At 35.1% G+C, this 67232-nt stretch overlaps 2 protein-coding genes across 6 annotated transcripts; one reads left to right on the top strand and one right to left on the bottom strand.

Annotated features, from left to right (window-relative positions):
* The first annotated feature begins 6605 nt into the window (after positions 1-6605).
* Positions 6606-16400, top strand: LOC106051852 (baculoviral IAP repeat-containing protein 7-A-like). Its single transcript, XM_056025258.1, has 7 exons — positions 6606-6774; positions 7561-8557; positions 8875-9050; positions 10087-10147; positions 10684-10791; positions 12195-12314; positions 13474-16400. The coding sequence occupies exons 2-7, from the start codon at positions 7687-7689 to the stop codon at positions 13671-13673; spliced, it is 1536 nt and encodes a 511-aa protein (XP_055881233.1). The 5' UTR covers positions 6606-6774; positions 7561-7686; the 3' UTR covers positions 13674-16400.
* Positions 16401-18791: 2391 nt separating this feature from the next.
* LOC106051846 (uncharacterized) lies at positions 18792-49705 on the bottom strand. 5 transcript variants are annotated; one of them, XM_056025253.1, is made up of 23 exons: positions 49615-49705; positions 47396-47823; positions 35905-36115; positions 35164-35377; positions 34667-34787; positions 33605-33773; positions 33226-33372; positions 32704-32938; positions 32503-32599; positions 31731-31890; positions 31278-31417; positions 31014-31128; positions 30677-30889; positions 30112-30202; positions 29867-30013; positions 28963-29121; positions 28496-28663; positions 28062-28073; positions 26446-26569; positions 26024-26321; positions 24664-25046; positions 24385-24470; positions 18792-23539 (listed from the first exon to the last, which is right to left on the bottom strand). In XM_056025253.1, the coding sequence occupies exons 2-23, from the start codon at positions 47473-47475 to the stop codon at positions 21759-21761; spliced, it is 5151 nt and encodes a 1716-aa protein (XP_055881228.1). In that variant the 5' UTR covers positions 47476-47823; positions 49615-49705; the 3' UTR covers positions 18792-21758. The 5 variants fall into 5 exon arrangements, with proteins under 5 accessions (XP_055881228.1, XP_055881227.1, XP_055881230.1 ...); XM_056025252.1 differs by lacking the exon at positions 49615-49705 and adding an exon at positions 47986-48188; XM_056025255.1 differs by lacking the exons at positions 28062-28073; positions 49615-49705 and adding an exon at positions 47986-48188 and having other exon boundaries at positions 28526-28663.
* Positions 49706-67232: the final 17527 nt, after the last annotated feature.

Raw genomic sequence — 67232 nt, 5'->3', positions numbered from 1 at the left:
AATATTAAGACATTAATTTACCAGTCGAGATACATGAATTATTAATAGAAGTCTACATTAAATTTTATTTCTCATTGGCAACTAGACAACATGTCTTATGTGATATAACAACTATTGACATATCTATTTCAGTGTTAATAACAAATCGCACACTATCCTTCAAATAATCAATTGTAAGTATTGCAAAGCTGTCCTTGCCTCAGATCCGGACTTAGATAGTTAGAGGCTATAGGCGAAGTCAGTTGTGTGGCCCCAAATGATATTTAACAGCGAGAAAATAAAACTACACAAATTTATTTAAAACCTAGTGTACCACTACAACAACAACAAAAAGTTTCACTTTAAAAAAAAATTGTTGAAGAGTCTTGTGTGGGACGTCCACAAATCGGATGACCCGGGAGGCTGCCTAGTTTCCCTATGCTTAAGGCCAGCCCTAGCTTGCCTACATTTTGACACGACTTTTCCAATTATTCAAAGTACTATAAATATTCTTCTGTTCTGGGTAGTATATAGTGCGCTGTTCAAATCCAATACTATTTCATCAACTAATCCAAACTAGCCAAAGAACTTTACAATGAACACGATAGACTTAGTCAAAACTTGTGGCTACTTTAAATGATCCATGTCTCGTCTCCTTATCCATCGTGACTTATCCGTCTCTAACCCTAATCAACTGTCGCCATATTGTTCTCCCAGTACGCCTATTCTGCTACGTCATTCGTATGTCTGACTACGTCACTATTTTTACCGTCGCTAAAACAATGCACAATATATACATACTCTCTAAACTAGGTCACTACACGTCCTTAGAAACTGATTTCGAGATCACAACTGACTCTCTACTGTGTAGGATAACCAACAATCTTAACAAATGTGTTTCAAATACCTTTCTCTCCTATGAAGTTGTAAAACATTCAGTCGGGACAATCGCCATGTGGAAATTCATCAGATTCCAATACTTGTGTCGACCAATAGACATTCAGAATATCTTAAGATTCAGCAAGTGGCTCAGAAGCAAGTGACATGAATAGCCAATGATATTGACCTTTCAACATAAAACAACGCTATGGCACCACTGTAATAATGCAGTGGGTACCGAGTCACATAGGTGTGACTGGCAACACTATTGCAGACTCCTTGGCCCACCAGGGAGGGCAAATTTCACCAACTGAACAGGCTGTAAGTTTTCATCAAGCTCTGGCTATAATTAAAAAAAAAAACAGAAATGGAAAAGTGGTTTGAGTGCTGGGACAAGTCCCAAAATGCCCGTGGAGTCTGGGAGCACATGAGGCGCCCTGACCGCACTCCCAGGTGGTGGGGGCCGTCCAGGCCTGAGCAAGCTATTATAGCACAGTGCAGGACTGGCCATTGTCCTGTTGGCTCATATTTCTCACGGCTATGGCCAAATCTCGATTCGGAAACCGTGCCTCATATTCTGTTTGACTGCCCCAGACTTGCTGATCTCCGTCTCGACAGGTCTGGGAAACCCAAAATTCTCGACCTGTATGGCGACATTTATACACTACGCAAGACAGCAGGGTTTCTGTCCAGGGCTTTTGCAAGAGAGGATTTGAGCCTCTCAAGCCCTCACTCAAATGGAGCTTGATGATGATGATTAACCTTTCAAGTGACCCTAACTTTGAGGACCTCGTTCTCGTTTACCCCCATTAGAATCTTGTGTACTTTATATAATGAATGTCATATTTGTTGTTTTCTTGGAAATGTAATCTCACAATTAGATACAGCATGTCGCAATTTGGGCTCAGTGGCGATCAACTTGCCGGATGGAACCTAACGTCGAATTTCTCAACCCCGGCCCGCGGGCACCTTGCTACGCCACTGGCACTTATCCCAACCAATACAAATCAATTTTTTTTAGCTGAAAGATGTCGTAATAGGTGTCCCTTACTCCCCCTCCCCCCTCTCCAGTTCAGGTTGCTTTAATATGGTTAGGGAAAATAGAATCTAAACCGACCATCTGCAGACAACGGTTAAATATGCGCTGAATGGGACAAAAGATAAGATTAAAGATAAGACGTTGCCACCTGAAATACTGCACTCCTGTGTCTTGACATAGATTTCAATGAATTGAATGTCCAACAAGAGTAAGAGCACTAGACTTATGTTTCAAATTAACCTCCTTTTCTTTGATTGGCTTCAATAAATAGTTGCCAGGTACTGGGGAAAAAAAATAATTAAAAAATCTGCCAAATGACATAACGCTCCTTGACAACGTAATTACATTTTTTGTTTTAATTATTGTTTTTTACATTTAGTATTCGTAAAACAGGGATGTATGAAAATAATTACGGGAAAAAAAATAGGAACAAAACCTTTCCGCTACCTCTATCGGAAAAAAAAGCCAACCGATGGGGTAATGTAGTTTCCATTGCTTTTTTTTTCTTTTCTAATTTTATTAACTATAAATAGAATATTAGCAAGGGACATAATGGTGCAATATGGAATTCCCTCTCCATTAATCTTAAACTATAAATACTTTCTAATCACTAAAAATAAATAATGAAAATAATTGGCCTTTGGGTAATATAATAAGAAGGAATCACGCTCTATTATAGGTCAACAACAGATTATCATACCATAGCATAGATGTGGTAAGTTAATAGCGTTATTGTTCTACATGTAAAAACTTATGGAAAACGTAGGCCATGTGTTTTTATCAGTTATTGAACAGATTCGGAAAATTTGAATATGAAACATAATAACGAAAAAGGCGGAGCATCAGAAGACTTATTTTTAAAAAATTAATTTACTTTCATTTAGCATGCATTGTGAGTTGCAATGAAATTCAAAGAGGGATAGGCCTTTATATTTTTCAATGGTCAAAATAAAGGTCAACACAACAAAGAGGTCAAAAATTTTGTTGCATTAAAGGTATAAGTTAAAATTGGCATCTTCTATTTGAGTTTTAAAAAAAATATCTAGAAAAACAAGGTTACAAAGACACTTAGAGTGGAAACACAAACTCAAAATCGGCCCCAAAGTGGTCCACTCAGGCAGGTAAAAAGACAGGTTTCAATATTTCAGAAAGAATATCAGAATGAAATATTCTATCAAAGGCAAATGACAAAGAAGAATGGAGTAAGCAGGTTGACAGATCATTTGTGGTGCCCCACCGGTCAAGCAGACCAAGGGATAGGTGAAAGTGAAGGTGAAGTTGGGTGTGAATTCGGCCTTGGTGTCATATAATGATTATCTAATTCAGTGATGCTCAAAATACGGCCCGCGGGCCACATCCGGCCCGCGACGTTATTCCATACGGCCCGCTGAAACGTCAGTACAAAGTATAGAAAATCCCCCCTCCAGAAAGTAACTGAAAAGGAGTCGGTAGTAATACCAGCTACAATGTTGCTTACATTTTAAGCAGTGATACGAGGCTATTTTCTGACGCGCTGAAAATGTAAACCACAACTATCCCAATAATTAATGTAAGTACTAGATCCACAGGTTTCTTATAAAATAGTATGAGGTCTATATAATTTCGTTTTTGTACCTTTTTGGTCATATGGCCTTCAGCACGAGTGTTAAAAATTAAAGTGGCCCGGAGACTGAATTAGGTTGGGCTTAACTGATCTAATTGATCCCATTGTTTTGTAAAGGGTCAGAATCTTACTGAAAGCCTTAAGAAGAAAAAAAACAAACTTTTCCATAAAAAAAATATTCGCATAGCTGTGTGGTTGTAGGAGATGCATCGCAGTTTAAGCGATAATATTAAAAACTACTTATTAATTGTTGTTTTTAATTATTTAAGCATACTGAACTTTTTTTTGTGTGTAAATGTAGTAGTTCGTGTGTGGGAACTTAAGTAACTTAGCAATACAAATGTAAACATCAAAAAATTTGTTTTTACAAAAACTCTAAAAACCTTTTGGATAAATGTGTTCCAAAATATGGTAAATATAAAATAATTATCTCCCTTACTGGATAGCCTATGCCCTATTGTATTTGTTACTATTAATGGTGAATATTTGTAAAAATGGTGTATTTTATGAAAAAATTGCTTGCATAGTTGATTTTAAAAATTAGATTTTTTCGCTTTTAGAAAAGAAAAAAGTAGCCGTTGCATCAGAACTGTGAATGGTCTAAAATATCATTATGTCGGATTTTCAATATCTTTTCTAGCTTACGAGATCTAAACGTGACGAACGGAAGGACAGACCACACAAAAGTAATAGTGTCTCTTCCCCTTTAGAAAAGAAAAAAAGTAGCCGTTGCATCAGAACTGCGAATGGTCTAAAATATCATTATGTCGGATTTTCAATATCTTTTCTAGCTTACGAGATCTAAACGTGACGAACGGAAGGACAGACCACACAAAAGTAATAGTGTCTCTCCCCCTTTCGGGGACGCTAAAAAATGAAATTTAAAACAATATAGAATATTAACTGAAAGTCCAAAGATTACGAAAGATTACAGTAATATTAATTTATTGAGTAATATTTATAACCAGAGTTAATAATAATTATTTATAAATAACAAAGCTGGGTTTTTTTTTCTGCAATTTTGAAGTCATGAAACAAGGAAAATAAAAAACAAATACTTACAAAACAACAAGGCTTATATTAAGTGTAGTTTTATGAATTATTTTGTGTAAGTCGTGTAATTTAATTTTAATAGATCTGGAATAACAATAATAAATCAATGCGATTAGAAATATTTTTACCAATTTTTTAAATCTATTATTTTTTTGTTTAGCCCAAATTTCATGTTTTTTTTTTTAGCTTTCTCGATACGCTCTGTTACAATCACTGGACAAGTTGGAAAGTGGTTGGGGAGAAAGTACGGAGTGTCTGGGTGATCGCTTTTTAATATATTTATTTAAAAAAAAAAAGCCAACACGGTAACCACTCTGTTAGTGAAGAGCGTGTGAACTTAGAAGATTGTATAGTTATCTATTGTGTCTACAGTCTCGTCCTTTTTCATGTTTCTGTTCACTAAGCCTCGGACGACGACCTATATAAAGGGGACTAATAAAAAATACCACGGTTACCATCACTTCATTCAAGTACATTTCTTTCCCTTGTTCAAGATAGCAAACAAAATTATTAATTACCAATAGTTTATAATTAGCTATTTGGTTATTTTTGTTTTATGATTCACGTGTTGCCATGTAAAAGAAATAATTATGCAAAATTTCATCTTGATCCCAGATTGGTGTTTTGGAGAAATAACATGTACAAACATTTTACCAGAGTGAGTTGATATGATCTATGCAAAAAAGAAACAACAATATAAAACTAAATTGCTGTTTAACCTAAGTTAGACTAAAATTGGAATATGCGGCCTCTGTTTCGGGCCTTGAACGTTTTTTTATATAACACGCAAATTACCGCTCTGAAATTTAACTCTTTCTCTCCTAACTGACGATACCAGCTTTGATTCCACCAGAATGTGGTAAATAATTACGGAGAGAAAGAGTTAAAGCAAATCAATTAACTAGAGTAGTTCTAATATCATTAGTAAAATAATTATATCAAAAGAGACTTTTGAAAAGAAATCTTTAAAAGTATAATAAAATACTGAACCATTACTTACACACACAAAAAGATTACACAAAAAAAAAAAAAGATTACACATTCAAAAAGATTACACGCACAAAAATATTACACACACACAAAAGATTACACACACAAAAAGATTACACACAAAAAAGATTACACACAAACAAAAGATTACACACACACACAAAACCCTGATAAAATAGGCCTGCTCAAATACACAAAGATTTGGAAACATAGGCCTATTTCTAGTTCCAATATGTTAGGACGAAATCGTGTATGCCTATTCGTTCAAATACGCTTGTTATATTATCTTAGGCCTATCTTTGGCCTATATCCATTACAAACGTTAACTTCCTGCAAAAGAAAATATCTATGGCCTTCATCAGTCGCGAGGCGACTTTGGATCATCTCATGGAAATGAGATATGAATGCCTGGGCATTAGCTGTGGTCGGAACGATGTCGCCCACGACAGAATAGAATTAAGATAGGCCTATTATATAGGCTATTACATCCTACGCACGTGAGTTAAATGTAATCGTGCAAAACAGAATAGAATTAAGCGGTGTTTTTTTTTTTTTTTTGTTTGTTTGTTTTGTTAAAAAAAAAAAAGGTGCCAGTAGGCCACTCTAACTATAATTGTGCATGATAATTAAAGAAGACGAAGCTCTGCTAAGTCATTGGTTTTCCAGACTAATTTAGGCAACTCGTTCGATGCTCTAATATCATGGTAGTGCCTACTATGTAGGGAAGAAGGAGCTAGCACTATACGAACATGCCCTATAGCTTATAACTGCCTGGCATAAGGAATATGAAATGTGCCTTTATCTTTGTGTCTGAGTGTTTTTATAACGTTGTGTTATTAGGCTATTGGTCTTCCCCGCCACCCCCTTTCCAAAAAAAAAATAGTACGGATGGCACCATGATTATTCATTATAAATTATGGAATGGGTTAACAGCCAGTAAAACACGAATTAACGTCTGTAATTTATATAGGCCTATAGGGAAAAGTTGTCAGGGTAAAGGAAGTCACTCTTTTTTTTAAAGTTAAAATCTCTATTAGACTAAAGAAAGGATACAGAATTTAGATCTCTAGTGACTAGAGCCTATCTATAGACTAGATCAGCTGCTGTTAGCAAGATATCAAGAGAGAGAGGCCGGTCCATTGTTGTTGTTTTTGTTGTTATCCAACCAGCTTTTCTTTGGAAGACGAGGACCCTTTCTTCATGATTCATGCTAACTCCACTGTACATTGGAGTATGACGTTTGATACTGATCATACTGATGTCTAACTAAACTAGATCTAGGTCTAAATACTCTAAATGTGTCTTTTTTTTTTTGAGTCATCACCATGTGCCATGTGTGACTCCCAATGTGACTGTATTAACTGTATAAGTGTATATATGTCTAAGTCCTATATAGACTAATTGAATTAATTGATCCTTTCTTATGTCTCATGAAGTTATGGAAATTTATTTTAATTTGTTGTGATTACACCAAGCCTCATGGACTCTTTTCTCATATGCAGACAACAGAAACATACACATAAATAGAACCTGTAGCCTAAATTAGGCTAAATTGAGGATCTAGATTCTAGATTTATCTAGTAATTATTCTAGTACTAGAGATCTAGATCTACACTAGTCTAGCTCGTCTAAGCCGTCTTTAAGCTAAGCTGTTACTTTTAACTAAATCTAGATTCTAGATCTATATTCTATATATATATTATTATATATATATATATTTTCGATCTGATCTAATCTACTATCTAGATTAGCTCTACTCATCTAGACCTCTCCCTATAGACTATAGATTATAGATCTATATCTCTATATATTCGAATGAATCTTCTATTATTATATTACTATTTTTATCCGGAATAAACCTATATTCCTATATCTATATACATATTAATCTATCGAGATGTAGATCTAATTCTATTTTCCTTTTGATATGTAATGTAGATCTAGATTTTTAGACAGCTTTGATTGCTCTATTGGAACTCTGTTCTGACATATTTGTTGTTTTTTTTTCTTCTTCTAGATTTAGAAAGCACTTGCTTTGAACTTGGTCAATTTGGGGATCATTACAGAAAACAGACTTAGACATAAAGAAACTCTAGTGCCATTAATATTATAAGCATTTTGTTTGTCAACATGATAGTATGATATGCAACCTAGAATATATCAGAGTGAGAAACAAAGATTGAAAACCTTTTGGAACTACCCGTCATCATCTCCCCAATTTGCATTAGTTCTAGCTCAGGCTGGTTTCATTTACACAGGAGGGGGAGGAGCAGGAGATTATACTGTCAAGTGTGTGTTTTGCCAGATAGAGAAAACTTCTTGGAACTCTGAAGATGATGTCGAAGAAGTTCATAGAACATTGTCACCGAATTGTCCATTGGCGACTGGGACATTATCTGGGAATGTTCCTTTGACAAGAGCTTTACAATCAGTAAATTTTCAAGAAATACTAAACAGACTTGGGGCATACCATGAAAGAAGGTCGTGTGTTAGAAATGACTTCAGAGACTTAACCCAAGTTGAACACAGTAGCAGTACTATACCATCTGTGCCCCATACCAGTAGATCCAATACAGTAAATGACAATGAACAAAATAACGAAGTTCCAGCACCCATCACTATTATCTCTGATGCTGTAAATGTTAATGCTCTCTCCAACCCATCTTCCAACTTATCAACAAGTGCTTCTCAGGAGTCAACCTTGGTTGCTGTTAACTCAATACAATCTCACCAAACTTCTGTATTCAGTGGATTGGAGGCTACATCCCAAACACCCATCAACAGAGCTGACCAGCCTGTGAATTCACCACAAGTTAGCACTTCAAATCCAAGCACTGCCAATCAAAGTACAGGGGCAGGTGGCCCTACCTATTCAGAACTTGGAATAGTCACTGACAGACCGAAACGTCCCGAATATGCCTTGAAGTCTGAGCGATTGAAAACGTTCTCAAGCTGGCCCAGAGGACATCGCCTTCAACCGTCTGATCTTGCTGATGCAGGTTTTTACTATGCAGGTATTAAAAGTCAAAAGGGTTTTGTTTTTTAATCATTAAAAATAGAATGTTCACAACATATAAATAAATATAAATATTTATAAACATTTGCATGTACATATGTGTAGATTTATAGTGAAATGTTATCTATTTCTGTAATTTATTTTAGCTTTGAAAAAAATTAAATTTCACTACATTTAATGATGCAAGTACTGTTAACATCTCTTATGAATTTCCGTTTAATATATGAAATCTTAATCGAAAGCGACAACTCTTATAGTGATAGAAATCTTTCAGTACATTTATTTGAGAGACATATTTCACTTTTTCTTGAACAGGCTATGGAGATTGTGCTCGATGTTTCTACTGCGGAGGAGGCCTGCGTAATTGGGAAGATGATGATGATGTCTGGGTAGAACATGGAAGATGGTTTTCTAAATGCTCATTTATCCGACAACGTCTAGGTCAAGTCTTTATTGATGCCATCCAGGATTTGAATAAAACATTGGACAAGGTAACGATTATTTAATGGAAATGCAGTTTACATATAGCATCTCAAACTTGAATATAAATATTTCTGCAGTATACTTATAACTAGGGCTGAATGGTATAAACTGTTGGCTCCAGGGAGCTCGAGCTCAAATCAGAACTCAATATGTATTTGCTATTGGCAGCACAGAAACTTTCTCCCTGATACCCTTTCCACAATATAAAAGTAAAGTTCCCCTTTCAGACCTTGTTAACGATGATGTCATTTGGCAAGCGCAATGACCAGCCACCTTTGCTTTTCCCCAACCATGTCAGGTACCCATTGGACTCAGAGGCGCCCTAAAGATCCTGAAAGAAAAAATCCCACTCTTTTCCAGGATTTGAACCTGGGACCCCCGGAAGCCTAGTGTTTTACCACTCAGCCACCGCGCCTCCTTCCAACAACATGCCTGTCCACAAGTAATATTAGACCTAAGCCCACTGAGCATTTTATAAGCATATAAGATGGGCTCCATGAAAAGCAGTTAAAAATTATTTTACGTTTTCAATATTATTCTTGTTGTTGACTTGAAGCCTTGCAGCAGTTCTATTCTGAAAAATAAAACATACATTGAACTAGTTTTCATAATCAAAACTCAGTGCACATTTTTTTCCATATGTAATAATATTCTAAGTTATTCTAAGTTATTGAGCTCTACCATGATTGTATATTTATGTAATATGCTATGTGCTGTTGAAGACTTGTAGTTGGTGAATGCAAATAAAAAAAATTTGGGTTGATAATGTTTATTTATTTATATTTGATTAGTTCAAGTGCCTATAATTATGTTTAACAGTAAAAGCCAAAAAAAGTTTCAGGGAAGCTGTTATAGTGAACACTATTTTGTTCTTACGATAATGAAAAAATATAATCATGTTTCAATTTATTACACCATGGTTTATGTTTATATTAAATTAAACAAATTATCATATATATATATATATATATATTTATTGTATTGTTAAATTACTTATTTCATCTTGCCATTATTCTAATGACATTCATTTCTGTAATCTCGTAGATACCATACAGCGCAGTGGTCAACAAAATTGGATCGGCTTCCTATTCTTCTTTTCTAACAGGTAATTGTGTTATATATATCTAAATTATTATTATTTTTAAAAATGTTTTTTCAGGTAATAAATAGTGTGTCAGAACATGAAGTATTGTAGGACTGATTCTAGATTTTTCTAATTTCGCTAATAGTAAAGGGGAGATAATTTAAAATTAAAAAAAACTTCATTTGGAGATTTGTCTGACTTGGTTAGAAAAAGCATAAATAAAAGACAAGAAGCAGGGTTGTTCCATAAGTTTAAAGATTGTTAAGTTTTTTATGTACATTTGGTTTCAGAATTGTGCATTATGATTTTGATATTTGTCTGCATTTTAATTCCATGAGTTTGATTTTTAACCATTAGAATAATTCAATCTTTTAATGAGGATTTTAATATCTCCAGCTATGCTTCGATGTTGAGTCTCTAAATCTTATATTTAGAAATATAAAATTATGTTACACTAACACCACATCATACTAAGATTTGATTCAGATATTTTATTTCAATGTCATATTACGAAAAACAACAAAGTTTATTCAGTTTTATTTTTACTTTGTCACCAGATGTACGAGAGGATGCCTTAAAGAAAGACCCGGCAGTGAGATCTGTTGTTGAACTCGGAATACCTCAAAGTATTGCTCTTGAGATGGCAAGGTTGATCAAATCTAATGGTAAATATCTGTTTCTATGGCCGATGGTTAATGAGCAGGGTGCCATGTGGCCAGCACAATGACCAACCACCACATACTAATTAGAGCTGGGTGGACTAAAAATCACAAAATTAAAAAATCCCAGTCTTCACCAAGATTCGAACCCGGGATCTCTCAGTTCAAAAGCCAAGTGCTTCACCACTCAGCCACCACACCCCTAGAAACAGATGACCTTTGCATCATTAGCCCCATATATTGCAACATCTGAAAGGGGGAACTTTACTAAAATTTTTAATGGTAAATATCAGTATGGTGTTACAGATGAAGAATAGAATACCATTGTACCCAAAGTTTTTTGTTATGCTATCTTAATAGTCAATACATCTGTTAGCTACTAGCTTATAATTGTACCCATTTGCAAGACTTGTTACTTTTCTTCCAATTTAACACTGTTGGTTACTCTTGCTCTAACTAAAGAGACATAACTCTTTAAAATGTTTAGCCAGTTGTCCCTCTTATGCTTGGCATTATCTCTGTGATTGATTGCAAGGAAAGACCAGTTGGCTTCTGCCCACATCTTTATGCATGCAAATCTTTCCTGTACATTTTCAAATAAGTCAATCCGTTATTCTATTTCATTAACAACAATTTGAAAAACCCACAATTTTCCTAGAATAAATGTATTGTGTTTACACTTCATTAACCCTACCAACCCTGAGCTTCTTCAACAAACTGTTCCCTGTGTCCTGAACTCCTGAGGGCCACGTCCCTCTTTACTTACTATCAGTGAAGCTCTGGCTCTAATGAAAATCATGATTTTTTTTCTTATCACTCAAACTCTCACAGTATCATTCAATGGAAGTAAAAACATTCCTCTTTATGAAGTTTTTACTTCTAAGAGTCTAAATTAACTAAAATGTCAATCGAGGCTTATTACAAGCCTAGACCTACCTGATACGTATCTGGTTCATGTTTATGAAGTTTTTACTTCTAGGAGTCTAAATTAAATAAAATGTCAATCGCCTTGAGGCTTATTACAAGCCTAGACCTACCTGATACGTACCTGGTTCATGTTTGTTGCAAATTTTCAGAAATTTATCTTTTAAAACCACACCAATTTAATGTAAACACATGGGGGGTCACTTGCAAAGCTAAACATAAAGTTTTATTAGGGTTGGTTGGTTATTTTTTTATTCTGGCTCTTTTTTTAAATGAAATCAGCAAGTACCGAAAATATGGTCCACCCGAATAGCTGCCATTTTGGAAATTACAGAAAAAGCAGTCCACCGGCGTAGCGGCCATTTTGGAAATTACAGAAAAAGCAGTTCATCGGTCTGGTAGTGTTAACAAATGGGACCTAACCCTGTTCCCTGTTTGTCATGTAAAGAATAAATGTAATTATTTTATTTACTCTTCATTAACAGATGGGACTCTGTCATCTGACAGTTTGTTGTCTAAAATAAGAGATGAGAGACCAGATCTGGTCCTGACTTCCAGACTCATGACTAGCCTGAGAGAACCAAACAGTTCAGTTGAAGATTTGGGTGAGTCCTTATTTGTCTAAAAGTTCTTTTTTTTTATTTATTTTTTACTTTTAATTAACCAGAAAACTAAACTAAAAATTATTTTTTTAATCATTAGATAAAATCTGAATAAATATTCATATAATATTTATGGAAAAAAAGTTTATAATAATGATTTTGAATTAATTAATAGCAGTCTATTTGTAATTTTCAATAATAAATAATTTAAAGTGGAAATCCTAAACTGATCTCTTCCTTCATTGCTGCTTATAGACAAAGAATTGAAATCTTTGCTTTTAAACTGAGAGCCTCTGGGTAGGTTTTTATTTCAAAAGTTTAGGTCCTCCACTCTGCTGTTTAGGCTGCTGAAAATGTCTTGGGAAAGAAATAAGTTTATGAAATACTAGCGAAACAGCTTAGAAATAGTCCAGCTATACACAATACCTGTCCTACTTATCAGCATTCTATGTCCTATGTATGGGCAGAATGGCTGTGTGGGCTTTTTGGCAAATGTCGTATGGGCTGGTACCCTATTGGCTGGTGAAGCAGCATCTGATAAGACTGTATTGATTGATAAATTTCATAGATTGTATAACTTTCTCTTCTCAAAGAGTGTTCTGATTGACCCTCACCTTATGTTTATATTATATAGACTTAACAGTATCAGCCTAACACATTTTAAGTATAAATTTTAAAAGCCTATACCCAAATCATATGCTTATATATAGACATAAAAAAGGCATATATATATATATATATATGACCCTCACCTTATGTTTATATTATATAGACTTAACAGTATCAGCCTAACACATTTTAAGTATAAATTTTAAAAGCCTATACCCAAATCATATGCTTATATATAGACATAAAAAAGGCATATATATATATATATATATATATATATATATATATATATATATATATATATATATATATATGGGATGAATAGTATGCTAATGCCAGTGCTGATTTTGTAGCAGTCTAATTTCTAGTCGTATGAATCAGTAGATCATTGTTTCATGGATTAGTAGATTGGTGTTTCAAAAATCAATAGGTCTGTGTACAATGGATTGGGGTAGGTCTAGAAAAGAACTTTACTCTCACTTACATCAATGCACTTAATTGCATTGAATGCTTCAAGTTGTACAATGGCTAAAAAGTATATTTCATTCTACAGAGAACATCAGGAGATTGAAGGAAACGAACAATGTTCTACGTCAGCAAACTGCATGCAAGATATGTATGGACAAAGAGGTGGAGATTGTTTTCCTTCCTTGTGGTCACCTAGTGTCCTGCACTGAATGTGCTGCCGCCATGAAAGACTGCCCAGTGTGCCGTAAACATGTAAAAGGAACTGTCAGAGCGTTTGTTGGTTAAAAATGTTGACTTACATTTCATTGTATGAATAATGTTTAGCAATTTTTTTGTTGAAAGTGCCTTACTTCCTCCAATTACCATTATCATTTTCCTCATCCCAGTCTTACTTAGAGACTGTTTGGATTATCATTATCAAGTTTAACATTTTCAAATTGTGTTCAAAGTTTTTGAAATGGCTTAGAACTCATTTTTATTTGCTAGCCAGATGTTCTAGTGAAACTCCTTGAAAGGAATTACATCACCAATACTTTTTTTTTTTTTTTACATAGATAATAAAACACACAGCCATAAACAATTGTCAACAATGAAAGATTGAAGGTAGATGTAAACAAGATAACAAAACAAACATCAAGTTTGATTATTTAGTGTTACATATAACTCTCAACCCTACTTCATAACTAATTACTTTATATCGCTGTTGGAAGATAAAAATCTCACAATTTAAAATATTAGTTGGAATTCAAACACATGAATGTGACATGACATTAGCAGACATTAACACAATAACTTAAATTACCCAAGTGATTGGGTAACAGACGTATTAATATTATTTTTAATTACAAACTTTTTTTGTCCAATTCTATTCAAGGCATAGAATTGATTTGTTGTCACTAGCAGAGACATCCTATTTTTAATTTATTCTACTCATGTTTTTTTTTTTGTTGTTTTTTTAATGTTTGTTAGGTCGTCACCATGCATTTTCATTTTTTTGTTTTGTTTTTTTTATGATTCCTTTGTTTAAAGAAACATTTTGGGTAGTAAATAGTAACCAACAGTATAAGAGTTTCCCCTTTCAGACCTTGCGGTCTATGGAGCAGATGATGTTCAGGTCATCTGTTTCTTTGGTTAATGGTTAACAAGCAGCGTGTTATGTGGCCAGCACAACGACCAACCGCCTTTACTTTCCCCAACTAAAGTCAGGTACGCATTAAAGTTGGGTGGAAACAGGGGCACTCTAAAAATCTGAAATTCAAATCCCAGTCTTCACTGAGATTTAAACCCAGGACCCCAAGTTCGGAAGCCAAGTGCTTAACCATTCGACCACTGGGCACCCCCAACCAACAGTATATCTCTTACTAATGTTTTAAGCAGAAAATCTTCATATATGCAGAAAAGCTATTATTTTGTTTTTAATTACAAAGTCAAAAATGTTCCCCCAGTTTTGTGTTTGTTATATTTCCAGTTGACCAAACTATTTTTAGTTAACAAAGTCTAATACTTTGTTGCTAGAACAATGTCATCTTTGATTTTGTTGGTCACTGCGCTCTAGTTCTAAAGTAACTGACTAATGTAAATATAATACAGCATTGTCTTTCAATTTGTATGTCATTCTAATTCCCCTTTTGGAATTACATTCTTTAATAATGTAACAAATGTTTACAAATGTATCATTATTTTTTAAAACAAAAAAAAACTGCATCTGTTTAATTAATTGCTTGTTTCTAAATATCTGAACAAAAAAATACCATGTAATATTGATCAGATCATTTTGAAATTCGTGTTTTGTAGAATTTTATTTTTCCATCATTAAGAAAAGCAAACTAGTGATGTTTGATGATGCTTTCTAGATGTAAAAAGTTCCTTTGATAAAATCTTGCTACTGTCAAATGTTTGGCTAACTGCTATACTTAACTGTTTGATTTAGTTCTTCTGTATGAAAATATCTGAAGTGTCTTTTTTTTCTCTCTTGTATCATCTTGAGGATGATTTTTTGTTCAATGGTTGTAAAACAAAGAAAATAACTTACATTCCACTACACATCAGTGAGGAAAGGACTTTCCATACGAAAAGTCTGCAAAGCTGTTCTCTTTTAATTAAAACTTATTTCACAAATCTGGGTAAACATACCTTTAATTATAGCTGTTGTCTTTTACTTTTTTTTTTTAATAGAAACTAAAAACTTGTAGCAACGAAAAGGTGACAGTTTTAAATTTTTAAACTGCATCATTATGTAAACCAAGAGACCAAGGATAAAAAAAAATATGTAATATTCCTTTGGCGTTAAAAAAACAACATATCTTGATCTCATTTAACATAATTTTGTATAACTTTCTGATTGTGTGGTATACGCTCTGGACTGTGGTTTCCATGACCCAGTGTTTGACCCAATGGGAGTTTCGGGTTAGGTTTCAATTTTAATTTTCAGTTTTGAAAGAAGATGTGAAACGTAAAACAAAACAAGCCGAGTCGACAATAACTTCCAAAATACTGGCTAGGCTTACGCTCATTTTAAGAGGACATACTCCCATGTCTTCATTTTGTGAGCCATCATCACTGATATTAAATGTACATAAATGCTTATTTATTGGTTTGCAATCAATAGTCCACATCCTTAGGCAGTATGTCTAATAAAAAATCATTCTGTCATGTGACAGAGAAATGGTAACAATGGCGTTGAAGTCTGTTTTTAGAAGGACATCCACAACTATCTTGAACCACAGAGTTGAAAGTATTTTATATTCAACTAGAACACTGAACTTTCTACCTCCTCTGCTGTATTATTTCATTCTGTTATTACTAGTACTACCTATATATACAAACCTTTGATTTATTTTTGGGCATTCATTAATGAGCTGATGGCATTGCTATGTTGTTTTTTAATTACCTTAAAGGTGAGGAAATGTTTTTATGTCTGATTTTTCTTGATAGAATCTTTTTTTTTTACTTTAATATTTTTTGTGAAATCTGGTCAAATTAAAGTCTTGGAATAAAAGAGAATAAATTTTACTTTACGTCATTTGAGGTGTTCTTTATTTGTGACTAGTCATGTAATCTAAAGAATTCTTGTTCAATTTTTTCAAACTTCAGGATTAAGTCTTTTGCTGCGGCTTTGTTGTATTTAATTAAACTGAGCTCTTTTTACCGTAATTAAAACTATCATTGCAGATTATAATTATTGTTTGGAGTGTCTTTTGTCATCTACAAATAAATAGCAATTAGACACACAACATTTTGATTCTCCTCTGAAAATTTAAGGGGTTGTGTTTCTATGAAATTGTCACTTTTGAGTCCAGCCTTTTCTTGATTAGCCCAGGATGATTCTGTTTTGTTTGAAGTTGTGAAATAAAGAAAATAGTGGTATGGCAAAGACAGCTCACACAAAAAGTCTACATCTAAGACCTAATGCAAACCAAGCTGTCTACTGCTGCCTACTTGCTCCCAAAACAGTAAAGACTTTTTAAAACTTGACATCAATCAATGTGTACTTTATGGTTGTGTGTGGCTCGCACCTTGTTGCAATGGTTCCCATCCTGCCGTCCCAACTTTCAAAGCATGTAAAACAAACAAAACCAGAATATGTAGATATGTACTTATTTCTTATCCCAATGGAGACATTTGTGTTAACCCACCCTCAGCAACTTTTGGCTTTTACTGATTATAAAAAAATCCACAATGAAGCAAAATGATATTCAATTAAATTTCCCTAATTCAGTATTCTAAATTCATTTTTAGCGGCCCCTGAAAAGACGCTATTAGTTTTGTGCGAAATGTCTGACCGTCCGTCCCTTTTAGATCACGTAAACTAGAAAAGATATTGAAAATCCGACATCACAATATTTTAGACCATTCAAAGTTCTGATGCAATGGCTACTTTTATTTTTCTGAAAGCGAAAAATCTAATTTTAAAAATCAGTTATGCAAGCAGTTTTTTAAAGAGAAAAAGCTAATTAGTATGCATTATAAGTTAGACCTAAACTAAAACAAATATAGTAATCTTGTAAACTTCATTTTCGTGAACTTTATCTTTATTGCGAATTTTTTTTTTTTTTTTTTTTTTTTTTTTTTTTTAAAGCATTCGAATAAGAGATTGAGCCTTTTCAAAACAATTACATCAATTATAAGATTTCAGTTAGGCCAGGAGAGGCGCGGTAGCTGAGCGGTAAAGCACTTGTCTTCTGAACCGGGGGCCCCGGGTTCGAATCCTGGTGAAAACTGGGATTTTCAATTTCGGAATCCTTAGGCGCCTCTGAGTCCACCCAGCTCCAATGGGTACCTGATATTAGTTGGGGAAAAGTAAATGCGGTTGGTGGTTGTGCTGGCTACATGACACCCTCGTTAACTGTAGGCCACAAAAACAGATGAACTTTACATCATCTGCCACAAGGTCTGAAAGGGGAACTAGTTAGGCCAGGTTCACATCTAGCTTTGCATTAACTTGCACCTATCTTTTGATCTGCTGTACCGTTGGGGCACTACACAAGATCTGTCAACCTTCTTTCTCCATTCTTATCTCTCATTTGTCTTTGATATAATTTCATTTGGATGTTCTTTCTGAAAATATTGAAGCCTGCCTGGGTGGACCACTTCGGGAGCCAAATTTGAGTTTGTGTTTCCAAACAAACTGTCTTTGTAATATTGTTTGTTTTGTTTTGATTAAACTTATACTCTAGATCTACATTAAAATCATAATTTTGCCACTATTTTTAAAAATAAAAATGTTTATGTAAATTGGTATTTATTATTTATAAGCTCTCACTCATTGACAATCATTATTGACAATCATTATATTATACAAGTACAATACTACATCTTCTGATATCAGTATATTTCTTTTAAAACCTTAAAAGATGTTCTTGAAAAATAAATACCCAGTAGACCTGAGGGTCTCGGCTTGAATCCCATTGAGGACTGGGATTTTTACAACCCAAAATTAACCCAGTTCTAATTAGTTGGGTAAAAGTAAAGGCGATTGGTCATTGGAATGGCCACATGACACCCTTGTTGACCAGAAAAAGATGACCTTTACATCATCTGCCATATAGATAGCAATGTCTGAAAGGGAAACTTTAGTAAAAATTTAATAATATTGAAGTTAACTGTTGATAATCCATGTTGAAGCAAATCAGCACTGGCGCCACATTGGGCAGCCCACACTTGTGTTTTCAAATGTTTTTCTTTAACTCACTGTCCTATTTGAAAGTAAACAATGAAAGATGCTTATTGCTTGAGCTACCCAAAATGAAACCTTAGGAAAACAAACTTCAACTAAAATCTGTTATCTCAGAAGGCCCACACTTCCTCCACACTGATGGACCTTTTTGGTGAACATTCTCACAATAAAAGATCAAACATTTTCCAATATCAGACATTGAACAATAAACTGAAGAGAACACTTAATAAATTTTTGTATTTATTTGCTCAGCATCAAAGGTTAGATAGCTCACAACATTAAGTTAACATTCAATAGTCTTTCAGCACATCTCACCAATTAATAACAATGTCAATAAATAATTATATTCTGAAATGATGAAAACATAATCATACTTAATGAAATAAATAACGTTCTCTAAATTTCACACGTCATGGTAAATGATCTATCACCTTTGGGACTATGTGAAACATCTAGAGCTCCTATCACATGACCAAGACAATATGATGTATTTGGAACATAACCAATTCAATCTGCCATATACTAGGACAAATTCATACAAATGTTCCTTCTTTCCTAGTGCTCTTAGAGCATGGAATTGGTTTCCCGAGTCAGCCAGGAAAACCAATGACTTGGCAAAATTTAAGTCATTGATTAACATGCATGACTAGATTGACCTAGGAACATGCATACGACATAATCATCTTTTCTGAAGTAATGGCTATATTATAAGATAAGATAATCTGTAGATTGTCCCAGAGAGTTAAAATCAAACATTTTATCACATAAAATTAATCAACATCAAATCAAAGATCCACCCATACTCTTTCATGCTCTAATAAAATCTACTGTACACTATTTCAAAGTGAAAGGTTTGGGGGGCGTTGAGACCCAAGCTAAAGTTCTTTATTGCAACTATTCAGCACAACTCTTTAAACCCAATATTAAATACTTTTATCTCATTCACACCGTGCCATGATCTAGTTCACAGCTAACATGAACCAGTTGAGCAAGTCAGTTTGATGATCATATAAACATGCCAGGTTTGTCAATAGCAACAGTATCAAATGTCAACAACAAAAATTGTGAACACACTTAACATTATAACAATCAAGATTTTCAAAAACATTAATATAGCATAACAATAACATAGCAATAAAAAACTCATGGAATGACATCTTAAATACAGGCACACAGTAGAGAACAATGAACAAGGATAAACAGACCTATCAAATAATATTTGCAAACCTCATTATATCAGGGCTGGCCCAAGGCATATGCAAACTAGACAGCCACGCAGTGTCTCTGATTGTCGGGGACCTTGCACAGGACTCATAACAATGTGTGTAAGAAAGGAAATAGCTAAACATGCGCTCAATGTTATTGTTAGAATACACTAGCCTGACTAGGTTTTAAATAAATTGCATACTTTTATTTCTTTGAAGTACATTTTTTTACTTTTCTATTAAGTCAGGGGCCACCAAATTCACTTTGCCTAAGGCCTCCAATTATCTAAGGACAGCCCTGTATATATTACCTATGTTATATTTCACTAAAGAAATATATCAACAGTATTGTGAAATTATTCTTTGGATGATAAAATGCAGGTGACTTAAAATACAGTGAATTCAATCAAGAAATATTTAAGGAAAGATACAATTGTATGTCTATATACACTGTAGTTTTGTTTCAATATTATAATTTGTATCTTGAATGGCACCATGATCACACCATCTGTTAATGAAACAACATTCAGCTCAACTATTTGAATTATAGACAATAATCATTGATCTTACAAACAAAGTTTCAACATGCAAGCATTTGTATATCATAGCCTAATGTCACTAAAATGAAAGAGTTTTAGAAAAGGAAAGTAAAAATTCAAGAGATCAAATTTTCAATACTTTTTCATATCAATCATCTCAAGCACACTTGACCAGTGTAAATATTTCAAGTTATCACCTTGATAACTACAAAGGTATGTTTCACCGGATAATTTGATCACATTATTTATCTTATTGGGTTTTTGTTTTACAAAAAAAATAATTAAAATCCTCCTTTGAAACAAACAACACAATAAATTGGAAATCACAAAATCTCAAAAATATGTAAAAATGGAAGGTAGTTAAAAAAATAATCACAGATTTGCAAAGCTTTAGAAGAATGTCTCCAGCTAATGAAAGCTTGTGGGTTCTGTTAGATGTATAACATGTACATCTTTCCATGAAGGATTCTGGGTAATTAGTTACATAACAAAAAAGCCCATCACTAAAGGATTGTGGGTAATTAGTTACATAACAAATAGGCCAATCTCTGAAGGATTGTGGTTTGATGGTATAACAGTTTATCTTTCCATCAAGGACTGAGTGTAGATACATAAAAAGTAGGTCTTTCCATGGAGGGTTGTTTAAAAATACAATCGGTATACCTATTTGCGTAGCATTGTGATTTTAAGTATGCATAAGGAATTGTGGAAGAAATACAAAAAAATCAGTCATGAAGGATGTGTATAGATGTATAAGAGATATCAAAAAACAGATATGATATAATAATAACACATGCTACATTTTAAAAATAATTTCTCAAACCCAATTATTAACAAAATATTCATGGTCTGCTAGACTGAGAACTGTTACAGATAAAATCTCCTAAAGTATAGTTCCACATACAAGTGTGGTTCAGATGATACTTCACTTTACTATGTACATGTTATTTTTGGGGGGAATAATGTGTTGGAAATTGGAAACAACAAAAAAATGGATTTCCTTTGTTCAACAAACATCTTACTGTAATAAAATATTATCCACAGCAGTTGTAATCATATGTATGCAGACCATCAGTGCTGTGAATGTTACATTTTACAACATGTACAGCAATAGTAAATATTAATCTAAGCAAAACATCAATGTGAATACCTCGGAGAAAGACTGATAATGGAAATATTTAACTACGGCTCATGGTGCCCTCATTGCGGGAAGTAAGAGGAAACAGTATCTCATTCTTTTCGAATGCCCCAACTTACTAAAATTCCATCTCAACAGATCTAGGAAGCCACTAGTTCTTGACCTGTATGGTGGCTTCCAACAGCAGGGTTTCTGTCCAGGGCTTTTGCAAGAAAATAATTGCGCAGACCTATAAAGCATTCCCTCACATGGAGTTTTATGATGTTAAAGGAAATATTTGTTTTAAAAAAGGTTGACGTTATATTTTAGTAATTACTTAAAATTGAACTTCAGTTTTGAAAACGAAGGAGGTCGAGGGGTAGACTTTGGAGTATCATTCACAGGAGGGGTGACAGGGGAGGGAAATGTTAAATTATGGTGATATTCGTTTTCATCCTCTTCTATTGAACCTTGAGAGTAAGCGCTTGAATGATAGGACTGGGTTGTCTCAATGTTGTTATTACTAAAGAGCGAAGATGTGTCTGCTTTGGAGCTGGTACTAAATAAACCATTAGAACTGGCACATGAGTTGGATGAATAGTTATTTCCACTCCCAATATTGATGCCACTATCAGAAAGGCTGTCAGTTTCATCCAAATCATGCACATTATTTTCAAGTGATTGTGAATCATTGTTTATAGCCACACGGTTTGGAGTCAGAGCAGTTTGAGAATCATCTAGGGATTCATCGTCCTCAGAGCTCTGACTGTAGGCCACTAAATCATTCCTGGATGAGCCCCTGTTGCTGGCCCCAACATGGCAAGGCTCCATGGTCTCCAGTGTTTCTTTGAATGACACATTATGTTTCATCTTGTTTGAGTTTGACTTGCTTAAAATGCTAGAGGACAAAGCTCTTGGATTCAGCATGTTTTTGCCACACAGGGAACTTGTGCTGCCTTCACCCAGGCTAGCAGATAATGATCTCACAGACGAAGCTAGCGACTTGCTAGAACTTCTAAGTACAACTGTTTCCTTCACTGCTGAGAAGTCTTCCTCAAGTGGTCTTGTATCATCTTCTTCTGCTAATTCGGAGATATCAGGTGTAGTACACTTATCTGGAAGGGAACAACTGAATTGGGATTTTACTTTATTTTGGTGATTATGTCCGTGAATAATATTATGAACAGATGTTTGCAAGACTGGAGAGTAGGGTTCATCATTTTCAGCCTTAAATTGAGAATCTCTCTCTTCCTTCCCATTATACAAACTAGATTGAGAGCTGGATTCTTCTTTTCCTAGATACGACTTTAGTTTGGAATAGGGCTCTTCTTTTCTTGAGTAGGAATTTGAAGCCCCACCGTAAGATTTTCTAATCATTACAGGACTTTGCCAGGAATCTGCTAATTTTTCATCTTTGGAAAAAAAGTTGTTCTTCTGCTCTTCAATTGATGGCACCAGGCAGGGGAGACTATCACTGGGTACCAATCGCCCTGGAAAACTCAAGTTTGTGAAAGAATTGTTACTAATGGTATTATGAGGTAGGGTGAATGAAAATGGAGTTCCAAAGCGTAGTTTGTTAGCTGCCATGAGTTCTGGGACATCTGGGATAGTGCTGAATTTGTGATTATGCCTTGGCTTTGGGACTGTCAATGAAGCATCTTGTAGGCTAAAGCGTCTGGAGTTTACCATGCCTCTAACAGTCATTGATGGTTTTTCTTGTTTATCTGATAGTATAGAACTGACCTCAGGCATATGAAAGACTTCGTCTTCTGAAGTTGTAAACATGGAATATCTCCTTGCGTTGGGAGACACATTTTTAACCAGTTTCTCTAAAACCTTCGAGTACTTCTGAGGCTTAATCCCTTTCAGCTCAGACAGTTTCATTATGTTAGCCGCCATCACAGCAGGCTCACTCATTCTGCGCCCATGACTGCTATTGTTATTTGACAGTCTCCTAGAATCATCATCTTGGCTCAAAGACTGGCCAGTTGCCTTTTCTTTTCTGTAAGCATCCTTTTGCCTGGGAGGTCTCACTGGAGGAGGATTTTTAATAAATTGGTTATTGTTGCCAGGTTTTTCTTCCAATTGATTTTCTCTCCCTGTTAATGTAGTTTCTGAAAACAAAATTCAAAAGGCTTATAATTATGAACAAATTTACAAAAAAAATAAATAAAAAGCTAAAAAATTATTAAATATTTTTATTTTATAATTAATTTTTAAAAATTAAACATGAAAGAGTTAATTAAATAAGATAATTATAATTTAAAAATAAAAGAACAAAATAAAGATAACCATAAATAAAAATTGGAGTGCTTTGGAAACTATCAGACTATTGTTTTACATTGCAGTACTATAATTACTAACTATATCGATAGAATTATATATGCTATTTTGTTGTCTTAAAAAAGGTTATGTTCAAATAAAAGTCTTAATGTTATTTATCATTGGTTTCAAATTGAACTGTAATTACTTTTAACTAAGATAATTTCAAATTTGACAAAAACTTTTTAAAGAATGCGTTAATTGTAAGAATATTTAATCTAGAGGCATAAATTGAATTACTTTTTCTGGCAAGTCCTAAACTTTTCTGACTTGATTTGACAAAGGTTGTATTGCATTATTGGAAATTCAGTTTCCTAAAGTAAAGTTCCCCTTTCAGATCTTGCAATCTATGGGACAGATGATGTTAAGGTTATCTGTTTCTGTGGCCCACGGTTACTAAGAGTGTCATGTGGCCAGCATAATGGCCAACCACCTCTTACTTTTCCCTAACTTAAGTCAGGTACCCATTAGAGTTGGGAGGATCCCAATCTTCAATGAGATTTGAACCCAGGGCCCCAGGTTCAGAAGCCAAGCACTTAAATACATAACCATCACACCCATAATTTCTTAAATTCATTTCCTTTTAAATCATAGCATCGATCATTAACAAAGTTACTGATATCTCTGCATTAAATACCTGATGATTTTCTCCTGGGCCTATATATATTTGTATTGGGCTTGTACTCCTTCACAGCAGGATCAGTTCTCAAGTCTTTTAAATAACTGTGGGAACAAATTAATAAATTTATCACTCTGCACATTTCAACGCAAAATTTGCAGGAAAAAAAAGATGTGTACAATCATATGTATTAATATTTATATTTATTAAATAGATTTTTATAGTAATGATTATTTAATTTGGCAATTAAAAAAAAACATAATAAATTTCCTTAAAAAAATGTAAACTTTTGCTAACCCAGCAATAATGTCTATTGACATGCAAACAGTTCCTCGTTTGGTGAAGACTGTGCCTCTAATGACACTTTCAACATCTGGAGAGGGCTTCACCTCAGCCAGAGTTGCACCTATCATACTCTCCGGGTGGCACTTTTCTATAAAATCTTTGAGAAGCATGTCCCTCTGCTCCTTGTAGGGTGGCTTGCTGGGAAATAGAAGCTCCCACAGAAGCAGGCCGAAAGCGTAGATGTCATCAGTGGGCGTGTACTCGTCTCCTTGAAGAACACTGGGAGACAGGCAAACACACGACAGTGTTTTCACCAAGGTCAGATCCTGCGGAAATTTAGCCTCACGAGGCTTGCACATCTGGCATAGCTTGACATTGCCAGTTTCTTTGTCCACCTAAAAGATCAAAAATATGTCAGAAGTGAGAATAGTGATATGTCAAGAAAAAAATAACATTATTAAAACCAATGAAGTAGTATAAACAAGATGATATGATATTCTATAGCCAAAAATTGCATTGTGTGAATAGTACAATGACTAATCTCTTTTTTCTTAGTCTAACAAAACAATGCTAGGGATTGATTTCACCCATTTCACCAAAGTTGCATTCGATCTGGACAAAGTTGTTAGGGCTCCTCTCCATAAAGGCTAGCTAGAAGAGAGTTAAATCTCCTTTATACCACTTATTTCAGTCAAGATGATTCAAGATCAATCATCATCACTGAGGGGTCCAACTCATCATGTCCTGGCTGTGTGTGTTCTTTGTATGTTTGTGCGTCTATATTGTTATTGTTAAGTAGAAATGCAGAAATGCTAAATTGGACTATTGTACTCAAACTGAACTCCCATTTGTTTGGACCAATACAATTATCTTTTCTAGTAAATAGGAGGGTTTGAATTTGGATGTAAATATTTTATTGCTACAGAATCTAATTTAACTTTTTTCTTTTCCATTTTCGCTTTTGTTTAGTAGACAGTGCATTCTCTAGTCCCAATCTCCATTTATAAACAGATGGGGGGAGGGGGTTGAAGTAGGTCTGGCCTTCTGTCTGTAAAATTTTTTTTGTCTCAAGAGACTACCATAGGCAAACTAGGTAATTACCTATAGCCTCCAATTGCTGGGGGCTTTGCACAGGACATATATCTATTATTTTTTAGAAGAAATAGTGAAACTTGTCCTCAATGTTATTGTTGGAGGATACTATGTTTTTAACAATTTGCACAATTTTAGTTTTTTCACTGTTTAATTTTTATTTTTCTATTTTATTTGGGGCCACCCAATTCCCTTGGCCTAGGGCCTACAATTATCTAAGGCTGGCCCTGGCAGAAGAATCCTATAAATACATTTATTTTTGTCTAAAAAAATGACTTACCATGACAGTGTCCAGATTGAGCTCCATATGAACAAGTTTCTCTCTGTGGATGTACTTCAAGCCACTTAACAAAGAGTGTACGAAAGTAGGAATGAACTCTTGCTTGTTGATCATCTTATTGGCCGAGTAGATCCTTGCAGAGATCAGGTCTCCTTTGAAAATAAAGGCTGACACTTTCTGCGCATACACGTCTATAGGCATTTCTGGCACAGCTTTCCCAAAAGTGGCCCCGCCACTCTGAGCAGTCTTGATGCGCGTCATGCCAAAAAACTGCCCAATATTGTCATCCTCCAAGCACCTGATAATGGTAGTAAACGTTACACTTAAGTTACATATTTTAAGAATTTAGAAACTTTAATTAATACTGTCACTGTGAACTTAACGCAGAGATATTTGCGATTATTATTCTTGGTATTACCAACCTGAGGCAAGCAATCTCAGAAAAAAAATGCTTCTCATCCAGATCGTAGGTGTATGTCTTCAAGATCACTTTTTCCTTAACGCCATCGATTGTTATATTAGCTAGTTGAAGTCTACCCCATAAACCTGATGAAGAAATAAAAAGGAAAATAAAATATAAAGGAGATTATCAAAGTTTGGCTCCTTCATTGTTTAAATGGGCACAAGAAACATTTTTTGTGAAACATTTAAAAAAAAACAATCCAAAGAAGAAAAAATAAACATTTAAATGTTTGGTTATTTCTTTAACCTCTCTTAATGTACCTAAATTAAAATATAGGACTAAATGTGTTTTTCATTCATCCGTGTTACAGAGTTTTAACTCTTTCTCTCTGTAATTATTTCCTACATTCCGATGGAATTATTCATTTTGCTCAATAGTGTCACACTATCCTGTTACAATTAAACTTCCAAAACTTTTTGTGTGTAATCAGGAAATGTTATTTTAGAAATATAATTGAAGGGAAAAAAAGCAGGCACTTTTTATACAACAATGATTAAAGTTTATAAAACCCCCAAAAAATGATTTAATTTAATGGGGTCAAATCAGCGTTGGTATCGTTAGATAGGAGAGAAAGAGTTAAAAAGTAACTTCATATAGTCAGTATTGTAATTGCTGAAGAAATGGTAATTGAACATTATAAAAAAACTCAGTTTCTAAATACTAAGTTTAAAAGCCTCTGAATGGACTTAGTAGAATGCCAGCTAAAAATGTAGAGAAATAGGGTTTTAGTATTTAGTACTTTAAGATTGTTAACTGTGGTGTTAAAAACAAAAAGAAGATATATGGCTGGCACATGCAAAAAAGCTAGACAAAATGTCCACAAGTAGATAGTTCAAAGAATGTTATTCAGATTGTATATTAGTGAATCACTAAGAAAAAAGTATGTTAGGCCCATGCTACATACGAAGCTAAACATTACTGTGCATGTTAGATAGAATATTACTATGTAAGCTTTGACTATTCAATCAAATGTGTTGGACTTAAGCATCTCATTACAAGTCCAATTAGTTCAAATATATATCTTATTACTAGACTAAAAGACTGCAACATTATATCTAAAAGCAGCATTGGCTGCCTGGTCATGTGGTATGCGCGCTGGACTGTCGTTCAATCGCCTTAATGATCCTGGATTCATACCCTGCCTGCTGCCATCCCCCTTCGTTCCTGTGGGAGGTCTGGACTAGGAAGTAGATTATCTTCAACTCAAGGAATATCCGAAAACATGTAAAATATTTTACAAAAAGTTTTTATATAATTGGTGCAAAGTGTTGTCAAAGTGTTGATATAGTGAACACATGCAAACACTGGCCACAAAAACAAGTGTGCACTCTACATCACCTTCCCTGTAGATATCTATGTCCCACAGCAAGTTTGTAAGTCTTATTGTGAGTAAGGTTAGTAGATCTTAGGTTATGGAAATATGTAGGCTGATACTTTTGATAATAACTTTGTCTGATATGTAATAGAACTTGTGTAGTTAGTAATCTGATTTCACTAGTTAGTACTTTTACAACAGTTAATGAAAAAATATTTTAAAAAAAACAAACAAAAAAATAATTTTTGTTTAATACTTACATCTTGCGATTCCTTTTTTAAAAATAAAAATAAGTAACTATTTAGACTTGATGTCGAAATGTGTATATACTCATAATTATATTTATACTTTTTTAAAAGAAATTTGTAACAAATGTTTAAGCATTCATAAGGAAAAGATCGTATCGAGATGTAAAATGCCATAGAGAGACATTTACTTTATAGCATGTGATTTTTTTTATTTAAAATTTTTTTTTTAGACACTTTCAGCGACATCCTACTTTCTTTAATTTGTTTAAAAGAACAACATTTTGTTTCTTTGAAATGAAAAAAAAATATTTATAATGTTATGATGCAAAAAGAGTTATAGCATTTTTTTTAAAAAGAATTCTTCTGTTTAAATATTTAATTTGAATTGTTGCCATTCCGAGTAAGTGAAAGAGAGGAGTTAAAGCGTTACTGAAGCTAAAGCTTACTTTTAACTTTACGATGTTTGCTGCCACTACCCTGGAATCCAGAGTCATCCAACGGTCTGGTGGACACAGAGAGTTCTTTTGGAATCACCACAGAGCTCACTTGACGATCCGGAAGTGCAAAGTCCACTGTATCAGCATTGATATCCTCCATGTATAACGAACCAAAACCTGTGATATAATAATACTCTTCTGTAACTACAAAGTAACTTCCAAGATATATTTACACATTTACGCATTCAAATCAATGTTGTCTTTCAACATATCTTCACACTTAATTTGTTGACAACTTGCACTATTTACATGCGGTGACCGGTCATTTCATCCCCGGTCACTTCATCCCCTGGTCACTTCATCCCCGGTCATTTCATCCCCTGGTCACTTCATCCCTGGTCACTTCATCCCCTGGTCACTTCATCCCCTGGTCACTTCATCCCCCCGGTTGACCACTATTTTGTTTTAGTTTTTACCTTTCAAATGATCTCTGCTGGGCTCCAGCTCTTCCATCACCATTTTCAGCTGTTCTTTGTCCTCTTGAAGAGCCTCCCTGTGTTCTCTTATGTTCTCCATCAGCGTTGTGTTCACATTTATAAACTTGGGGATACTCTCCGTGGCATGGTCCACACAGACTGAAATGTGAATGAAGAAAATCAATGAGCATTAGAGTGAGCGGTTTTGATAGCTACTTAAACGAACATAGCTTTACAGTTCCTGTTAGGAGAACAACAAATTTAGGATAAAAACTCTTGGTTATTATATAAATTTTGTGATTGATCATCATATCAGATTGCTTTATAGATATTTAATACATATAGATTATACTATTAGAGCATGGATTGGGTTGCCTGAGAGAGCCATGAAAACCAATTACTTAGTTATTTAAAGTCATTGGTTAACATTCATGACTAGATGCTTGACACATAGGACGCAATCATCATTTTTGAAGTAACGTCTGTATTTTATAAGATAAGATTTTACACAATATGGCACATAAACTTCATTTTAAAAAATTAAAGGTACCCCTTTCAGACCTTATCATCTATGGGGTAGATGATGCAAAGCCTATCTATTTCTTTGGTTGATGGTTAACAAGAGTATCAAAGGGTCTCATGCAGCCGACAAAATGACATCTATATGCATCTCTGGGACAGGTTTTCCAAACATAAGTCAGATACCCATTAGAGTTGGATAGACTTGGGGGCATTCTTAAAGTCCTAAATCAAATCTCAGTCTTCACCAGGATTCAAACTCTAGAATCCTTTCTTTGGAAAAAAAGTGTTTTACCACTCAGCCACCATTCCTTTCTAATGGCTGAGATCACATAAAACTCAATGTATATGCATCAAAAAATGTTAAAAAAAACAGAAAACTTACTTTTGATCCACTCCACAAAACCTAAAACAATGTTGGACAAGATATCATCATCTTCTCTCATTTTTTCACTCATTTTTTTCACCCTCTTTTCCAGATAAGCTTTATGATCTGATCTATCATGGAAACGAACTAAATCTTTGAATCTGCCTGAAAGAAGTATTTCAAAATTTAGTTAGCACATATCTTCAAGTCCAATTTCTATTTATAATCATTTATTTTTACATTTTGAATAGCGATATGCTTACCCAATAATGACTGACTAGCTTCATGCATTTTATTGAAGTGATGCTTATATTTCATCTTCTTCTCCTTCCTCTTGTTCATCAGACTGCTTATCTGCTCATGACAAAACATATTCAACATAGTTACTAACACTCCTAAGAATTTGAATAATAAACTCATTTCTGTATTAACTTAAAAACACACATTCTGAAATTGCATTCCATTCATCTCATACAAAGTAATAAGTTCCCCTTTCAAACCTTGCAATCTATAGGGCAGATGATGTTAAGGTCATCCGTTTCTTTGGCCAACGTCTAACAAGCAGGGTTTCATGTGGCCAACACAATGCCCAACCCCCTTTACTGCCCCCCAGCTAAAGTAAGGTGCCCATTAGAGTTGGGTTGACTCAGGGGCACTATAAAAATCCAGAAATTCAAAATCATAGTCTTCACCGAGATTCAAACCCAGGACCCCAGGTTCAAAAGCTAAGTGCTTAACTACTCAACCACAACGCCCACATTTATCTCATAACTTATATATTATTTTTAAAATCTTTGAAGAATTAACTTTTTTTTATTATATCCTCACCGTTTGAGCAAATTCTGTTGGATCCAGTGTAATTTCCTTGTGTAAGTCCTCGAAAGCTGAGCCATCAGAAGACATTGAGATCGTTGAAGAATAGGACTGATTCAGGGAGTCTGGGTTATCCAAATGTTCTGTTTCCCTTCTTGATTCGCCATGTAGAATCTCGTTCTTGATCTCGCGGATTTGGCATCTGAAGAGCCCAAGATGATTTTCAATCTAATCCAAAGATACAAGTGAATATTTTATGTACCTCAATGCAAATTTTCGTTTCAGAATAGCACTGACGTAATAAGGCCTAAATATTTGGGGAATTTTAAGATTATAAAAATGTTTGACTTACAGATTGAACAATACTTTGTTCTATTCTCTGCATTGCTCCACTTTCATTGACAAGTCTGTTTACATATTTCAAAAGACTTCTCAAGATCATGACATCCAGTTCGTGCCTGTTTGCCCTAATGAACAAAAAAGTACAATGATATGTCTAATTTTTCCAATCAGTAACAATCTTAGGAGATAAATATTGCATTTTGGTAACATTTATGGGTAAGAAATGTAACCTTTAGGTAAATATTTAGATACAAGCTTAATTTGAAAGACTTACTGTTTAGTCAAAAAGTTATCCTTTGTGCACTCTGCTAGAAGATCATTAAAATCATCCACCTTTGAGACAGCGTGGTCCTCAATATCTAGAATATCTCTTACAAGCTCTACAAGGTCTGCAATCGCATATTGTAGTTCTTTCTAGACAGCCAAATATATTTTCTTTCTATAAAATCTCCATATTTCTTTTTAAGCTAACATACTTATAAATTGTTTTAAATTACATATATAATAACACTTCATAGAAAATCTGCATTTAAACGAAATCTGGACATCATCCATTGGTTTTAAAAAGTGCAATGATAATTTAAATATTTCGTTTAATTGAATCCTTGAAGATATATTAGACGAGTTAAACATATTACGTAAACTGAATACATAAGCATGGTCCTTGAAGATATATTAGCCGAGTTAAACACATTCTTGTGTGTGTTACATTTGGACCAAAATTTACCTGAAGTTTCCTAGAATTTTCTGCAGAACTAAGCTTAAGTATCTCTTGTTTCTGTGTAAGGCTATGAAAAAATATCTCTAGCTCTTCATTGCCACGTATGCAGTGAGTAATCATGGCCTTCAAATGTCTAGAAGCTGGTTGAAGTATATGTTTTAGCCATCTGTTGATAGACATTATTTCTGAGAACATGTATAAACTATATTATATTTATATGAGCCATAATATTTTTAACAATGTTTATTCTGTTTTGTATATATATTCCTATACCAGCTTATAATATACTTCAATAATGTAAAATAAACAAGCATAATATAGAAAATACTTTTAAAAGAAAAAAAAGCTTATTCAAGGGTAAGAATTTCACACTTAGAATTGTTGGTATCAAACAAAATAATAACTAGAATTTAATGGGCTAATTGATTAATGTTTTCATTGATTCATGTATTTTTCCACACCAATTAATAATTGTGAAAAGTTTCAACTTGATCAGAGAATGGGTTTAGGAGAAATAAGGGATGCAAACATGTTACCAGACAGACAGAGCAAGTTGATATAAGGTTTGTAAAAAGACAAACTTTTTAAGAAGATTGGAAAATATATTAGGTACATATTGCCTTACACAGAACTACTTTTTGATCTACAAATAAATGTTAAAAAACTTATATACAAGTTTTCTATAACAATACTACAGCCCAAATCTGCTCTCTTGTTTTCTAATTATAAACTGCACACAGTATTTTGCTTTAAATAATGCTACTGAAACCCAACTTACATGTATTGATGTTTAATGGCATTGTAGCTTGCTCTATCAAACAAAGCTTTCAATCCTTTCAGTAAGGCATAGTGAGAATCTATTATAAAATCAGGATCTAGAAGAAACAAAGAAAGCCAACATTTTAATTATTTAGCTGCATTCCTCTATCTTAATATAGGAGCTAACACTTTTACTTCTATTTAATTTAACATTTCCTACCAAGTGGCAAATGCTTGTTTGCATTTTTGGTTGAGAAAAAAAATGTCTGAACAGGACTAAAACCTGGCCAGACATCTTCCAGCTTCCTGAGGGCATTTTGTTTCACTTTTTCCCGTTCCGATTCCTCAATATTATCCCATCGGTGACAAACAAACATGGCAGCTAAGGGGTCAAAGTATTCCCTCATAGTTTCTGCTTCGTATCTCTGCTTTATAGCTCGAAGAAAACCTATGAGCTGGAACAAAAATGAAACAAAACTAAATAAAAAGTTGAATTAAAAAAACTGTATCCAATTATGAAATCAGATTTTGAATAAAACTCATCTCTAGAACACAATTTAAAAATCATTACAAAATAAGATATATTAGATCTTTTTTTAAAAAAAAAAGCTAAATGCTTAGCAAATTAAAGTTGGGTAGGCCTACTTTAACAAAAATTCTGGTCAAAAAAAAAATATTTTTTAAGCATAAAAAAGTTGTATTCTTGTAATTTAAAATGATGTCATTGTCTAAAGTTACTGACCCTGTCCTCCTGAACACCTCCAGCTGTATCTGATTTGATAACATAGATAAAGGCAGAGGCCTGGGTGGATTTAACAAATGACATTGTCACATTATCCATATTATCATCTTCTCCAATACCCGGTGTGTCGACTAAGGTGACACCACTCTGAAAGACAAAAAAATTATTTTCGATTACTAAATTTAATATAGGCTAATTTACACAATTTATAAAACAATAAAGTTGTGTTAATCTATACAAGTTCTGCTAATTAGTTTCAGTTATTTCTGATGCATAATCCTTAAAAGTTTGACAGTGAATGAGAAGATGGATGATGAGGCTGAAGGGGAGACAATTACTAAAAGAAATAACTTCGGAGCTTCAAGATGAATAATGTTACCTTTAGAATTGGTGATGGCATCATGAGAACAACTTCTTTCAGTAGTGAGCCTTGTTGACGCTCAAAAACTCCTTCTCTGGCCACTGTATCTTTGAGCAATTCTCTGGCTTCCTCACTAGTCCGACACTCATAGACTTGTGTGTCACCTTTGTAGTCCAACAGATGAACACTGAAATATGAAAATGGATTAATATAACTTGCTCAATTTTAATACAAAATTCTATTGTAAAGTTTGTTTCTTGTTTTAGATAGAAATTATAATACACATTTTCTGTAAACTACTCCAAGATTTATCTCAATGTTTCGTAAATTAAAGACCAGTTAAAGTTAAAACAAATAGCAGAGAAATAATTTTAGTCACATTTTAGCTTATGACATGAGCCACTTACATGATACAGACGTTACTTCAAAAAAGAAGATGATTACGTCATGCATATAAACCAATGACCTAAATTCTGCCAAGTCACTGGTTTTCCTGACTAGCTCAGGCAGCCCATTCCATGCTCTAATAGCGGTCATTTGTATTTGAAGATTATGTGTTTTATGTATAATTGCTACTATACTTTTAAGTCTTCTATCCTGAAGGCGTTCTAAATTTAGTAATGTTACTAAAGGTGTTACTCTAGTCAAATGTGAATATTCGTTTGTTATGAATCTCACTGCTCTATTTTGTATCTGTTCCAGTTTCCTTATGTTTTCTTGAGTTGAGGAGTCCCAAACAGAGGATGCATATTCTATTATTAAGATATTAGACCACTTTATCTTTTGAATCGAAGCCTTAATCGAAGCCAGCCTTAGGCATAGGCCCAATAAGCAGCCACTTAGGGTCTCCAATTGGCGGAGGTCTCGTGCAGGACTTTAAGAGACGAAATAGCAAAACTTGTGCTCAAAGCTATTGTTGGAGTAGGCTAGGTTTTTAGGAAGCGCTGTGACTTCTGAATCGGAGATCCTGGTGAAGACTGGGAATTTTTAATTTCCCTGCTTTATTGGCAAGTGATTATGTCAAAGTGAAATAGTTGAAGTGTTACATTTAATTAATATTTATCTAAACTCATGGCCTACCTATATTTCTCAGAATACATAATCCTGCATACTGAATAGGTACAGTGTAACACATCAGTAGGCAATATGTTTTCACCCAGCAAAAGATTAAGAAAACTGCTTTTGCCACCATTTGTTTCTCCTGAAAAATACAAAATTATTTTAGTTCAAATTAATAAAGTACACTGCGGTTTTGTGTTAATCCATGTGACTAATTACATAATGGTAACATTGTAATAGCTTATTTAGTTTATCATGTTTTTGGATGTTCCTTGAAAATTAAAGATTATTACATCCTAGCCCTAGTCTAACGCAGGACTACAGGGCATGGCAGAGGAAAGGGTTTGAACTCAGAATCATCTAGATGTGACAGTCCAGAGCGCAGGTGACATACCAAACAACCAGAAGTAGTGTGAAGTTAATCTGATTAAATCATTGGAACTATTTAACTATTTGGAGGTGTTATCAATGTTAAAATGTTATCAAGAACTCCAAAGAAAGTTCTGATAATAACTGACCTGCAATGATAACTGTACTCTTTCGCTTTGTAAGTATTTGCATTCTGGCAGCCAATTCATGTGGAAGTAATTGGGTAAGATGGCCTTCTTCTTTCAAAACAGCTGATAAAGAGTCTGTATTAATTCTCTGGAAAATTTCTTCTACTGAGGCATAAAGATGCAGAAGAGCATCTTCTTTGGTTCTGTTGTCAGAGTGCATCGATGCAAATGCATTCTAAATATATGTTAATTTGTATTAGATATTATTATCAAACATAATTAATTTTACAAACAAAAAGAAATATATTAGAAAGCAACAAATTGTATAAACACTAAATTAAAATGTAAAAAAATATAAATATATTAAACTGTTTTGATATTTTTAAAAATGTAATGCTGGAATAACCAGAATAATATATATAGATTTATAGGCCAAAAGTCCAACATATTATAAAGGTAGCAGAGCTACATATTATAAATCTAATAGACATATACACATTTTTAATTATGTGTTGCTAGCAGAATTAATTAGACATATAAAGTCTGTGCAGATTCTATTATTAATTAAATTTTAAATTTGATTTTAAATTTAATTCATTTATGCATCTGAAACTAATTAGAGATAAATGCGTATTTTAATTAGTTGGCTATAGAAGCTATCATGAATTATATTTTGATCTGCGTAAAAAAATCTCTACAATTAATTAGCCTACGAAAACTTCAAAAAGATCTTCACTAGAGATCGATGTTTGAAATTCTTACATTGATTTCAGCTCCACGATTTTCGCCCATCTGTTTTCTCTTGATGCAAATAAGCCTGTCCCTTATGTCGTCAAGATTCTGGAGTCTGTCATCCGTAGTTATCCCAGCACGGGAAACCAATTCGATGAGCTCCAGTAGTTCGGCCTGTTCGATTTGTTCTAAGGAAATCTCCTCCAGCGCCATATCGTCTTTCACTAAAGGTGTTGTAGATCTGGCAGTAGGAAAACAAAGCAAGCTAGAGCATCCTTATGTTTAAAAACACTGAGACTAACGAAGATGTAAAGGCTATGAGATCTAGATCAAATGTTACGCCGGTGAAGCTGTCTTCGCTGCTAACAGGGATAAATTAAAATTTAGACCTAGACTAGATCTCTAGATTCAATATATTTTAAATAGATGTAGAATCAGATCTAGACGCAAAGACTAAGCGAGTCTAATCCAATCCACCAGGTCAGGTAGTTTATATATCTAGATAATCTACACAAAAAAAGTAATTTATTTCTTTTTTTTAGCTTTTGAATTAAAGATAATATGATAATCAGCGTCTCCCATGCTTTATATATTACACACAGAATATATTATATTTTCGTGTGTTGAATCAGTCAGATTAAATTACTAACGTACACTTCTATTATACTTAAAGTCGGGCTGTGTTTTGTGTTGTTCGGCAAGCAGAGCGTGGCTGGAATGACACTGATTCACAATTGTGTTAGGTCTAGATAATTACACATACTGATTCAATTCTCCCTTCCACAATTTTTCTGTGTCAATCTACTCCCTCCCCCTCCCCCCTTCTATACACACACATCTTTTTTTTTAATATTAAAAATATTATTTTTTGCACAGTCCTAGATTAGGTAAAAGGTCAATTTTGTTATGTGAAGGTGGCATAATATATAACTTTTACAAGCAGGGCCGGATTTAAGTGGAGGCCCCTTCACTTTTTGGAAAGCTTTAATAAAGATTCATTTATGAATGATCCGAAAATGCTTATATCTAAAAGCATGCTTTATTTTAGAAAAAAGAAATAGAGTTTATATAAATTTAATTTCAATTTCATTTCAGAAAAATATTTAATATGCATATTTTATTTTAAAAAAGTGTACACTTAAATTTCTAGTTTGTGGAGAGTAATTTACTTATTACGAGCATGCTACAAGCGTACACTTCTTAATCGAGACATTTTTTGCCAACCGTAAATATGCGACAAAAAAAATGCTAGAAAAAAAAAAGTTTCTGGCCCGTCAAAATTGGGATATATTTTCATCTCTTTTGTGGAGGCCCCTTTCTTGTGGATACCACAGAGCTGCAATGTAGTCCCGCCTGCCTTATTCCCTTAAATCCGGCCTAGTTTACATGTTTGTTTGAATTTGATACTTTAAATTTCTTTCTCTCTGAACTTTATAGGCCTATTTAGTGAACTTTAACAACAGGAAATAAAATAGAAAAAAAAAAACGTGATTACAGACGGGGAAAGCCATGACTAAATATGTCAGATCGGATCAAGCCTTAATTGACAATTCTTGTTGATATTAAATTTGAATTGGCATAAGTTTTGTTATAGGTCAATATATACAGCTTAATTGAATGCATTGGAAAGCTAAATAATCTTGTATTTTACGTATAGCAGTAAAAGATGAGCACTTCCAAACTGCGAAAAGACAAAAGCTGAGCTGGTCTGGTCATAGTCATATTGTAAGACATATGCCTCATTTTCAAGTCATCCCTAAGAGCTACAGTGGAAATAGCTCGAAAAAGAGGTCGTCCAAAGAAAATAACGGCTGGGCAATCTTAAAGAATGGACTGGCCTCTCTTTCTCAATATTCTGCTGTTCCTTTGTGTTGTCTGTATATATGAAAAGAGTCCTTGTAATCACAACAAATTTACATTAAGTATCAATAAAGCAGTCGTAGTCGTAGTCTAAGTCTTAAAGACACAAAGAATTGAGGGATTGAGTTACGCGAACTGTCAAAGCACCCTTACGATTTACGACGTATGTCTAGGGACAGCTGAAGATGGACAACAGTATATATCTATATTGTACTAATCCATGCGTTTTTATTTGCTATTTTGGGTCACTGTGGAATATTATTGGAAAATATTTCAAGCAAATTGATATTATGTAATTGCATTTTTAGAATCTTAAGTCTTTGTGGGTGTTTTTTTTCTGTTCTGTCTATTGCCTTGAATGTTTAGTAGACCCTAGTTTAGGGTTGATGTTTAGTTTTTCTAATTCTTATACTCTCTGAACTTATAACTACATTAAATAGAAATTCATTTAATAATTTATTGTAGATCATAAAACGATTTTTGTCCTCACAAAGAAGAAATAAAGACATTTTAATAAAATGTATTTAAGTATAATCTAGTATAAGTTTTACTTACGTAATAATAAAACTCTTTAATACGCTGGTAGCACTGTAATTATAAACCGATGAACAAGGCACATTTTGTACGTAAACTCTCTGGTTATGAAATATGTACACAGTGTTATCAAACTAAACGACCCGGCCATCGCTACGACCCAGCTCAAGTGACTGCATTTATATACAGACTGTGACTACCAATGGCATGAAGTTCCAGACTATCAACACGATGATATCTACCTGCCCGTCATGGACTTAATGTTTCTGGAAAACTTTACATTCGTCGGTTTAAAAAAAAAAAAAGGGGGGGGGGGTGAGGGTTGGGGGCGCGATACGCTTCTCCCTTCGGAAAGGTAAGGTGAGGGGGGGGGGGGGGGAGCGTAACAGCAAGGTGACAGAATTTGTTTGTGGTGGATTATGTTTAGATGTAGGCTACAAACAGGATTTCAAAGATACGATTTTACACTGCTTTGGGGAGGGGGGAGGGAGCAGGCGTAACGGCATTGAACAAGGTGTCCTTATACTGTGCAATGCTATTGGCTGTCGTTATTTAGGAGCATAAAGTTAACGTCGCTTCCTGGTCTTCAGCGTGACAAAGTGTGGGGGGAGAGGGGGGGGGGGGGAGGACATGAGAGAGGCAGTGGTTCCAGGATTGGCATCGCAAATTTCTTTTTAATTATTTTTTTTTTTTTTTTTAGACTTCTGGGGAATACCCTCACGGAAGAGAAGGTAAAATAATGTAAACAGGGTGAAAATGATAATGTAATACACTTGATCATGTAGATTAATATTATAAATGCGATTCGTGTTACATAGAATCAATGTGAATGTTGAATAATGAGGTTATACTGAGTTTATAAAGAACTGTCGGCGCCCAAAGCGGAGAAGATATGGAATCGCACATTTCATACGAATTTCGCCTTTTTAGTTTTATTTCATTTTATTTTCTAGAACTTCCCTCAACAAACATTTGGTTCCCAACTTGGTGTGAACTGTAGATATATCCCTCTCTTCAGTAGTCCACAGTTCTTTTTCTTTCAAATAACAAACTGTAATGCGATTTAATGAGTAGGCCTACTGACTTGTTTTACTGTTATCTTAAAATTATGAAAGTGTTTGAAAGTTACCTAACAGATCAGGACCCTATGGGTCTTCTTGGTAGTCTTCCACATGATTTAACTCTTTCTCTCCGTAATTATTTACCACATTCTAGTGGAATCAACGTTGGTATCATCAGTTAGGAGAGAAAGAGTTAAGTAAAGTAAAACATAAAGTTCCCTTTCAGATCTTGTGATCTATTGGGCAGATGATGTAAAGGTGATCTGTTTCTGTGGCCTACGGTGGCCAGCACAACGACCAACCGCCGTTACTTTTCCCCTAACTAATGTCAGGTACCCATTAGAGCTGGGTGGACTCAGGGGCGCCCAAAGATCGGGACCTTTGGTTCGGAAGCCAAGCACTTTACCGCTCAACCACCGCGCCTCCTTTCACATGACCTACTCCCTGACAAATTAAGGGCCACAATTAAAATGTCATTTTTTCGTGTAACTAGTCTTTTTTCTAAACGTTCATAAATGATGACCCAGATCTGATTTTTAGATGTGTTATTAGTAGGCCTACTTATTGCTAGAGATAAAGAAGTCTCTGATATTTTCTGGGCCTAAATTTTCAGTTAACAAATACTGGGGCTTGGTGGCTGAGCGGTAAAGCGCTTAGTTTTCGATCCTAGGGGACTCAGTTCAAGTCTCGATGAAGACTCGAATTTTAATTTTCTGGATTTTTCGGGGGGTCCCTGTGTCCCCCGGCATTGGTTCGGAGAGTAGAGGCGGTTGGTATTTGTGAGCTTAACATAATTTTTTATGATCGCAAGGTCTGATTTTTTTTCTTAAATATTTCTAAAATAAATGAAAATATACAAATATTAATGTTTTTTATCATCGATCGGTGAGAGCGAGTAAGGCGATGGGGCTATAAATTATGTGCTTGCCAGTTCTATGTGTGATTGTCATTCTGAAACTTCCTTACAAGCCCACCTTTACCTTTTTTATTAGCAAGAAATGTGGTCATGTGCTATCAAGAGTTTCCTAACCTTAAACAAGAGACAGCGACATAATGCGATAGGTGAAAACGCACAGGCCTCACTTTTTTTTTATTTAAGTTGTCAAGTCAGAAATTATATTAGGATAAAGAATTTTTGTGTAGGATTTTTTTTTTTAAATCACGATAAAATGCGCCTACATTTATTTCTGTTCTTACATTTTATTTAGGTCAGGTTTGAATGAAACACTGTCAAGCGGAGGTAGTTTTCCGAAGGAACAAAGATAAAGAAAAAGCCACTCTTAGTTGACGAAGCTTGACAGATGACAGATGAACCTACGTCACGACAAACCCCGAAATGTGCTCGGGGAAGACCCTCATTTATTTTAAGGCTCAACTTTTCATTGGACGTAGATCGAGGACTTTCTCCCTCAGTACGGACAAACTGTAGCATCCACTTTTATTAGAAAGTAAGACACTTAATTACGAAACTAAAGATCGTAAATGAAACTTTATTTTCTGTTTTACTACACAGTGGGCCTATCCACCTAGAAGAATTTTTTTCTCGCCACCATAACATCCTGTTTGAGTTTATATCTACCGCGCCTAATTGTACGATGTTTCCAATTTGTTAAAAGTGTGACTTACACCTACTAATCGTCTCATCATCGACAGTTATTCAGAGCAGGGGCGGACTGGCTATACGGGCATTTGGGCAAATGCCCGGTGGGCCGGTACCCAAATGGGCCGGTAGGGCCACCGAAACGGCCTGATCGAAGTCACTATGGCACATATCAAGTTGTTAAAGATTTTATAATATTCTTATTATGTTATTATTTTTATAAAAGGCCCTCTGAGCGTTGTGTTTAAAAAAACAACAACTTTAACAGACATTGCATTGTAATACTATTTTAATCTAACACATTTTCCGAAAATAAAATGTAGAATGTAGACAGTGCTACTAGAAAGCTGCATCTTTTTAGGGCCTACATAATTGCTGATTTAAAAAGACGCTATATTGCTTATTAAGATATAGAGTTCACTGTATGCATGTATGTCGATACATTATCAAACTTAACAATGATTTTTAAGGACCGATACACCTAGAAATGGATGCCCATCACATGATAGAGAGTTTCTGGGCCGAATTTTATAGAAATGCCCGGGCCGATTTTGATACCCAGTCCGCCCGTGATTCAGAGCAATGGTTCTTTTTTTTTTCTTTATCATTTAGGCAATAGCTTGGAGTGTTGGACGGTCTTTGTTTGCAGGTAAAACAACTGCTAATTATAACTGAAGGCGTTTTCGCGTTTTATGAAAATAAATGAGTATTCTCTGAAAACCCTTTCGCTACATAGGCCACTGCATTCATGATTCATTAATCGTGGAAGACAATACGTCAAGACAATGAGACCTTTAATACACTTAGAAAGGTGTAATTCAGAGGGCTTGGCATTTAGCCCTTATTTTATTGTTACAAAAAAAACTAGGTCTATAATAATCACTGTTCGAAAAAAAGTGCTAAAATCTGAATTTTTAGAATGGTTTTACAAGTATTGTGATTCGAGAATCATTCAGATAGCTGGTTAGAATTCAGGGGGAAAAAAAGACACATTGTCCTGCATGTACAATTAAGTCTAGAATTATGTAGGTCGAGTACGGGTCAGTCAAGTGATAGAAGTCAGTGACTTGAAATGTTATTGTTTAATATTGAATTTACATTTTATACACACAGTGGTATTTAGAGAGTCATTCACCTATCCCTTAGTCTGTTGGACCGCTGGGGCACCACACATGATCTGTTGATCGTCTTTCTCCATTCCTCTGTCTTTTGCCTCGGATAGAGTTTCTGTCGCTAACAGGCCTGTCCATTCTTTGATTTTGTCTTCCCATCGCTTTCTGTGTCTTCCTCTCTTTCTTTTTACTGGTAATGTTCCCTGAAGGATCGTTGCGAGCCCTGGAAACCTTATGAAATGGAGAATACGTTTTAGTTACTTTACAATGCTCAGAAGGGCCCAAACGATCCTGTTTCTGATTTCCTTGATTGTGATGCGGTTTTTGTATGCCAAACCTAGAATCTTTCTATAGCAATTCCATCGCTAGGACTCTCTCTCTCTTTAGTTTTGCAGTCAGCGTCCAAAATATCGCAAGTATATGTGGCCTTGAAAAGAAGCGAATCAGTCTGATTTAGCATCCAGAGGTATGTCTTTGTCTTTCTACAAGGTCCATTGTGTCCGCTCAAATCTTTGTCCATGTTGTTGTTGTTTTAGTTTGACGTCTGGACGTTTATTCATATATTAAGATTATTACGTCCTGGCCCAAGCGTTTTTGAGGGTTCAAACTCGGGAGGGTAGGGTAGATGCTTCTAGTCTACCTCCAAATTTATTGTATGTATATGAAACTGCATAGACCTTGAACAAATATTCGTCGCCTTAAAGTTTGGGGCGGGGTGAGGGTGATTGTAAAGAAAGGGGGAAAAGAACTTGAAGGCATCTTAAAGAAAATATAAATCACAAACTTCCACCTGGACTCAAACACGAGTCACTCGGTTCGTTAGTCAAGCGTTTGTCACCCGGTGACACTGTTTGGTAAAGTTGTTAAAAAATATTCACACTTCATAGGAACACTTTTTTTTTCATCTTTACCCCAGCAAACTTATTTGTATAAGTGCATTTAACATTTGGACATTTATCAGCCCAACCAAACGTAGACTTCTGCAGCTATTTAGATTTATGGGCAGTGTGCATTTATAGAATAAGATTTTTATAAGAATGACATTAATTACAACACGGACTTTTAAAAACTTCCATAATTACTTCTTCTTTTTCTTATATAATACAGACGTTACTTCAAAAAAGAAGATGATTACGTCCTACGCGTCATGCATCTAGTCATGCATATTAACCAATGACTTAAATTCTGCCAAGTCACTGGTTTTCCTGGCTGGCAACCCATTCCATGCTCTAATAGCACTAGGGAAGAAGGAGTATTTGTACAAATTTGTCCTAGCATATGGGACGAGGAATTTGCCTTTATCTTTGTGTCTTTCAGAGTACTACGTGCTACCAATGTCAACTGTATCTTTATTGTCTTCTTACTTAACTCTTTCTCTCCTAATTAACGATACCAACGTTGATTTGAACACATTTAATTAAATTCATTATTGGTTGTATAAAATTTAATTTGAGTTATATTTTTTAAAAAAAAGCATCCCTTCTCTTAAAATTCTATACCAAATGTAACTTTTGTGATTACAAACAAAAATGTTATTGAAGTTTAATGATAACAGGATAGAATATACAAATGTGAAAAATGAACAATTCTGCAAGAACGTCGAAAATAATTACGGAGAAAAAGAGTTAAATTCATTTCATATTGTGAAAGCGGGGACTTGACGGTCATGTGTAGGTTAATACCTAGGGCTTCATTTTTGTGTTTTGAAATTCGCTTTTCATTTAATTGAATCGAAGGAACTGAGTTATCTGTCAAGAAGCTGACATAGGGTGTGATGAGTCATCTACCTTTGCCAAGAAGGTGACATCATTAAGCCACGATTACACAGCCAAATTGTTCAGAAATGATTTGCGATGTTCTGACACAGGCTTGTGTCTTGGCCCCCTAGAGTGTCGTAGTTCAACCCAGTCTAGTAGTGATCCCATAACGAATGACGTGAACATTTAATTAGCATAAACTCTTTTTTTTTTTCTTTTTGTGAGTCGGATGAAGGAAAAGACGCGAAAAAAAAAAAAGGAAATAAAAATTAAAACATGAACGCTGCATTAATTTGGTAACATTCATAGAGTGATATCCTTTTCTTTTTGTTTTTAGCAATCACTATTATCTTATACACGAAATGTCAATTCTGAAAAGGGAGCCCCCCAAAAAAAGAGGGCCTACTGTAAACGCCCATGCCCTTTATCCCTTCCCTCCAGATTGATAAAACAGACTCAGAAATACTGTAAGCTCTATTTTAATTTGATTATCAACATTAGGAAAGCATTAGTTATTGGTCTGGATGTATTTGATATCAAGGAGTGGAGCGGATGTTAAGGTATTCGCAACAACATTATAACACTGCCATCGAGATAACGGAAAGAATGTATTATCGTAGGTGGACTTTAGCCTTCGGCAAAATTATAGTATAAAATTATGACAACTTTTCTGGTCGATAATTATCTAATTATAAACGCTACGTTGGATTCTTTCTGTTGGATCACTCTCTCACAGATTCAATCAATCACTAAATTGGTTCATTTTTGGTTGGAGATGTTCACGCTAAATTAAACAATGTCAAGGGCGCTAAACTGAACGTCCTTGTTGCCAACTAAAAAAAAAATTGAGCGAGACTTTGAACAGTATCTCAATGAGTGGCAGTTGATATTCGTATCAAATCTCCTTTATTCCCGCTAATTAGTCGCCGATTTGTTCTTTTAAAATTTTTGAAGCCATAGAGTGAAAGAAGAAGATTCTATATTGAAATTATTTTAAGCTTTAAAAAGAAGTGCTTAGAACATTGTATACTTCAGTGCTAAAACGTGGAAAAAAATTATCATAACGTTTTTAAAACAAAGCTTGTCAAGCATAGACATAAAATATATAGACTGGAAACCAGAATTAATGGCTTGTAACTTGAGAACAGGGTATTTCTGACGCAAGTGCTTTTATAAATTCTGGAAAGTCGCATGATCTTTAGTTTTGAAAATTAGAAACAAACTAAAAGATTGGAGTTTTCCGTAGCATGGACACAAATTAGATATAGATATATATAGGTCTGTGATCTAGATTTATTTCTTTTGTTGTTGACAGTTTCCATAACCATATTCATGGCTGTCATCTCATCGCTTCAACTTTTTAGTTTTAAGCCCAAAACGTCGAAGAAAATGAGCAAAGCGTGTTCTTACGCTCGTAGTCCAAGGAGCCAAAGGGACAAGCCTATTAGGTTAAGAATCATTTATATGTAGGTCTATGGTGTCAACATTTCATTTATATGTAGGTCTATGGTGTCAACATTTCATTTATATGTAGGTCTATGGTGTCAACATTTCATTTATATGTAGGTCTATGGTGTCAACATTTCATTTATATGTAGGTCTATGGTGTCAACATTTCATTTATATGTAGGTCTAAGGTGTCAACATTTCATTTATATGTAGGTCTATGGTGTCAACATTTCATTTATATGTAGGTCAAAGGTGTCAACATTTCATTTATATGTAGGTCTATGGTGTCAACATTTCATTTATATGTAGGTCTAAGGTGTCAACATTTCATTTATATGTAGGTCTATGGTGTCAACATTTCATTTATATGTAGGTCTAAGATGCCAACATTTCATTTATATGTAGGTCTAAGGTGTCAACATTTCATTTATATGTAGGTCTATGGTGTCAACATTTCATTTATATGTAGGTCTATGGTGTCAACATTTCATTTATATGTAGGTCTATGGTGTCAACATTTCATTTATATGTAGGTCTATGGTGTCAACATTTCATTTATATGTAGGTCTATGGTGTCAACATTTCATTTATATGTAGGTCTATGGTGTCAACATTTCATTTATACGTAGGTCTAAGGTGCCAACATTTCATTTATATGTAGGTCTATGGTGTCAACATTTCATTTATACGTAGGTCTAAGGTGCCAACATTTCATTTATATGTAGGTCTATGGTGTCAACATTTCATTTATATGTAGGTCTATGGTGTCAACATTTCATTTATACGTAGGTCTAAGATGCCAACATTTCATTTATACGTAGGTCTAAGATGCCAACATTTCATTTATATGTAGGTCTATGGTGTCAACATTTCATTTATATGTAGGTCTATGGTGTCAACATTTCATTTATACGTAGGTCTAAGGTGCCAACATTTTCTTCATTTTGTACACCAAATGCACCAACTTGTTAGCTATTTATAGTTTTTCCGTCATGTATGAAAATCTCCGATATTGTAAAAAAAAAATATTTGCAAATTACTTTATCACAAATCTTCTACATTTTAGTTTCGAAAAAAATCTGGTAGAAATGTTCAGGCCTTGCGACAACTTTGTTGTAGCTAATGGAATGCTAAAATATTATCGCGTTTAGATATTTGGTTTACACGTTGTCTTCCCGAAAAAAAAAGGAACAAGAAATTTCGGTCCAATTCTGACCCACTGTTACGTAAAGACAAGAGTGTAGGTGTGTAGCTAAAAAAGTGTGTTGTAACAAAGGTTGTCGTGTTGCTTTCACTAGTGACAAGTACAGAGTTATACTTTTGTGATAACAACAAAAATTATGACATGAAAGTATGTTGTTGTTGTTGTTGTATTTCTTTCATTATTCTTATAATAATTGCTTGTGAATAGCAGGTCTTTCAAACTCTTTATTACTACATGCGCAGTCCTCCTTCTGGTCCAATCTCTTTTATTGATATGTCGGGGAGAGAGAGAGAGAGAGTATTTGGGGAAAAGTTTCCATGTTGCTTTAGAAATATTGTATACAAGATATTTTTAACAAAAGCAGTAAACAATTTCTTAGGTAAAAAAAAAAAGGAAAATGTATAGTGTCGTGTGCACATATACACATGTGTATATCTATTCTACAAAAAGCAGCTTATAGTAAATCTATGGCAAATTCTATTTCATCGAAAATTTTGAAAGGTATAATCATTATTATCGGGAATAGTCTGTCCAGATTTGTGACCACTCTATCAGAAATAGGGGGCCTGATGGCTCATTGGTATAGCGCTTGGCTTCCTTAACCGAGGTGTCCAAGGTTTGAAAATCGGTTAAAACCAAGATTTTGAATTTTATTTTTTTTATTTTTAGAAAACGCTCCTGAATACAACCACAACCTTAATGGGTACATGGGTGGGGGGGAGTCGTTGTGCTAATCACATGACACCCTCGACGGTGAAAGAAACAGATGACCTTTACTTCCTCTGCCCTATAGATCGCAAGGTGTGAAAGGGACTATTTACTTTACATTTATTATTAGTATTATTTCTTTTAATATTCTGCAGCGCTTCTCATGCAGAGTGTTCTGCCCGCACTCGTGCTCACTCTATTAGAAAAAAAAAAAAGCTTCTATTTAAGCTACTCACCCTCGCCGAGTCGCAGTCTCGCATTCTTCGTTCCCCTCGTCAATCGTCTCGAAATTCCTAAAATTCGGTCTGTAACTCATGATGGAATGTTCTCGTTTCTTTTTCGTATGGTCGACAATGTTACACCAAACACAAAAACTGAATTAGTTTTCGTTTCTAGGCAACAGAAGCCTGGACAGGTGTTTCAAATGGGGCAACATTATATTCTCTTCTCCTAAGCCCTTCTGAAAGTTGCTCCATTTTGAATATGTGGTGTCCGTTAAAAGTCATTAGAAGTGTTTAATCTTATGTTCTAATAATGATGAAGTAAAACAGGTCTCTAAGTCGAGACATAAAAAGCTCCCTCAGCTAATTTGAACTTTGTATTTGTTTTGAACTTGGCATAAATCCTTTTCGTCAGTAACAAATCCAGCACAAAATAAATTATTCTGAAATTAGATTATACAAAGTTAATGAAACATGGGCATTCAAATTTCACTTGTAACTACCAATATTAAAGATATGTAGGCTACCTAAGTAAAGTAAAAAAAAAACAACAACTAATAATATTAATCAATCCCTTGTTTCAACAAAATGACCTAGAGTCTTACCTGTGCTTTAGTAACTAACGATGATTGCAAGCAGGGCCTCTACGAACTATTACATAGAGATAACAAAACACTACGACCGAACTGATTGCCTGAGTCCATCGGAAACACAGTTTAAGTGATCCTTAGTTCACCACTAGGCGTCGCTACATTGTTTTTTTTTTTTTTTATCTTGGTGTTAGCCTATTCATGACAATCTCCAGTTAGCTGATTGCCGTGGGTCTACTTAAAGCTAATACTCCTCTGAAGAGACTCTGTCATATTTAAGACGGTCTCTGAAGCTCCCCTGGCGTGACCTTATTGACACTGTCATAAATCCTTTTTAGCGACATTTCAGAAAAGGGACACCTACCACCCCTTACTCACGCTTCACTAAACATATATTTGATGAATCGTAACATGCTTCTTTTCTATATCCTGTAAACATAGGAAGGTCTTGGGGCACCCACGCTGACTACCTCGCAGCCTATGGTAGTAAATTTTTACAGCAAACTTTAAATCTGTCGATGTATCTATTGGAGCCCAATGTTTGATACGTTTTGAGCTTAGGCAATAAAAGCACGAGACGTAAACAAGAAATTATTGCCTACTTGAAAGTTATGGGCAATAGGCCTAGAGGCCAGAAAGTTAAACGTATTACTAAAATCTGATTTCTCTTTTACCATTTGGGTGTGTGTATTGATCAGTAGAATCTGAGTAGGGCTTCAGAGTATCAAAGTTACAGTTTTTTAAGCAATAGAGGAGATCAATGCAGTTATATTCAAAATGTCTATGTGCGTGATAGAATGAAACATGTAGTGTTACTCAATATTCATAAATAATATACTCTAGCTATAAATTCAACACATGCACTTATAGGCTCACAATAAACAAATATGAAATTTTGTTCCAATTGAAAACAAGCTTTTATAATTGATAGATGTTGCTTAAAATCGATACATCGTGTTCAGTATTGATTACATCTTATTTAAAATCATTATATTATTAATTCATCAATTATTTATAATTTTATTACACAATCGTGTTTATTATCAATATATTTGGTGTAATCCAATTCATCTATAATTGATAAAAGTTGTTTGAAATCAATATTGTTTATGAACATTAGACCTACATTTTCAAACTCGATTTATCTTGTTAACAATCAATATCAATGCATCATGTTGCAATGCAGTCATGTCAGTGTGCTAAAATATTTAAATGAATACTCCCTTATAGGACAACTAATGCCTCTATGGTTTGCTTATATAACTAATAGCCAGCTCATTAGGTAGATTCATTAGTAAGTTTTACAAAGGCAATAGTCAAGAAGGCTCATAGAATTGTTTTCCTCACCTGTTCTACAACATATTTTTTTTTATTAATATGAGGCGCTATGTCATTGTAGAAGCAGTGCAAATAACCTGAATTTTGTTAGGTTTCCATGATTTCTTTGTTCTTTTAAATACACCATCGACTCTACTATCTTTGAAACTCATGGACCCTCTAACCTCATAGCCCTAACACTGGATAATTCACGTACCATTATTATAAGCAACATACACAGGCATGGTTAAATTAAAATATGAGTTTTATATAGAGATTGTAAATTAATAATCTTGATATATAAATGTTAGGAGCTGGATTACTCACTGTACAAGCTGTGCAATATAAACAAAGATATGATGTTAATATGTACTTCTACACACTGGTCCGAGATATGTACACATACAATTTGAAATAAGGGCATTATCCCCCCCAAAAGAAAGCGTTTTATAGTCCTACGCAATGAGGTGGGTGGAGCGAGGTCTAAATGCAGACGTCCTTAACCCCTCCTCGCCAGCCCTCCTCTCAAATAAGGGGGGGGGGGAAATATGAGGATACACTCTTTTTTAAGGTCCATTCTGTTCTTACAGGATACCGTTGTCGAGACAGCAACGTGTTGTCAAGAAAGTCAGGGTGTGTGTGTTTTCGCGCGTGCGTGTCTGTGTGTTTAGGGAGGGGGGATGTAAATGTAGGCAGGCAGACAGGTAAATTGTGAGGGGAGTGGACACGGAGGTCACTAAAGGTGAGGACATAAAGTTTAACCCATAAGAAACATCATGTTACACTTTTTTTTTTCGCGGGCCCCCAAAAAGAGGAAAACCCTCATTAGTTATGTGTAGTATCTGTCCGTGCGTCAGTCCATCTGATATTCGTGCTGAAAATATTGAAACATGACTAACTGAACAGATGACCCGTGTGTGGGCCTTACAGGGGCCGCTTTTGAGTTTGTCTTTCACACAAACTCTCTTTGTAATCTTTTTTTGCTGATAGATCTAGCTAAGGTTTAAACGTATAATGAAAAAAAAAACCCAGCATTTTATCAAGTAGGCGATTACATTTACTGTTAATGGTTTACATTAAGTGCAAGCTAATAAACAGTGACTTGTAATTATCTACAACATACCTGGAAAGATTAAAAAAAAATTAATCTATCTTCCTGAAACAGTCGATAGCAATAAATTATAAATAGAAAAGGAAAAGGGAGATAATGATGCTACAAACGTTGTGCTATGTATGTGTTTTTATTGATTGTTTGGATCTACCATCATCAAACTTCTATTTGAGTTAAAGCTGGAGAGGTTCAAACCCTCTCTTTTAAAAGCCCTGGACAGAAACCCTGCAGTTATACTTTATATCTTATAGATTACAGACGTTACTTCATAAAACGTCCTACGCATTTCATGTGTCAATCTAGTCATGCATGTTAATTAATGACTTAAAACTCTGCTAAGTCGTTGGTTTAAATCTATGTCTACATACAGGGGCAAGAGTTTTTGGTTTCCCAGACCTGTCGAGATGGAGGTCAGAAAGTCGAGGGCAGCAGACAAGAAAACGAGACACGGTTCCCTCTTCCCCCCCCCCGGCAGCGGGGGCACCGTGACACGGAGTTCGGCATAAGCTGTGCAAAAAATATGAACCAACGGGACAATGGCCCTTCCTGCACTGTGGTAGAATAGCTTGCGTAGGCCTGGGCAGCCTACATCATTGGTAGGCCTGGTCAGGGTGCCTCATGTGCTTCCAGACTCCGCAGGCTTTTTTTGGGTGTTGTCTCAACATTCAAACCATTTTTCCATTTCCTTTTAGATTGATGCCAGAGCAGGTTGAAAACTTCCAGCCGCCTCGGCAAGGGCTGTTAGTCCTCCCAGGTGGGCCAAGGAGTCTACAATAGTGTTTCCAATCACACCTATGTGACTCGGTACCCAACTGCGTTTAGAGATATAGCATTTTGTAGAAGAAAAAATAAGAATAATGTTCAAACTAGAGTTTTTTCCTGTGTGGCCAAGGAGCTGGTCATTCTTTTCCCAACGTTATACAATTTTCTATGAAAATCGTTAGCCGTTTTCGAGATCCGTGTCCAGGTTCCACCCACTCATGAGTTTCCACGAAGTTACGAGCTAAATAAAGGTATTGTAAAAATAGCCAATGTTATTTCTCTAAAGTCCATAAAACGTAAAGTGCTATCATAGTATTTCAATACGAGCTTATCAAAAACACAGACTGGCTGACGAGGGGAAACAAATCCTGTTTACTTATTGAGTATTTGAAGAGAACTATCTAGCATTCCTAGATTGGTCTGAGCCTTCAACATTAGATTATTGATACAACAACGTTACAAGTATATACTTTCCTCTGTGACCTATATTCTTCAAGCGCTTTTCTCGATTTCCTAGAACTAATATTTTACAATCGCAAAAAGCTAAAACTCATAAAAATTTTACAGTCTTGTTTGCATGAGACTGAGTATTTTTATTGCTCTCTGTAGTATGTTTGTGATCTAAACGATGTTTATGTTCCATGTGTGTGGTACATCCACACAAATTTCAAGTATGTAACGTTTGTTTGTAAAAATGTTTTACATGTTTCGGATGTTCCTTCAGCGTTGAAGATAATTACTTCCTAGTCCAAACCTCCCGCAGGACGACGGGGGATGGGAGCGGGCAGGGTTTGAACCCGGGACCATCGATAAATCTGAACGACAGTCCAGCGTGGAAACCGCACGACCAGGCAGCCATCCGTTTATTTACATGATATGTTTGTTGAATGTCCGACCCAAACTATTGGTAGGAGCTATCATTTCACTTTCTTTACATAACAAAATCAATAAGTTAGTTAATCAATAAGTCGTAATTAGTTAACAAGTTTTCATTATCAATGACAATACATGTATCAATAAATAACAACAATTAGATAATCAATTAATCGTAGGCCTAATTAGTTAATTTTCTTTTATATGGAAAAATGTAGGAAGTCGATGACGGGCGACTATTGATACTAATCACAATCATGTAGAGAATTAGGTCGTTAAAAATTCTAAACTAACAATAGACTCATAAACCCTTTTTATTTTTTTTTATAAGTATTTCATCAGTTCAGCGGCAAAACATGTTGCCCTTTCTTCACGAAGGCTTGGTTTCAAATTCAGACTTGAGCAACTATTTGTTTTTAACCTCGCTTATATATATAAAAAAAGGCGCGAATGAGACTCTTGTCAGCAATGCAAGAAAGCTGAAGCGTTAAGTTGCAAAGCCTGGAGAGTATTTGACGTCATTGCGCGCAGTTATCAGTACGCGTATTTCAACAAAGTTCCATCCACAAAAAAAAAGGTCTCCACCAAAATTACCAATAAGATGACAAAATACTGTACATACACTGATTTAACAAAGTCTAATAGTGTTATCAGATCGAACTCAAACCGAAAAGGTGTGTGTGGGGGGGGGGGGAGTCTCAGATCGCACTCAAACCGAAAAGGTGTGTGTGTGGGGGGGGGGGGGGTCTCAGATCGCACTCAAACAGGTAAGGTCCACTGATATACCAAAAAAAAAAGGATGGTATGAGAGAGAAAGGAAATGATTCTGGGTTTGTTTGTTTTTTATTGACGAAAAAAAAAACATTTATTTTAGCTTAAAATAAATCCACGAGATGTGGCCAAAAGCCATTACATCTAAAGCTAGTTGCATACCCACTACTCCCTTGGATCTTTTCAGTGTCTCAATTAGTTAGGGGCGCAGTCTTAAGTCCATTAGCACTATGTCTAATAATAAGGACAATAAAGGAGTCCCAAATTTAACATTCAAAAAAAAAAGCTTCCGAAGTGAAATTAGCCTAAGATCCGTCAGGTAACAAAGAAAATGATAAATTGAACTGGTCTCCAGGTGACTTTTTTTTGTTGTTTCAAACACGGAAATAAAGTCTATTTATAATAGTGTTAAAACTCAACGCTTTCTGCTTTCATGACGTCATAGCAGACGACAAGCACCGAGGGCTCTGAAGATGAGCTATTTTTGGGGCTCCTGATTTCTAATTCAGACCGACACGCTTCAGTTGTGAGGCTTACAGGAAGACCTGATGACGTTATTCTCGATGTTAAGGCACCCACTCACTTGGTATACAATGAGAGTAGGACTAAAGCTACCCGCGTGTGTATGTGTGTGCGTTGTGTGGGATTGTGTGGGAGATTTTCTTATCTTTTGTAGGTACACATGAATGTAGTAAATTTGGTTTCATTGTAATAGGCTTGCAGCTCTCAACAGGGGCTCGATGAAAAAGGGCGGTCTGCAAAGTCAAAAAAAATTCTAAAAATTAGATGGGCAAAACATGAGAACAAACATTTGTTTTAGAAACGAAATATCGGGAGCAGCAAATAGCACAGGCCAGGATAAACAATGCATTATTTTTTGTATTAGCAAAATATTTTTGAAGATCAGTTTACTTTCGTTGTTTTTTTTCTGATATAAAATATACAAGAAGTAAGGATAGGGAGTCTTTGCTCCGCCCCGGGCGCCAAATATGTGTAGGCTAGACACTTTGCTTATGACAAAGATTTTAAGATTGCACGAAGATTGTGAAATGTCATTTATATTATGACTCTAGGTGTCAAAGACTAAAAGGTTAAATATAGTTTGTAAGCAGTTTGAATCATCAACTTACTTGATCTGCTAAAGTCCTGTTACAGGTTTCAGGTTGAAAATTCCACCTTAAACTTGTGTAGGTTGAAAAAAAAACTGAAGAAGAATAAGATTTGAAACAAACTGTGGGAGAGGCAGCTTTTATAGTGAGTGTCGTACAATGAGATTTGGTTTTAGAGAAAGATCGAATCCTAAAAACGGAAGTTAAAGGCAGAGTGGACTGTCATGCAATGTAGTTCTTAGTTTTCTCGTAAAAAGAAAAGTAGATACTTACTGATGCGTGACAGATTGAAAGATTTTCATTCATGCATGCAGGAAGAACAAGAGATAAGCATACGTAGGTGGGGGTTCAAGGAAGATTTTCCTATCTAAACAAGAAATTTCAAAATTTGGGCGCCACATTTCTAGCGAATCTCCTGTTTGTACTCGTACAGTCTCCAAACCTGAGTCTCAAGCATTCTTTATTAGAAAACTGACGTAAACTCACTTTGTCTGGTAAAAAGTTTGTACACGTTATTTCTCCCACACCCATTTTCGGATCAGGCTGAAACTTTGTACATTTAAACATTGGCATAGACAATATAAGAATCAGTTAAAAAAACAACAACAACAACAAATTATTCAATTAATTACTGGTAATTGATAATGTTTTTTTAAATAAAAGCGAGAGAAATTAAACCATCAGTATTCACAGATATACTTGAATATGTAGGGTTTGACAATTGAACACACGTTATTTCTCTCATATCACATTCTCGGATCAAGTTGAAACTTAAAATATTTATTGTATCTAAGCAATATGAATCAATTTGTAAAAAAAGCCAATTAATCAAAGAAGTATTGGTAATTAATTATTTTGTTTGGTATCGAATAAGGGAAATAACTTCTACATTATTGAGAAATAAAGGTGTAAGTGCGGAATTATTCCCTTAAATAAAACTTTGTTTTTTTTTTAAAGGATTTTTTTTTAATGTGCTTATTAGTGTATGAGTCATTACCGAATAAATCAATTCACAACACTACATGTAAGGATCTCTGAATCTCACGACAGGATCTGAAAAACTCACACACATGGGGACTTCAAATTTTTACCAATGGGACCTTTCTATACTAGCGATTTATTAGCCCAGTACTTCTCAAACCTTTACTAGATACATCCTCCAAGTTTTCCTACGATCTGAACTTCATAAATTCATTTATTCAACGCACTATTTTCTCGTCAGGACGAAGCTATATATATATATATATATATATATATATAAAGACACCAGAGCTCCCCTGCATCAGATCTAATTATTTTGTTCATTTCAAGACCAAGTTATTTCTCACATCGTTAGTGTGATGTCAACTTAGCATTTTTACCTTGACCTTATCCCTTAGTCTGTTGGACCTTTACGGCACCATGCAAGATTCGTCGATCGTCTTTCTCCATTTCTCTTTTGCCTTGGATAGAACCTTTTTCAATGTCAGGCCCGTCCATTCTTTTCTGTTGTCTTCCCGTCGCTTTCTCTATTTCACTCTTCTTCTTTTTCCTGGTGCTGTTCCCTGAAGGAAGGTCTTTGCCAGCCCCGAAGACCTTTGTAATATGGCCTTAGATTTTAAGCTTGCGTTTTTTTTTTACGATAGTTAGCAGGTCATCATGGGGTCCGATCGCTGCAATAACCCTGTCTCTAATCTATTGGTTTGTGATGCGGTCTTTGAATGTGGTACCTAGGATCCTTCTGTAGCATCTCAATTCCATTGCTAGGATCCTCTTCTCTAGCTAAGCAGTCAGCGTCCAAGACTCGCAAGCATATAATCTGTTTCTCGGATCGTTAGCGTGATGCCAACATACCTTCAGATAAACCCGTTGACTGCAACTGCTGCCGAGTACCTGCTGTTATTTCGAATCCGATGGACGGAACATATCTTTGGATAAACTGCCTCTGTGGTCGACACAAATCCAACCAGAAATTCTAGTCCAGACTCTAATAAATGTATACCAAGGTAAGCCCATTTTTTTGTTTTAAATATTTGTAATCGATCAAAGTGGTGTCAGAAGTGTTTTGCTTTGAGTGTATTAAGTACATTTCATTCCGAGTAAACGCTTTTAGCTAAGGAATTTTGGATTGATACCAAAAGAGCTAATCCAATGATTATAATTATATTAATGTATAAACGAAAATAGCGTGTAAGAAAATTAGTCATTGTCAATTAACAGTGTTATCACGCACGTATTTAAATTGTAATAAGTCAGTGTGACCTGGGGCCACAGTCTCTCTGACAAACCTTTTAAAAGTCTTGAAACTCTATAAATCTTGTAATCACACGGCAAAATATTTCTTAACACTAGAATGATCCAAAAAAAAAAAAGACAAAATTTATGATTTGCAGTCAAAAGATATTTTATACAAGAAAACACACAATCTGCTTCTCAGGCCGGATCTAAAACAGTGCTAGACTGTGCAACCTCACCTCAACAAAATATAATTTTAAACAAAATATGCCTATCAAATATAAGAAAATAAACAAGCATGTCAGATCTATTAAAAGTTGTAAGTGCAGCTAATTTTAAGCTTGAAGAGGTTTGGGAGCCCCACAAGAGTCCCTGCCCTGGGCATCCACTAACAAAAATCAGGAATTGTGGGGCTTCAAAGAAAATCTATAATCGAAATGGTTATAAATGTCTACAGTGTGTATATACAATAAGAGAAAACAAGCAAAATAAGACAAATCCTTTTTCAAAAAAAGGTTACACAATGGAAAGAACTTCTCAATTACTGCCATGTATCTCAATACTGCAAGATTTATTTCCCATTCTACATTAAACAAAATTAATTAATTACCACTCAATAATTAACTGTTTTTTTTTTAATTAATTCATGTGTTGACAACCCCAATAATAATTGTGGAAGTTTCAAGTTGACCCTAGAATGGGAAGTGGCAGAAATAACGTGTACAAGATTTGTACCAGACAGACAGGAGTTGATATTCACTTTGTAGAGAGTACCTCAATCAATACAGTTAAGAAATAAGCTTAAAGTGCTCATGTTATTGGAAGGTACTGATGACAACAATCTTTGAGAACACCTGATTTTGGGGATTACCTAAAGATAGTTTAATCTGTAAATCTTTCTTACCAAAATGCAACGAAATATTTATTCGGTTACTGATGTAAAGATAGTTGGCGTGGCATCTTTGTGTTGTATGAACTAGACTGGATAAAAACCTTCGGGCCATTTTCTACATGGCTTGCGTGTCGCACGTAGACGTAGAGTCTTTTGTCTATTTAGACACTTTTAAACTTAGATTTGAAAGTTTTTAAAGGGTGATTTTTATGTTTATACTTACCACAAGCCTCTTTAGATTTTTATTGTTTATCTTTATTACAAGCATCTTAAGATTTATATAAAACATGTCAATGTCTATTATAGAAGCTCTCACTAAGACCGCGGTAAAAAAAAAATTAGTTCTCACAATATTGCCGTTACACGAATGCCCTGAATAAGAAAATATAGGATAAGGCTGCTTTCAATTGCAAAGTAAACCTCTGAGCATCTAAACATCGCTTGATATCTACAGGGCAATAAATAACACCTGACTATTGTAAAACATGGTTATCTTAACAGCCTGCCATATTCAAACTTGAGACTATTTAACACCTCACTATCATAAAATATGACTAGCTTATCACCTGGCTATCTTGAAACATGGTTATCTTAAAATCTGACTATTTCATAAACTGGCTATTTTAACGCCTGCCTATCTTAACATCTATCTTAACAGCTGACTAGACACATGACTATTTTAAAGCGTGTTTCAACACCTGACTAAGTCATCCCCTGGCTGTCTTAAAACCTGACAATTTTATAAACTAGCTATCTTAACTTCTAACTCAACACCTGACTAATGCCTTAAAACTTGACAATTGTATAAATTGGCTATCTCAACAGCTGACTAGCTTATCATTTGACTATCTTAAAACCTGACAATTTTATCTGAACTTCTAACTCAACACCTGACTAATGTCTTAAAACTTGATTTTATTTTATGTAATTAAATAGCGCTTTACCATTAAATTTACATGACACAATAAAATAAACATTTCAAAATATTTGTATTCAAAATATAGAGTAAACATAATTTAGCTTTTTTTTTTTAAAAAAAAGTTTTAAACACCATTGTTGAAAAAATCTGGCCAGAAAAAAGAACCAATGAGAATTCGTAAGTTTGTTTAGGAGACGGGCAAAGACTATGATGTTCTGTCGCCAATATAGACCTATACGCAGATACAACTACGCACAATTAATGGCGATAGGATACAAACTGAGTTGATTAATGGGGTTCAAATTTGATGTTAATTGTTGAGTCAGAGAAGTCTGTCAGAAAAAAAAATGTTTGTGATTTGATGGGATTTTATCTTATGTCTGATCCCACAAGGCGTTTTTTTTCCCCCTTTGTGTTGAGATGCAGTGACTCATCTTTTCCTTTCAGATCTATTTTATGCTTTTGTCCTCCTCTATAGATTTAGATATTATATAGATTTATATATAGCGAAGAATGAAATATTCCCAGAAACATTTACCAATTTTATTACAGTAAGATAACATATTTCAAAAGCTAGTTTTCGAGACATTATGGTCTCCATCGGGATTTAAATCTTAATATCACAGACGTGCCTATAACAGAAAAAAAAGCTTATCTAGCTGTGTGTGTTTATTAGTCTTAAACTCTGATTGCTAAGTCTTTGGTTTTCCTGATTCAAGCAACCAGCTCCATGGTCTAATGAAACTAGGGAAGAAGGAGCCCTTTATGAGTTTGACCTAGCATAAGGAATAAGAAATATGTCTTTATCTTTGTGTCTTTCTAAGTATTTTTTTACGTTGTGTTTATGTTTTTCTATTTGTAAGCTATGGTTTAGTGTTTTAGGTATTATCGCTACTTTTACTTTTTAGTTTTTCTGTCCTGAAGTGTCTTTAAATTGAGTGATTAAAAAAAAAATGACTATTTGTTTGTTACAAAACTCGTCTCTTTTTTGCGCCTGTTCTAATCTTCTTCGTTTACTTGCGTAGAGACTTGTTGACTAGTAGCACCAAACCTCTGATAGCTGGTAGACAACTAAACCGCTGCAGACGTATTATGTATTATATTTTAATTTGTAAAAGCTTAAAATAACTTTAATATTGTTCTTTTGTGTACAAATATATATATATATATATATATATATATATATATATATATATATATATATATATATATATATATATATATATATATATATATATATATATATTACATATATATAACAAACGAATATTCACATTTGACTAGAGTAACACCTTTAGTAAAATCACTAAATTTAGAAAGCCTTCAGGACAGAAGACTCAAAAGTAAAGTAGCAATTATACATAAAAAACTGAACCATAATCTTCATATACAAAATTTAATAAAATAATCTGAAAGACACAAAGATAAAGGCACATTCCTCGTCCCATATGCTAGGACAAATTTATACAAATACCCCTTCTTCCCTAGAGCTATAAGTGAGCATGGAATGGGTTGCCTGAGCTAGCCAGGAAAACCAGTGACTTGGCAGAATTTAAGTCATTGGTTAATATGCATGACTAAATGCATGACGCGTAGGACGTAATCATCTTCTTTTTTGAAGTAACGTCTGTATTATAGAAGATAAGATAAGAATATATATATATATATATATTATTACAATACAGTCTAATTAAACTTGAAATAAATGCAGTAGAGTTAAGCAATAATATAAGATGGTATTTTAAATAAAATCTTAACTCACTCAAAAAAACACGTCTTTTCGCTCTGGCACAGCTGACGACAGTGCCGCTTAACTTGCATCATTCGCACTGCATAGCCGCCAACCAATCGTTTACTTCTCACTGTCACCATAGAAGCAGACACACTTCATACACACTTCATACACACAAACTTCATACACAATTCATACACTCACACTTCATAACTTGGGGTTCCAAACAGAGAACGCGTATTCTAATATCCCTTAAAGTAATCGAAGTTTACTATTTCCAAATGTCCAATGTGTTCAATCTGTGCCTATATGCGCTACTCTTGATTTTTTTTTGGAAGCACAAATTAAATGACAGCTGCACTGAACCTATTCCATATACAGGAAGACCGCATACCAGAAACCAAATGATGCTCAACCTAGGGCCTGCATTGGTCTAGTCATCTGGACGTTCCGACATAACAATGAGAACGAGGAAGAAGAAGAAGAAAAAATCAACTCAGTCGAAAGCTTGCGATCATAAGCATTGAGAGACCATATGGCTTCCGAATGTGACAGCCTGTAAACAGTCTTACATATGTCTCGGAAACACAAAAAGGGAAGCTACTGCTTTTACAAAGACAGCGAACTTATCAACAGCCTACTTTCAGATAATGCCTATGTCTTCGTTGGCAAAATAAGTAGCTCATAACTGAAAATGCGTAGCCACCCAAACTATTACATTTTTCCTTAATTTTTTGGACTTAAAGAAACATTAAATAATGTAGATAGATTGACCACATAATTTCCAGTTACCTTATCTATTAAATTCTATAGCGCTAAAAGGAAACAAAAGGAGGGAATCGATTACATGAGACGTACAGATATTTTCTTTTGTAGAAATCAGTGGTACTAACTTGAAAAAAAAAAATTTTGAGTAATGGCATTATTGTCCATAGCATGGTCTGCGTTTTATACTTCCCTATGAAATAATCGCTTTAAGAACGCTTGCGACAAAATGAATATCAACTCAACTTGAACGTTTCAGAGATTCTTTCAGATATGAATAATGCATCCTAGCTTAAACCTCTTTTGTAATCAAGGGGAAGGTTCAAACTCGGGACGATTGTGACGACAGTCAACACCGCATACCATTAGAATATTGGACGTGCTTTGTATTTACAGGGTGGTGGCTGAGTGGTAAACTTCTTGGCTTCCTAATACAGGGTTCTCAGGTTTGAAACTCGGTGAAGACCGAATTTCGGGATTTTTAGGACGTCCCTGATTCCACCAAACTTGAATGGGCATCTGACATTAGTTGAGTATGTCACACTCTTTAACCGTTGGCTATATAAACATTTTTTGTTACAACATCTGCCCTATAGAAAGCAAGAGCTTTAAAGAATACCTTATTTTTCAAGTACAAAAGCTATAGAGCGGGAAAAGTTATATTAAATACATGATAATACAAATCTTATTGTGTATAAAAGCCTATTTGAAGTAACAGGATTTAGATCTAGAAATAGTCTCAAATGCTGCAAAAAAGCAGACCAAACAAAATACATTAACTAATTATCTTGACACATCAGAAGTTTTGGTAACTTCAGGATCCCAACCTTGACAGCCTCAGTGTGCGCTATGTAACGTTTTATCAAGTACTTGTTACTCAAGATGCAGCAGATAACAGTTTGCCTGAGTCCCAAGGCATTTATCGCTAAGTTAAAAGCAAAACTAGTTGGTTTGGGACAGGGGCGCATCTAGGAATTCGCCATCATTTCGGGACCTGGGGGGGGGGGATAGACTTTTTTGGGGGGCCTCGCATTTTGCGTAATATTTAATATTTAAAGTAAAAAACACTAATTTAGGGGCCCCCATCAAGTTGGGGCCTCGGGGGATTTTCAAGTTCCCCCTCCTCCCCCCACCCTAGCTTCGCCACTGGTTTGGGATGTGTTGCACTATGTTACACTTCAAGAAGAAGAATGTAGTTATTAGCCAATCTATGTATACGGGAGAATATGATCGCCCAGCGCTAATGTTGAGTTTTAAAAAGCGTGAATCCTGCGTCAGGATTGAAGACAGAAGAAATGGAATTGTTGGGACTTTTTTTTTTCTACATTCACCTAGTGACGTCATTAAATAGTCCGTGTACAGTCTCCATGTCTACAAATGTTAGATAAGCGGATTGATACATTTCGTTCATTTCGGTTATTACATGTCAAACGAGGCAATGATAAGAGATGCTGCTAAGATTATCAGACACTTTGAACGAACAAAATGGGGGCAGGGGAGGGGGCCTGACAACGTGTTAACGAGCTCCATCCATTTAACAATTTGTCAAGTTGCTATATATGTCTCATGGTGTCTCTGGCCATCAGGTTGTCATAAGTCTTTATAGTGACTCTGGCCATCAAGTTGTCATAAGTCTTTATAGTGACTCTGGCCATCAAGTTGTCATAAGTCTTTATACTGACTCTGGCCATCAAGTTGTCATAAGTCTTTATAGTGACTCTGGCCATCAAGTTGTCATAAGTCTTTATAGTGACTCTGGCCATCAAGTTGTCATAAGTCTTTATAGTGACTCTGGCCATCAAGTTGTCACAAGTCTTTATAGTGACTCTGGCCATCAAGTTGTCATAAGTCTTTATACTGACTCTGGCCATCAAGTTGTCATAAGTCTTTATAGTGACTCTGGCCATCAAGTTGTCATAAGTCTTTATACTGACTCTGGCCATCAAGTTGTCATAAGTCTTTATAGTGACTCTGGCCATCAAGTTGTCATAAGTCTTTATAGTGACTCTGGCCATCAAGTTGTCATAAGTCTTTATAGTGACTCTGGCCATCAAGTTGTCATAAGTCTTTATAGTGACTCTGGCCATCAAGTTGTCATAAGTCTTTATAGTGACTCTGGCCATCAAGTTGTCATAAGTCTTTATAGTGACTCTGGCCATCATGTTGTCATAAGTCTTTATAGTGACTCTGGCCATCAAGTTGTCATAAGTCTTTATAGTGACTCTGGCTATCAAGTTGTCATACGTTTTTATAGTGACTCTGGCCATCAAGTTGTCATAAGTCTTTATAGTGACTCTGGCTATCAAGTTGTCATAAGTCTTTATAGTGACTCTGGCTATCAAGTTGTCATAAGTTTTTATAGTGACTCTGGCCATCAAGTTGTCATAAGTGTATCTGGCCATCTAATTCCCTTATATGTCTTGTAGTTAGTGTCTTGTATTGTCTCTGACCTTCCATTCAAGGATTTCTGCACATTCGTTTGTCTGTTTAGGGTTAACTGAATGAATACAATCTATAAACTGTTGGGTTATAAACTATTGATCTTTGTTTAATTGGCAAACTCTATTGTGTTATTAACATGTCAACTGAAACAAAAAAAAAACTTATACATTACTTTCTTGAAATGATTATAGGATACTTAGTCTATATATTAAGCATAACTAACAAAACAATGAAAATCCACCTCTTCAATACTATTTTTGTGCAAGATGAGGACAATGTGACTGACGCTTACCGAGAACCGCTTGGAAATGAATTCCGAAACAAGGAAACAAGGACGACCTCGCTTAATTTGTCTCTTTCCTTTAGTGACAATTTTTAAAAACCTTGTTTACCAGCTGTGACGAAGCTGATGCCGTTGCTAGTAGCTGATCTCACTGGCGACACCGTGTCGCCATAACAGCAAAACAACTGAAGTCTAAATAAACCAATATGATAAAGGTTGGAGAAAATCCTTTCAAAACCGACTCGTTGTGTTTTGCGCCGCAGGCGTCATGTCCAGTAACTGTACAGCACCGTGGGGGCTATCATGATTATCAGATAGGTTTTTAATGGGTCAGTCACGATACTTGTGCCTGGATGTATGTCACACTCTAATCCACTCTGTATCACCAACTGATAATGTGGGCTTCAAAACAGACTAGTGTTGTGAACCTTTATGGCGGCTTGTCTAGTCAACATTGGCGGATTACATACGAAAAGATGCAATGCCGTGATCACATATGTTGTTTTATTTTAACGTAATAACGCCATCCTCTAAGTACATACCTAAATTTTGAAACTAAAGTGAGGGAAACTGATCTAGGGCCAATCTAAATTTAATTTAAGTGAAATACAGCACTCATCATTAAACTTAGAACTCAAGACAAGCTTTATTATTATGATTATTAATTGTCATTTATCGCTTCTGCTTCTAACAGATAGTGACGTAAGTCTGACAGTTCAGTATACTACAGCTAAGATAAAACTATACAGCTGGAATTAGGCTAGTATATTTGTGTGGACATGTATACATTGGATAAGATTTCGTTTTGACATTGAAAAAAAAAAGCATTATAGTTATCGAATAAGAAGGCTTGCATATAGAAGCTGGTAGCAATTGATAAGCAATCTCTACTAGGCTTTCAACCTAGCCATGAGACCGATCAGCGATAGGCTTAACGCGTTGACCTGTCACCCATATCTTCTAGCAAACATTCTTTTTCAAATTTCATTCTAAGCATTTCATCACATTTTGTTGCGAGACGTAGCGAACACCATTCACTTGCCAGCTGGCACATTAAGTTTTGTATTTTCGTGCAGGATTAATTATTTTATAGCTTCGCTTTTTTATTATAGGCCTTTATACATTTTCTTATCTAATATTAGGTCATGTTATATTCTGCTAAGCACAGCTGCTGACCGGTAGAAGTGAAGGGATATGGCTGCCCGGACTCCCGGACTGTCACAGCACCCATACAAGGAAAGTTCAAGGACAGATGAGATGAGATCAGTAAAGACAGTTGAGTTGGAAATAGTTTAAAGACAAGACATCTAGTTAGTATAGAAGACATCTAATAGAAAGAGACAAATTCATTGAAAGAGACTAGATTCTTCAATATATGGCTCCTTCTGTCTCGGAAGACAATGGATGCGCCTAGATGAGTCACTGGCTTTGGTTAGGTCTTGTCAGGTCTTAAGATGGGGCACAATCTGGAGTGACTGATCAAGCCTATTCTGGAGTGACAGAGTTTGCCACAGTTCGTGCAAGTATATTCATCTGTCCTAGGGCTAGCTGACAGGGAAGATTTCTTTTTCTTTCTCTTGGCTGACGCAGCTTCGTTTCTCTTGCATTCGGGGAATTTCGTACCAGCACGTACATTCTGTCTCCATGCAGTCCGGTCTTGGGCTATGTCCTCCCACATACTTTGGTCAATGCCCTTTGCTCTCATGTCTCGCTTGCAGACATCTCTGTAGGTTAGTCTTGGGCGGCCCTTGGGTCTGACTCCCTCTGCAAGCTCAGCGTATAGGATGTCTTTAGGGATTCTTCCATCTGGCATGCGAGTGACATGACCGAGCCAGCGTAGTCTTCTCTGTTGAAGGAGAGCATAGATGCTGTGTATGTTGGCCCGTGTCAAAACTTCCTGGTTGGTGACACGATCCCTCCAGGAGATGCACATTATGCGTCGCAGGCAGGGTAGGCGGAAGCTATTTAATCTGTGTTCTTGACGCATGTAAGTTGCCCAGCTCTCACTGCGATAAAGATTCTTCAATACACCTGTCTTTTATAAGGTACATCCCACTACAGCCCCTTGCCTTCTTCAACACATTTTTCCATTTTGAACTATCTAAGCTCGAACTCTTGGCTGTTGTAGATCTGCCTCTTCATCATCAATCCATCGTATTCGTCGTCTGACTTTGACTTGCAAACATGACTACTGGACTGGCTACTGGACTGGTTACTGGACTGGCTACTGGACTTACATTGTTTTGTAGATATTTTTCTTTGTTTTCTTAGATATAAGTTTGCTTGTAAGTAATTGTTGTGTGATAAAGAAAGCTCTGTTGCCTGCCGCTAGTCGTTCCTTTATTTCTGAGAATAGGTCATTTCTTAAATGTATCTTATACTTAATACACAGACAAGTAATCTCATATATAACTTCATTTTACACATGTACCTTAGTCTTCTGGACTGTGGGGGCACCACACTTGATTAGTTGACCATTTCTCGCCATTCCTTTCCCTTTTTGTCCAGACTTAAGAGTTTCTTTCATTGACAGGCCCGTTCGTTTCTTGATTTTCTTTTACTACCGCTTCTTTTGTCTGCCATTCTCTTCCCTGGAACTGTTCCCTGCAGAAAGGAAAGGCCTACAGAGAAGAAGACAAGACCATAAAAAAGAGACATGACATCTTAAAGAAATGTCAGAAATGTAGGACACCCAGTTTGGTTTATAGCTCTAATCATTGCTGGTTGTTGTTTAAAGTGAACTTGTATAAGCTCCGAGTTATCTTGGAAACAGATACAATGCAACTGTCTACATGAGTGTGATTTATAGTGCCGGTCCGAATATCCAGGGTTTTAAGTGTCCTATTCTCGATGCGTTTGGAAATCTGTATCCGTATGTTTCTGCATGTCAGCACTATTTTTGTTGTACCAGATTTAAACAGCTGTCTACTTAGTGCTGTTCAGTTCATTTATTTAATACAGCTACATGTCTGGTGCTCTATCTTCGAAAACAGTAAACAGTAAACTTGTCACTACTTTGTTTTTTATCTTCCTTCCTCCCTTCCTCTTTCTCATTCCCTTTTCCTCTTTCTCTCTTTCTCTCTTTTTTTCTCTCTTTCCCATGTCTCTATCTCTCTATTTCTTTCTGTCTTCCTTCTTTTCATTACTCTCTTGCCTGTTTCCTTCTCTTTCCCTTTACTCTTTCAATCTCCAACTCTCTCCATGTATGTCTCTTTTCTTTCTTCTCACTTTTGTTCATTCTCTCTTTTGTTACTTCTCTCTTTCTGTCTCTATTCTTTGTTTTATTTTCACACACCATCTCGGCATCTCTTTCACTCTCCATCTACCCCTATCACTTTGTTTTCTTTTTCTTGTATCTCTCTCGGTTTCATTCTTTCTGTCATTTATCTCTCTTTTCTCTCTTTCTTTCTCTTTCTCTCTTTCTCTCTCTTTTCTCTCTTCCTCTTTCTCTCTTTCTCTCTCTCTCTTTTCTCTCTTTCTTTCTCTTTCTCTCTCTCTCTCTCTTTTCTCTCTTCCTCTTTCTCTCTCTCTCTTCCCTTCTGTCCTCTCTCTTTTCTCTCTTCCTCTTAATCTCTTTCTCTCGCTCTCTTCCCTTCTGTCCTCTCTCTTTTCTCTCTTCCTCTTTATCTCTTTCTCTCTCTCTCTTCCCTTCTGTCCTCTCTCTTTTCTCTCTTCCTCTTTCTCTCTTTCTCTCGCTCTCTTCCCTTCTGTCCTCTCTCTTTTCTCTCTTCCTCTTTATCTCTTTCTCTCGCTCTCTTCCCTTCTGTCCTCTCTCTTTACTCTCTCCCTCTTTATCTCTTTCTCTCGCTCTCTTCCCTTCTGTCCTCTCTCTTTTCTCTCTTCCTCTTTATCTCTTTCTCTCGCTCTCTTTCCTCCTGTCCTTCTCTTTTTCTGTCTTTCTTCCTTTTTATCTCTTTCTTTCTTTCTCTCTCTAATTTGCCTCTTTTCTCTTTGTTTCTCTAAGGTTCATGGTTTTTCCATCCAGTTGAGATTGTATATAATTATTGCTACTCTCTCTTTAAAATTTACAATATTTTCGGCCTCATTAATACCAAGGCATTCACAGATAAAA

This window comes from Biomphalaria glabrata, chromosome 4 (assembly GCF_947242115.1).
Source record: "Biomphalaria glabrata chromosome 4, xgBioGlab47.1, whole genome shotgun sequence".
Taxonomy (NCBI): domain Eukaryota; kingdom Metazoa; phylum Mollusca; class Gastropoda; family Planorbidae; genus Biomphalaria; species Biomphalaria glabrata.
Note: the sequence above shows the minus strand (reverse complement) of the source record. Positions and strands in the feature narration are given on the sequence as shown.

Excerpts from the sequence above, each read along its gene's own strand:
- LOC106051852 (XM_056025258.1), top strand. The coding sequence starts at position 7,687 with ATGCAACCTAGAATATATCAGAGTGAGAAACAAAGATTGAAAACCTTT. Across the intron at positions 8,558-8,874 it reads TGCAGGTTTTTACTATGCAG|GCTATGGAGATTGTGCTCGA; the intron begins GTATTAAAAGTC and ends TTTCTTGAACAG. Across the intron at positions 12,315-13,473 it reads CAGTTCAGTTGAAGATTTGG|AGAACATCAGGAGATTGAAG; the intron begins GTGAGTCCTTAT and ends TTCATTCTACAG.
- LOC106051846 (XM_056025253.1), bottom strand. The coding sequence starts at position 47,475 with ATGAGTTACAGACCGAATTTTAGGAATTTCGAGACGATTGACGAGGGG. Across the intron at positions 35,378-35,904 it reads ATCGTGGAGCTGAAATCAAT|AATGCATTTGCATCGATGCA; the intron begins GTAAGAATTTCA and ends ACATATATTTAG. Across the intron at positions 24,471-24,663 it reads TCAATAGACATTATTGCTGG|TTATTTAAAAGACTTGAGAA; the intron begins GTTAGCAAAAGT and ends TTGTTCCCACAG.